This window comes from Tenrec ecaudatus, chromosome 18, assembly GCF_050624435.1.
Source record: "Tenrec ecaudatus isolate mTenEca1 chromosome 18, mTenEca1.hap1, whole genome shotgun sequence".
NCBI lineage: Eukaryota > Metazoa > Chordata > Mammalia > Afrosoricida > Tenrecidae > Tenrec > Tenrec ecaudatus.
In genome coordinates, this window is record NC_134547.1 from 19,103,838 (window position 1) to 19,173,189 (window position 69,352).

Genomic DNA, 69,352 nt, shown 5'->3' on the forward strand with positions numbered 1-69,352 from the left:
GGTGCCCCGCTGGTGTCCCACTTTACCAATGTTAAAATCTGGTCACCTTATTCCAGGGAGATGATGGACACAATAGCCACACGATAATTGTGAAGATGGTGCATTGCCTGTCAGGTTTCATTCTGCCACACAGACTGTCTCCACGAGTTATCACAACAAGCCTATAAGCAAGTCAACCAAGTTCTTACTTAGAACTAGAAGTTAGAGAGTTTGAAAAAACAAAACCCCACAAGAACATGGTAAAGGGGAACCAGTGGCCTGTACAGGCATTAAACACACTGTAAAAGACCCCCTGACCACCGCTTATCTGTCCGTTGGTTGTCCTGTGGTGCTTGTGCATTGTGTGATCTGGATGCAGTGGCTCTCGGAGCTCAAATGCCAGTAGGGTTGTCATGGAGAACAGGTGGCAGTAGACCAGGAAGAAGAAAGATTAGCCACCCCTAGCCTTAGAAATAGCAGCAGAACAGTTGCAGCAGGCGAGCGCCTCAGGTTGGCATGCTCTCAAAATACGACGGGGGAAGAGCAGCCTCTTCAACGCTAGAGATGCACTGAATGATGTCCACGGAACAAGCTACGAGGAACCTGCTTACGCTGATGGGGCATGGCAAAATGAGAAGACACAGCTGACATTAATGATCAAAACATGGACTGTACAGAGTATGAATCTAGGAAATTCATTAAAAAATCATGAAATATAGCCAGCCCCACTATGAGACACAACATCCCTCACTGACCCACAGCCCTACAGGGGACAACACTAGAGACACAGTGTGGGAATTGCACCCAATCGAATCCTGCCACACTGAGGCGAAACACTAAGGGTGTGCAACAGAACAGCAAGGGGAGCAGAGGAAGTCCTGAGGGAGTACCAAAAATAGACTTTGGGGCCAGGGCGTGGCACCCCATCAGACTCTAATGGAAAACACTCCTAAAGGCCAACAAACAGACCTTGAACTATTTAAAGGTTTTTTTGCCATTGTTTTTTGTTGTTGTCATTGTTGCTTTGTTTTCTTTGTTGCTTGGTTTTTCTCTGTCTTGTTTTTGTGCATATTCTTATCTCTGCATGTCTATCTAGATAAGACAGGCGGGATAAACAATCTGGAGGAGAAAACAAAGGACCGATGGTTCTAAGGGAACATGGGAGAGGGGGAAGTGGGGGAAAGGAAGCGGTGTTAACAAACCCAGGGACAAGGGAACAACAAGTGATCCAAAATCGGTGGCAAGGAGGGTGTAGGAGGCCTGGTAGGGCTTGATCAAGGGCAATGTAACCAGAGGAATTACTGAAACCAAATGAAGGCTTAGCATTATTGTGGGACAAGAGGAAAGTAAAAGGAAACAGAGGAAGGAACTAGGAGGCAAAGGACACTTATAGAGGTCTAAATACAGACATGTACATATGTAAATATATTTATATATGATGATGGGGAAATAGATCTATGTGCATATATTTATAGATTTAGTATTAAGGTAGAAGATGGACATTGGACCTCCACACAAGTACTCCCTCAATGCAAGAACACTTTGTTCTATTAAACTGGCATTCCATGCTGCTTACCTTTTTGACGTGATTGCTGAAGACAAAGCGGGTGCACAAGCAAATGTGGTAAGAAAGCTGATGGTGCCTGGCTAATGAAAGATATAGTGTCTGGGGTCTTAAAGGCTAGAAGATAAACAGGTGGCCATCTAGCTGAGAAGCAACAAAGCCCATGTGAAAGAAGTACACCGCACTGCGATCACGAAGTGTTGATGGGATCAGGGATCAGGCATCAAAGAACAAAAAATTATATCATTGTGAATGATAGGGAGTGCAGATTGGGGACCCAAAGCCCATTTGTAGGCAACTGGACATCCCCTTACAGAAGGGTCACGGGGAGCAGATGAGCCAGTCAGGGCGTAGTATTGCTCCGATGAAACATACAACTTTCCTCTAGTTCTTTAATGCTTCCTCCCCCCACTATCATGATGTCAATTCTACCTTACAAACCCGGCTAGACCAGAGGATGTACACTGGTACAGATAGGAACTGGAAACACAGGGAATCCAGGACAGATGAACCCCTCAGGACCAGTGGTGAGAGTGGCGATACTGGGACGGTGTAGGGAAGGTGGAGTAGAAAGGGGGAAACAATCACAAGGATCTACATATAACCCCCTCCCTGGGGGACAGATAACAGACAAGTGGGGGAAGGGAGACGTTGGACAGTGTAAGACATAACAAAATAATTTATAAATTATCAAGGATTCATGAGGGGAGAGGGTGGGGAGGAGGGGTAAAAATGAGCTGATACCAAGGGCTCAAGTAGAAGGCAAATGTTTTGAGAATGATGAGGGCAACAAATGTACAAAAGTGCTTTACACAATAGCTGTATGTATGGATTGTGATAAGAGTTGTACGGGACCCCACTAAAATGATTTAAAAAATCGATAATGGAAAAAAATTCATAAAGGACTGTAGCAAGTTTCCTGGATGCAAAGTCAACATTCAAAACTGAGTTTAACTGTGTATTTAATCAGCTAGACCAGTTAGGAAATGAAATTTTTAAAAGACGCCCATAAGACACCTGAAATATATATAGGGCGCTTAGGAATGACCCCTCCCCATGTTGCATAAGACCTCATTCTATAAAGAGAACAAAAGTAACACAACCCAAGATCCTGAAGAAGGGGGGATCATGAAAGCATGGAAGTCAAACAAATAATAAAAACACCTCACTCAGTCAGTCTGACTCAGAGCAGCCCCGTAGGACAGAGCAGAATTGCCCCTGGGGGTCCCGGGACTGTAGCTCTTTCCCCCTGCCATCGAATTGATTCTGACTCTCTGGGACTCTATAGGACAGGACAAATAGATAGAACTGCCCCTGTGGATTTCTGAGACTGGAACACTTTACAGTGTAGAGTAGAAAGCCTCCTCTTTCTACCTCGGAGCCGCTGGTGGGTTGGTTTGAACTGCTGACTCTGGGGTTAGCAGACCAACTTGCCACCCACTACACTACCCACCTCACCTACATGGAAGCCAAGGGCTTAGACCTTTTCAAGGAGGAGGAATCAGCAGTGTCAAGCGCTAGAAAACGACGGGGTGTTGGAGAGTTGGGCAAAGCCGCGTCAGTGCATATAAGGGTCACCGGCAGTGGGTGGGAGAGAGATGGGCGCAACACTGAACAGAATCAGAGGTACACCAGGACTCTTGGTTTTAGGCAGTCTGCGTCATGACCAACTGGGCCAAGGCCTTTCAGTTCAGCCAGGGAGCAGATAACGGGGCCAGGGAAAAGGGAATTTTCAGAAAGATGTGCTTTGGTTTTGGCTCTCAAGGAAGGATTCCCCCAGGAAATGAAGCCTGGCTTCCAGAAGTGTGGAGTGCGAGGGTCGAAGCGGAGGAAGGGCTGTCATCACAGAGGCTGGAGCACTGAGGGTGGAAGATGCGGAGAGGGGCGGTGTAGGGGGGGATGGGACTGCGGTCGGTTGATAGATCCTAGAAATACTCTATCAAGAGTTTGTCCTGGGGGACCAGGGAAGGTCCTCTTGCAGGCACAGGATCAGGGTTGAACCCCGGGGAGGTGAGAGGTCAGTGGAGCAGCTTGTACTAAACGGAAGCATTCCCAAAGTTGTGTAGAGACCCCTGGGAGGATGGAGAGCCTGGGAAAAATGAAGGGGGACCTTGGCAGTGAGTCTGAATGTCACCGCACAGAGTACTCCTGTGCCCCACTCTGCACAGCCCCGACTGGCCCGAGGCCCAGGCCCCAGGAAGAGGCCGAAATACTCAGATAGACAAACAGGTCTTGTTTGGGTTCAGAGCCAGGCTGTCGGTGGTGGGAGAGATACGGTTTCTCTGACCATAAGGAAGTATCCCCAGAGAGTGTTTCCAGGGTCACTGATGGTGTTTCTGAGAATCGATATGCACAGGGGTGTGGTCTACCTCCACCACATACACACACACACACACACACGCACACACACACATGCACACACACCATGAGCCTGGAAAGAGTGAGATGAAGCCCCAGGGGGCAAGGCATACCCGGAGCGCACAAGATCCGAGGGTCAATAAAATAAACAGTACCACCAAGCCACAGAAACCTTTACTCCACCAGAAGGTCGAGATGGGAAGTTAAGGTTTCTTGACATTTCCTCCACCCGGGTCCCCACACTTCTGAGGGAGCTGTGTGCCGTTCCTCCAAAGGACCCTCCCTGGGCACGGTGTTACCCAGCCACTGCCGTCCAGTCGAATCCCCTGTGGAACTGCCCCGCGGTGTCTGAGGCTGCAGATATCTCCACGAGCACACAGCCTCATCTCTGAGCGTCAGTGGGCTTGAACCGCTGGCTTCGTGGTTGGCAGCGCACCCATCACACCGTCTCAAAATAGCCATTCTCCTCCGAAAGGGGATGAGGAGTAAATGGGGAAAGTTTGTCCCAGAAGAAGCTTCCTAGGTCAGCCCTTGCTACCCTCCAAGAAAGCAGGCACGCTGTCATGGGGAGACAGGGGAGGGGCTCCTCCAGTACAATATTCCTGGCTTCTCTCTGTCTCACTGGTGAAGGGTTCCATTTCCTTAAAACTGCTTCACAGTGAACTCCTGCGATCATCTTGTGTCCCCCTGAGAAAAACCATCCAGGCGACACCCCTTTAAAAAGTAGCTAAAAGATGTAAAGCTTCCGGGAACTTCTGAGGCTCACCTCTCCGCCTTGCATGTCACCGGGCCTGCACGGTAAGCAGACCTCACCCCTGCAGGCCCCTCACCCCTGCAGGCCCCTCACCCCTGCAGGCCCCTCTCCCCTGCGGGCCCCTCACCCCTGCGGGCCCTCTCCCCTGCGGGTCCCTCCCCCCTACAAGTCCCTCCCCCCTACAAGTCCCTCACCCCTGCCGGCCCCTCTCCCCTGCGGGTCCCTCTCCCCTGCGGGTCCCTCACCCCTACGGGTCCCTCTCCCCTGTGGGCCCCTCACCCCTGCGGGCCCCTCACCCCTGGGGGCCCCTCACCCCTGCGGGTCCCTCACCCCTGGGGGCCCCTCACCCCTGCGGCCCCTCTCCCCTGAGGGCCCCTCTCTCCTGCGGGTTCCTCACCCCTGCGGGCCCCTCACCCCTGCAGGCCCGGCACGGACGGGGCACAGAGAGATCCCCACCCACCAAGATGCACAGAGGGGCCAATCCACACAGCTTGGTGGGAATGCACCCCGGGAGTGGGTGAGCAGGACCCCCAGAGAGGCTTTTTGTCTCGTTTCGTGTTCACACGTTTGAAATGACCCTGTGTCTTACTTCAGGGTTATGAGCCCTCCTCCTGTTGCAGCCACTCAGACGCACCCACGGCAGGATCTGAGGGGTCAGCTTTGCAGACCTCGAGCCTCCGCTCTCTCTTGACTTATTTATTTTGGTTTTAAAGAGAAGTACGTCGTGCGTAGCTGCCTAACCCATCTCACAAGAGTACCCCGCCAAACTCCCCATGAATGTGGTTCTTTTTGCAGGATCCGCCCCCTCCCTCCGAAATCTCACGCCCCGCCCCCGACCACGCCCCTTCCCGGGCCTCCTCCTGCACAGTCTGGGTGGTCTGGTACCTTTCGGCGTCAAAAACCCTCGATGTTTTGATTGATGTCATTAGATAAGTGCTTTTATAAGGTTGATTGTGCTAAGCAGCAGTCTCTAATCTTGCCCACGTCATGCCGGGTTTAGAAGCGTCCGTGTTGCTTTTTTATTGCTGCGTAATATTCCGCGGTGAGCCCTGGTGGCGCAGTGGCAAGGGGTCCGGCTGTGATCGGCAAGCTCAGCAGTTCGAAGCCACCAGCCCTTCCAAGAGAGAAATACGGGGCTCCCTGCGCCCATAAAGAGCTACGGTCTTGGAAACCCACGAGGTGGGTCAGGGCGCAGTTCTACCCTCTCCGTTAGGGTAACGCAGAGCTGGCACAAACTCAATGGCAGTGAGCGAGGGCTTTCCATTTTATGAATGTACCGGAGTTTGTTTATCCATTCCTCTATCATTGGGAGGTTTGATCCATTCCATCTTTTTGCTACAATGGAAACTGCTACAGTAAACATTAGCAGCAAGATTGTCTGACTTAGCATGATACCCAGGATTCACTTCTAAGATCTCCCATCTGTTTCCCCCATTGATGCGTTTCTGGGGAGCCTGGAGTGCGTTCTGCAGATGGTGAAGAGGGGGTTTTGTACCGAGCGTTGAGATGGGAGATGAGCTTTTCCCTGGGGTGAACCATACGAGACCCCAAAGCATAAGGAGCTCAGAGCCAGAATTACTCCTAGAGCTTAGCCTGGTTCTCAGTCCACCCCTCAATTCTCCGACCCAGAGGATTTGGACACCTTGGCTCTCAATCCTTCAGGAATCCCAGAATCTCCTTTCTCCAGCCCTGAGTTCCCTCAGGGACCCAGGCAGCCCTCCCCCACAAAGCTCCCACCCCTCCTTGGACCCTCACCCCCACCCCTGGCTCTTTCGTGTTATCTCTGTGTGCTCACTGCGTGTTCCTGGTTCACTGTAGGTTCTTGTCAACTTGGAGTCTTTATCTCTCCCTCTGGGAACTGCCCTGGGGTGGGGGCAAGAAGGGGGGCAACGCCAGAGTGCCAGGGGGGAACAAAGCCCCCACCCACAGAGGCCACCCAGAGACCCAGGCCTGGGTGATAAGGGAGGAGGGTGTCCAGGAACCAGCAGGGGTGTGGCCCTTCAGGATAATGTTCTAGGCCCTGCAGCTGCTGCCTCACTTGGGGCCGCCTCCCCAGCAAACAGGGAGCCCCCAACGGTGGGAGGAGGAAGCAGGTGAGGAGTCAGCCCGGGCCCCTCCCCTCAAGAGGAGCTGACTCCTGCTCCGTAGCCAGCTCCCCCTCTGTGCCGCCCTGTGTCCTGGACCTCCACCTCCCTCCCACCTCAGGAGACAAGGTCTGGTTAGTCAGTACCTCTTGAGAACAAAATAAGTAAAATTTAAAAGCCCTCTCCAGAAAGTATCCCCTGGGTCTGGGTACACCGTCCAGCCCCGCTTCTCCACTCCCCATCCAAATCCAGAGCACCCTCTGGGAGAGAGACCAGTCCAGGGAGCTACATTTGTTGTACCCATTCACCCATGGGGACCCAGGAAGCCTCCACCACCCGGCCTGGCACCGGACCTAAGATCCTTACGCCATCATCTGACACCCGTCCCCTCCTGGTGCCTGGGAACAGGACGTGGGTGGGTGGCTGGGGACCAGGGGTCGGCGGCTCCTGGGGACTGGGGAGCTGCCAGGATCCGGGAGTGGGTCCTTTCTGTTGCTCCTGCATGGAACGTCAGGAAGGAACTTGGTCAGTTAGCAAACAAGACCAGCACCACCTCCTGCTACCCGCTCCCAGAGGCTCAGGTCCTTAGCACCCTGCTCCCCAGCTGTCTCCCTCGGGTACAAGACCCTCCCAGAACAGAGGCGTCTGGTAGCTCCCGGGCATAGCCACCAGCTGTCCTAGTGCCCCTCCCAGGACCCAGCCCCCATCCACACTTGCTCCCCACCCTTCCCATGCCCCCGGGTCCCTCATTTCTTGGGGCCCCGAGAACAGTGGCCGCCTCCGGGAAGTTGGCAGTACAGCTGTCTGGCAGGTGGCCCAAGGCGTGACCTGAAGGGACCAGAAAACTGCTATAAAAGCCCAGCCCAGAGGCTGGTCCTACAGCTCCCGGGACCTGCAGGTGAGACACGGGTCTCCTCCCGAGGGGACCCCAGGCCCCGACACTTGTCTCTGGCTCCAGGCCTCCCCTCATGGCCCTCGGATGGCCTGGCAGCCAGCTCCCCAACCTTGTCCCCGTCCCACCTCAGACCCTCTGACAGCCAGCATTTCAATCTTGCCCCCATATCAATCCTGCCCGTCCAACCCTAGACTCTCTGGGCAGCCAGCTCCCCAATCTTCCCCTGTAACTAAGCCCCCTTACCCAGCCCTCAACTCCCTTGGACAGCCAGCTCCCCACCTATAGACTGGTCTTGACTCCAGCCCACATCACCCTCAGGTGGCCATTGTCATAAGGCTGGACCCTCTGTCTTCCTGAAAGCATTATGGTGACATCTCTTTTTCCTCTCTGCAGACATGGGCTCCCTGCGGAGCTGGTGGATGCTCTGGGCCGGAGTAACCCTCCTGGGCGGTAAGTGCCCCCAATCATTTTCTCTTTATGCCCCCTCTACAAGCCCATCTCCCTCCTGCCCCCTGCGGTGAGTTGAGATGGAAGCCGGTCCTGGCAGGAACAGAAAGGACCCACGTCCTTTGACACGGCAGTTGAGATGGAAGCCAGTTCTGGCAGAAACAGAAAGGACCCATGTCCTTTGACACGGCAGAGCCACGCAGTGGACTCCCATCTCCACTCTCCCTGCCGCCCCGCCCCCCCCAATGCCATAGTTTTCTTGAGTCTTAACCCACATATCATCCACTTCAATAGTTCAGTCGTGTTTAAAGAGTCATCAGTCCTAGTGCATTATTGGCTCCCCAGTTCCGCCCCCCTCCTCTTGCGAAAGAAAACCTTAGACTCCAAATTCAAGTGTACCTAAGAACTACCGTCCATCATCTTGGGTTCACTGCAAGCTACTGGAGGCTCCGCTCTGGGTCTTGATTCTGCTGGACTGGTGAGGACAAGCCATTAAAACCATTCTTTTTATTTTATCTTATCGGGGCTCTTATATAATCCATACATCCATCCGTTGTGAAAAACACATCTGTACATATCTTGTCATGGTCTTTTTCTTTCTTTTTAAAATCATTTTATTGGGGGCTCGTACAACTCTTATCACCATCCATCCATCCATTGCGTCAAGCAATTTGTACATTTGTTGTCATCATCATTCTCAAAACATTTTCTTTTTACTTGAGCCCTTGGTATCAGCTCCTCATTTTCCCTCCCCCTGCCCTCCCTCATGTCCCCTTGATAATTTATGAATTATTTTTAAATCATTTTATTAGGGTCTCATACAACTCTTATCACAATCCACACATACATCAATTGTGTAAAACACATTTGTACATACATTGCCCTCATCATTCTCAAAACGTTTGCTCTCCCCTGGCATCAGTTCCTCATTTTCCCCTCCCTCCCTTCTCCCCCTCCTTCATGAACCCTTGATAATTTATAAATTATTATATTTTTCATATCTTGCACTGTCCGATGTCTCCCTTCACCCACTTTTATGTTGACCAGAATTATTCTTTTTTTTTTTTATGTCTTACATCAATCGCTGTCTCCCTTCACCCACTTTTCTACTGTCTATCCCCCTGGGAGGGGGGGGACATACGTCAATTATTATGGTCGGTTCCTCCTTATTCTGCCCCCTTCCCTCCCCCTCCTAGTCTCGTTGCCCCCCTTATTGGTCCTGAGGGGTTTAATCTGTCCTGGAGTCTTTGTGTTGTGAGCTCTTATCTGTACCAGTGTACATGCTCTGGTTTAGCTAGATTTGTAAGATAGAATTGGGTTCATGATAAAGCATTCAAGAACTAGAGGAATATTGTGTGTTTTGTGGGTGCTATACTGCACTCTGACTGGCTCGTCTCTTCCTTGTGGCCCGTCTGACAGTGGGTGTCCAATTGTCTACCGATGGGCTTTGGGGCTCCATTCTGCCCTCTCGCTCATTCACATTGATACAATTTTTTGTTCTGGGTTTTTGATGCCTGATATCTGATCTCATCGACACCTCATGGTCACACAGGCTGGTGTGCTTCTTCCACGTGGGCTTTGTTGCTTCTGAGCTAGATGGCCACTGGTTTATCTTCAAGCTTTTAAGACCCCAGACGCTATATCTTTTGCTAGCCAGGCACCATCAGCGTCTCTGCATATCAATCTGGACAAGATAGGCGGGATGAACAATCTGGAGGAGAGAACAATGGAAACGATGGTTCTGGGGGGGGCATGAGAGAGGGGGAGGTGAGGGAAAAGAGGGAGGAGCCAACAAACCCAAGGACAAGGGAAGAAGAAGTGATCTAAAATCGATGGCGAGGAGGACATAGGATGCTTGGGGGTCTCTATCAAGGGCAATGTAGCCAAGAAGAGTTCCCCAAACCCAAATGATACTGGGACAACCGAACATGATACTGGGACAAAAGGAAAGTAAAAGGAAATAGAGGAAAGAACTGGGAGGTAAAGGAAATTTATAGGCGTCTAAATACAGGCATGTACATGGGTAGATACATTTATATACAATGACAGGGGAATAGAGCTATGTACATATATTTATTTATAAAGTTTAATACTGCTTTAATGGCAGCAGATGGGCATTAGGCCTCCACTCAAGTACTCCCACACTGCAAGAACGCTTTGTTCTACTAACCCGGCACTCTGTGATGTTCACCTTCCCTGACATGATCGCTGAAAACATAATAGGTGCATAAACAAATGAAAGCCATGCTTACAGGGCTCTGTCCTGAATTCTCTCAGGGTTGTGCCCAGGCCTGACCCAGCCACCATCTGGTCAACACCGAGTCCATTGCCCCTGTGTCGCTGTGTTCCACAGGCCTTTCCTGTCCAGAGCTGGCTTTTCAGTGGCAGATCATGAGCCTTTCTCCCAACGGGCCCCTAGATGGACTCAAGCTTCCAACTCTCCAGTTCGAACCCAAGCGCTCAACCATTTGTGCCACCAAAGTAGAGAGTCCGAGGACTCAGGGCAGGAGGGGATGCTGGGATGTGCCACACCCCATCAACACCCGCCTTGGTTCTTGGGAGTGTCTTCTTGTTCCTGATCCCCCAAATGATCTCTCAAGGTTCTCCGCGCCCCGCATCCTACCCCTCTCCACGTCTCCTTAGATCTTGGCATCTCTTCCTAACGGGGGGCGGGGGGCAGGCAGGGGAGATGTGGAAAAGAGCCCTCTCCCCTCAGTCTCTAGGAGACAAGCAGCCGGTCCACACTCCCAGAATCCTCCTCTTCGCCCCTCCTCCCAAGGCTGATGAAGACAGTCATCCCAAGCCCAGCTCCCCACCATGAGGGGAAAAAACAAAAAACCTCAATAATAGTAACAATTGTAATAATAATAGTAAAATGGCAGGTACCCAGCTTCTCTTAAACACTGGGAAGACTTGGCTTAAAGAAAAAGAAAGAAAATAAATTAGCCCGTGAGTCTTCCTAAAACAATAGGCTAGAGTTCATAGCAGGCTCCCTGGGCAGTGAAGGCACTTGGCTACTCAGTGCCATCTATATACCCGCCCCTGGAAATGAGGGTGATCTGCTTTGGAAAGATCAGCCACGGACACCCCACCTCTTGTCCCCGGGGGGCACAGGTCTACCCAGACTCGCTCATGGTGTCCCCAGGAATCCCAGGTGACTTAACTCCAAACCAAACCGAGCTCCCTGCCATCGAGTCGATGCTGACTCACCGAGACCCCCTAGGGCAGAGTAGAACTGCCCCTGTGGGTTTCTGAGACTGTCAGTCCTAATGGGACTGGCTAGCCTTGTCTTTCTCCTAAGGAGAGGTTGGTGGATTCGAACTGCTGATCTTGGTGGCTGGCAGCCCAGTCTGTCACCGCCTCGCCAGCAGGGCTGTTGCACTGACTGAACAATAGTTGGTCGGACGAGTAGCCGTGACCCTCATCACAAGGGAGCCGCCGGCACAGGTTCCACAGTCCCCACTTGGGCTGGGCCGCACGGGAAACCCACTGTCTCTGAGTCGATTACACTTGGCAACCCTACGAAACAGAGCAGGGCCGCCCCTGCGGCTTTCCAAGTCAGGGAATCTTTTCGGGAGTAGAGCGTCCCTGATAACTGAAGTCACTTGCCCCACCCAGACCCCACAAGCAGAGTTGGGGTTTGAACCTGGCCCCTTGGAGCCTGCAGTCAAAACCCCCTGCCGTGGAGTTGGCGCCGACTCACACTGACCCGTGGAACAGGGTCGGCCTGCCCTGTGCGTTTCTAAGACTGTAAACCTTCCTGGGAGCAGATGCCCTCATCAGTCTCCTCAGAGCGGCCGGGGGTGTCAACCGTGGACGCAGTTCAGCCCACGACACCGCTAGGGTTCCATGGAGAAGGGAAGAAGCGCACCCACGTGGGTGTTTTCATCCACGATCCAGGCAAGGGGGGTGACTCTCTGGTGGGGAGGACTGCTCAGCCGCCTTTTCCCACCCCAGGGTTCACCCAGGAGGCTGCGGTGGGGCCCAGGACGGCCGGAGGGGAGGAATTCCTCACCGCCTTCCTGCAGAATTACCAGCTGGGGTACAGCTCGGCCCACCTGAGCCTGCTCATCTCCAGCCTATCGGAGAGCCCCGCCTCCGTCTCCATCCTCAGCCGGGCAGACAACAGCTCACAGAAGGTCACCGTGAAGCCCGGGGAGTCGGTCATGGTCAACATCAGCTCCCGGGCTGAGATGTTCGGCAGCAAGACCTTCCAGCGGGCAGTGGTGGTCCACTCGGACCGGACCGTCTCGGTGCAGGCCATTAACAGGAAGCCCAACACGGCGGAGGTGACGGTGCTGCAGCCCACCAGCACCCTGGGCACCGAGTACTTTGTCATCACGCCGCCGGGCTCCTCGGCCAAGAACCTCAAGGAGTTTGCCGTGGTGGCCGGGCCAGCGGGGGCCGAGGTCAGCGTCCAGCTGAAGGGCTCGGTGACCTTCCAAAGCAAGGTCTACCCGGCGGGTAGTGTCCTGAGTGTGACGCTCGAGCCCTTTGCTGTGGCCCAGATCCAGAGCACAGTGGACCTCTCGGGCTCCAAGGTCACGGCCAGTCACCCCGTGGCCGTCCTCTCCGGCCACAGCTGCGCGCAGAAGCACACCAACTGCAACCATGTGGTGGAACAGCTGCTGCCCACGTCCTCCTGGGGCACCCGCTACGTGGTGCCCTCGCTGGCCTCCCAGCCTCGCTTCGATATCGTCTACGTGGTGGCCAGCCAGGCCACCAAGCTGACCTACAACCACGGGGGCTCCGCCGGCTCCCAGGGGCTCCAAGCAGGTGACGTGGCATCGTTCGAGGTGCGGCCCACCCACCCGATATACCTGACAGCAGACGTGGGCATCCAGGTCCTGCTGTTCGGCACCGGCTCCACCAAGGACGGCATGACCTATGACCCCTTCCTGGTCCTGATCCCAGACGTGGCAGCTTACTGCCCGGCCTACGTGATCAAGAGCGTGCCGGGCACAGAGAGCCTGGCCCTCGTAGTGGCACCAACCCAGGCTGCAGAGGGGGTGACTCTGGATGGACAGGCACTGGGCAAGAAGGCCACCTGGACGCCGGTGCCTGGTAGCAGTTTCTCCTATGCTGAGGTGGACCTCGGGACCACGGACAGGACCCATGTGGCGGAGGCCACCGCCGACTTTGGCCTGCTCATCTTCGGCCTGGCCGAGGCCATAGGTTTCGGGACGGCAGCTGCCTGTGGACGGAGTGAGTGAAAGGAAATGACCCCTGACCCTGGCCACCTGTTGAGCCCCCGGCAATCCCTCCCGACAATCCCTTTCCCCTCCTCTGCTCTGCTGGGAGTTCTGGCTGAGCTGCGCTGTCTGCCCTCACTGCACCCTTCCCGCCCCCCCTCCTTTAAGACTTCTCTGTCTCCCCCACCCTGTCGGTGCCCAGGACCAGGGTGGCACCCTCAGACAAGCTGCCCGACGGCATCCTGCCATGAGGTCCCAGCAGCCCCCATGGTGCCTACCCTTCACCCGCTGGTTTGTGGGGAGGCCGGGCACAGGGCTCTAGGGGTCAGCTTGGGGGTCAAGAAGGGGGATCCCTTGGGGGCTCCACTCAGCCGCTTCTTGGCAGCCAGTCTAGAAATATTTGGCAATTTCAGCACCCACAACCGTTAGAACAAGACTATTAATAGTAACAACGTATCCTGCAGGGCTGTTTCCAGCAGAGCCCGGTCCCCTGAAAGCACCTGGTCAGGGCAACTCGCATGTTGGGGCGCCTGCTTCTCCATGTCCCAGGGACCGTTCCAGTGCTCCCCGAGTTCTTCCTATTGTGACTGCAGACCCCGAGCCCAGGTCTGACCCCAGGCTCAGCACAGCGGGCACTCTGAGGGCAGGAGTGGCACCCAGTGGCGCAGTGGCTACGTGCCGGGCTGCTAACCGCAAGGTCAACCGTTCAAACCTACCAGCCGCTGCGAGCGGGAGCAGACAAGGCTTTCCACCCCGTACAGTACCGTCTCTCAGAAACCCACTGGGGCAGCTCTGCCCCGTCTCAGAGGGTCGCCGTGAGGGGGCACCGACTCCATGACATTGGGGCTTGGGGGGTTTGTTTGGTTTCCTAAGTGCAAGCATCACAGGGGCCAGGTTCAAACCCCAGCTCTTGCTTGGGAGGTCTGGGCCAGCGACATCAATTCTCTGTTTCCACACTTGCACCATGAGGATAGTAGTAAGTGCCCCGCCTCCTGTTAGCAGGGGTCAACCGGGCTTGGCACTTGTGGGGCTCTCCGGGGGTCCCCTGGCAGGGGTGAGGGAAGGGTGACCCATCGCTCTCTCTGAGAGGTGGGCAAGCACAGGCTTTGGGCACCCGAGTCACTTCCGAGGGTCTCTCTGGCCTGCTGGGGAGGGCTGGGAAAGCCCAAACCTCACACGGACACACACACACACACACAGAGTCACGTGCACACACTGACTCCCTCCCCCTTTCCCTCCCAGCCCTGGTCTCCCCCCAGGAGCCCTCCTGCAAAGATGTGACCTGTGGCCCCGGACAGCACTGCCAGGTGGTGGGCGGGAAGGCCACGTGCGTGGCGGAGCCGTCGGCCACGTGCCGCGCCCAGGGCGACCCGCACTACACCACGTTCGACGGGCGCCGCTACGACATGATGGGCACGTGCACCTACTCCATGGCCGAGCTGTGCGGCACCGACGACAGCCTGCCGGCCTTCAGCGTGGAGGCCAAGAACGAGCACCGGGGCAGCCGCCGCGTCTCCTACGTGGGCTTCGTCACCGTGCGCGCCTACAACCACGCCGTGTCGCTGGCTCGCGGGGAGGTGGGCTTCGCCCGGGTGAGTGTCCAGAGGCTGCTCCGAGAACCTGCGGTGGGAGAGCCGGAGCCCTCCGCGGAGGGACCCCCAAAGGGGGTGGGGGTGCCGCTGCTCCTCGTCTGGAAACTGTGCTCCATGCGGTTTTTCCATCAGCTTGTTCACAGGCACACACAGACCCCCACTGAGTCGATCCTGACTCACAGCGACCCTATTGGACGGGGTAGTACTGCCCCTGTGGGTTTCTGGGATTGTCAGTCTTGTCGGGGCCAGAGAGCCTCGACTTTCCCCCACAGAGCAGCTGGTGGTTCAAACCACGGACCTGGCGGTGGGTAGCCCCCGTACATAACCACGACAGATACTGACGTATCTTAAAACCTCAGCTCTGACTCAAAGTCACGGGGTTGGCTGTTTGCCATGTTATCGGCACAGCGACGGCCCAGGGGGGTCTGCAGTTCCCTGGACTCGTGGGTGGAGTTTTGCCCGCCACGTGGCCTTGCCTGTCAGCCCTCATGGCGTCTGTGGCTTAAGGAGCATCCACCGCGGCTGGGAGAACCGAACTAGTGGGCCTTGAAGGCAGGTGCTCAGGGGAAACAAAGGCTTAGTGAGATGGCAGCAGGGGCGGGGGGCGAGGGTTTGCAGACAGTGAGGGAGGGGCACGGACAGCTCAGGGTGGTGTATTTTTCAGACCAGGAGAACCATGGGGACTGAGAGGGGACAAGCTCAGACAGGGGCAGTGACAGACAGACAGCTCGTGCCAGCAGGTGACAGGGCTGAAGGCCAGACCACCTGGAGTTGGGGGGGGCTGACCACCCTGTCCTCGCCCCCTCTCTGTAGATCGACAGCCAGCGCTTCCGCCTGCCCGTGTCCCTAAGCGATGGCCGCCTGCGTGTGTACCAGAGTGGGTCGAGGGCTGTGGTGGAGCTGGACTTCGGCCTGGTGGTCAGCTACGACTGGGACTGCCAGCTGGCCCTGAGCCTGCCCGCGCGCTTCCAGGACCAGGTGTGCGGGCTGTGTGGGAACTATAACAGCAACCCCGCAGACGACTTCCTCACCCCCGACTGGGACCAGGCACCCAACGCCGAGGAGTTTGGCCAGAGCTGGAAGCTGGATGATGGGGACTACCTGTGCCAGGACGGCTGCCAGGACAACTGTCCCTCCTGCACACCCGGCCAGACCCAGCACTACCAGGGCGACCGTGTGTGCGGCATGCTGGCCCTGCCGGGCGGCCCCTTCGCCGCCTGCCACGCCAGCCTGAGCCCCAAGCCCTTCCTGGAGGAGTGCGTGTACGACCTGTGTGCGGCCAGCGGGGACCGGCTCAGCCTGTGCCGCAGCCTCAGCGCCTACGCCCAGGCCTGCCTGCAGCTCGGCATCGCCGTCGGGGACTGGAGGTCACCCGCCAATTGTCGTAAGTGATGGCCCCCGTGGGGGTGGCAGCTGGCTGGGGGAGGCCACTTCCCGTGGTCCGGCCTGGCTTGGACGATGCCCGGGGCAAGGAGGTGGAAGTCAGGGCAGGCCGATCACAGGTGTGGGCCAGCCTCGGAAGCCCACACAGGCAGCTCTACCCTGCCCTTTGGGGTCACTGTGCCTTGTTGGCATCGACGGGATGGCAGGGAGTTGGGCTTTGGGTGTAGGGTTCCTGAGCGAGACAAGGTCACCCCTGGGGGGTGGGGTCGGGGTTGGGGTCAGGGGGGTGTTGCAAAGGTAAGCCATTAAGGCAGAAAGTCAAGACCCGAGAGATGGGGTGGGGTCAGCCAAGCCAGGGCCGCCGTGAGGCTCACAGCAGCCTGCAGAGTCGGTACTGCCACCGTCTGATGTTACTGATGGGGAAACTGAGGCACAGGGGCGGGGGAGCAGGAGTCACTTGCTGAAGCTCACCCGGTTAAGAGGGGGGAGCAAGGACTGGAACCCAGGCCAGCTGAGCCTTGGGCCCTGATCTTTGCCATACACTGAGGGGCAGCCAACACGGAGGGCCTGAGGACAGGGGCAGAGGTCACCGTAGAGAGGGGATGGGGCAGAGGGGAGAGCAGACAGAAAGGGGTGGAGGCAGAGAGGGCAGGGGGCAGAAGGGGAGGGGTCAGAGAAGGGGTGGGGCAGAGAGGGGTCCTGGGCACCTCTTGGATAGCATAGGAGGATTTCGGTTTTGACCCTGAGTCAGGTGAAGCCAGGTGTCCTGGAGGCACAGTGGGTTAAGGGCTGGGCTGCTAACCACAAGGTCAGCAGTTCAAATCTACCAGTGGCTACAAGGGAGAAAGACAAGGCTTTCAACTTCCGTAAAGAGCTACTGTTTCGGCAGCTCTAGCCTGTCCTGGGGGGTCAGTGTGAGTCGGATCGACTTGATGGCAGGGAGCCAGAGAGGTGACCCCTTAGGAGGGCTTAGGCCCTGGGCCCGTGCCCCCAGGGTGCCTCTGGCTTCATGTGGGGAGAAGACTGTGGGTCGGTGGGAGCAGGGGACCCAGGTTGGGATAGTGGCGAGCGGAGAAGAGGGAAGGGTCTGCACAGATCCGGAAGCAGATTCCATTGATGGCTGGAGGTCAGGGGTGTCCAATGACCTCTAGGGGGCCTTCCTAGAATAAGAGTGGAACCAGCAGGGGGAGCTCCCCCAGGAGCGCCCCTCAAGGCTGGCCTCTCTCTCCCTCCGCCCCTCCCCAGCCCTGTCCTGCCCTGCCAACAGCCGCTATGAGCTCTGTGGCCCCGCCTGCCCAGCCACCTGCAACCCTGCGGCCGCGCCAGCCAACTGCACAGGCCGCCCGTGCGTGGAGGGCTGCGTGTGCCTGCCGGGCTTCGTGGCCAGCGGCGACGCCTGCGTGCCCTCCTCGTCCTGCGGCTGCATCTTCCAGGGCCGCCCGCTGGCGCCCGGCCAGGAGGTGTGGGGCGATGACCAGTGCCAGCAGCGCTGCACCTGCGACGGCACCACCCAGCAGGTGCGCTGCCACAACACGCAGGGCTGCCCCGCGGGCGAGCTCTGCAGCGTCCAGGGCGGCCTGCTGGGCTGCTACCCCAACAGCTTCGGGACCTGCCAGGCGACTGGGGACCCGCACTACGTGAGCTTCGACGGCCGGCGCTTCGACTTCATGGGCACCTGCACCTACCTGCTGGTCGGCTCCTGCGGCCAGAATGCCCTGCTGCCCGCCTTCCGCGTGCTGGTGGAGAATGAGCACCGGGGCAGCCAGACGGTCAGCTACACGCGCGCCATGATCCTCGAGGCACGCGGCGTGGTGGTGGCCCTGCGGCGGGAGCACCCCGGAAAAGTGCTGGTGAGCCCAGGGGACGCCTAGGGGACCTCCATTCCGAGGGCAGAGGCTTTGGACCCCACGTGGAGCCGGGGGGTGGGGGGCGCTGTGGAGAAACTGTGACCACACACACACGAAACCGTGACCACTGGTTAAGTCCAGGGTCCCCAAGACAGGCGTCAGTGTCTCCCCACCCCTCTGTGTGACTGTGATTCTCTGAGTCTCAGGATCTAAAGGAGCCCTGGTGGCATAATGGTTACTATTGGGATGCTAACCACAAGGTCGGCAGTTTGAACCCACCAGCCGCTCTGCGGAAGAGAGATGGGGTTTTCTGCTCCCATAAGTACTTACAGTCTCCGAAACCCACCGGACAACTTCTGTCTACCCTCTAGGGTGGCCGTGAGTCAGAATTGCCTCAATGACCGCGAGTTTGGGTTTGGTGGTAAGGTTCTGCTGTGTGCAGAATGCTTGGCCTCTCTGAACTCATGGGAGCTAATCACCCTGTTGAATGAGGAGGCTGCTACACCAGAGAGGTTACGTAACCTCACAAGGACACACAGCCCCTGAGTGGCAGAGCCGGGATTTGAACGCAGGCAGCCCGGGTCCAGAGCCCATGCTCTTAGCCAGTCCACTCCACGGCTGGATCAGGACCGGGAGGGCACCTTCCCTGTCCAAGGGGACAGCAGAGAAGCCAGGGTGACTGGACCTGAGTGAGCGATGTGGTGGGCGGCCGGGAGGACACAAAGAGCGCCAGGGGTGAGGTCAGATGGGACCTTCTGTTCCAGATAAGGGACTGGAGATTCAGCCAAGTCCCTTATCTTGGGGTGGGGGTGAGGGGGTAACAGCAGCAAGACAGACGTGTGAGCTAATGACCTCGGCACGGTGGGAGGTCCCAGGGACACCCCCAGTTAGTGAGTTCTAGGAAAACCCACAATCGGCATGGCTGGAGCGCACATAGGGAGAGGGGAGGCCCCACTCTAAGGCATGACACCCCAGGGCCACTCTTGAGGACAGAGCGGAACAGGTAGGGAAGCCTGAGGAGATGAGGGCAGGGGGGAGACAGGCCAAACAGTACAGGCTCAGAAGGTCACAAGAGGGGGCTTTGGAGCTGAGTCGTTAGAGGGTGAAGAGTGAGGGACGGTGTGCCAGCCGAGGGCACAACAGGTGCAGAAGCCCTGGGGTGAGACAGACCACGAGGTGCTCAGGAGAAGAGCTGGCCAGCCAGGCTGGCTGGAGCCGGGACAGAGTGGGGTGGGCCACAGAGCATCCAAGACCCTGACCCACTCGCCTCCCATCTCTACCCAAGGTGGACGGTGTCCTTCAGCACCTGCCCTTCCAGGCGGCAGACGGGCAAATCCAGATATTCCGGCAAGGCCAAGATGGTGTTGTGCGCACGGACTTCGGCCTGACGGTCACCTACGACTGGAAGGCCCGCGTGACCGCCCAGGTGCCCGGCAGCTATGCCGGGGCCCTGTGCGGGCTCTGTGGCAACTTTGATGGGAACCCAAGCAATGACCTGGCTCTGAAGGGCGGGGGCCAGGCGGCCACCGCACTGGACTTCGGGAATAGCTGGCAGGAGGAGACGAGGCCAGGCTGTGGGGCGACCGAGCCGGGTGACTGTCCCAAGCTGGACTCCATGGTGGCCGAGCAGCTGCAGAGCAAGAAGGAGTGCGGCATCCTCGCCGACCCCGAGGGGCCCTTCCGCGAGTGCCACAGCCTGCTGGACCCGCAGGGCGCCGTGCGGGACTGTGTCTACGACCAGTGTCTGATGCCCGGGCAGCAGGAGGTACTGTGTGACGCTTTGGCTGCCTACGCGGCCGCGTGCCAGGCTGCCGGGGGCACCGTGCACCCCTGGAGGAGCGAGAAACTCTGCCGTGAGTACTGGCAGGGCTTGGCGTGGGGCGTGTTCATCCATGCAAGGTGGGGGCTGTGGCTGTGAGCACTGACATGCAGAGGTGGAGTTGCGCACCCGGGATGGCAGGCAGACCCGCAGGAAAGATTTGTGGGAGCAGTGACCCGCTCTGGTCGCCTCAGGTCGGGCGGAGAGTTGTCCGTACAAGGAGCTCAATCCCATTCTTCCCGGCCCCACGTGACATCTGCGAGGCCCCGTGGGCGGCCGCATAGTGGTGCTGCACGGGGCTGTTAAACGCAAGGTCAGCCGTTCAAACTCACCAGCCGCTCGGCAAGAGAAAGAGGAGGCTTTCTGCTCCCCGTGCAGAGCTCCGGTCTCAGAACCCCCCAGGGCGGTTCTACCCTGCCCTCGGGGCGGCTGGTGTGCCGTGGGGCCGACGGGCAGGCAGTGAGCTAAGTCTGGGCGCCTCTTGCCGGTTGCCGTGGGCCCCACCTTGCACTGGTGTGGCCTCCTCGAGGTGGTGTCTCATGTCCTGTCACGGCATCGTGGTATGTCCCGTGCTGTCAGGCCACCTTCTGGAAGGCCACCTTCTCTACCCACGGCCACTGGCCCTCTCGCCAAACACCCCCGTGAGGACGCCACGGCAGCCACTAAACTGGCGTGTGGGCCACGACTTCGCCCGGTGGGCATGGGCAGCCTCCAATCACAGCGGGCAGCTAGCGAGCCCCTGAACCACTGGTGGCTCCCATCGCCGAGGGACTGAATCTCACTCACATTGCGTTCAAATGCGTTGCCATCGATCGCCGTGCGTGGAGGACAGGAGCCCTGGCTGGTGTGTCGTGCCAGGCTGGTGTGTCGAATCCACCAGCCGTTCCCAGGGAGGAAGACGGGCTTTCTGCTAACGTAGTCGGTTACGGTCTCGGGAACTCACTGGGCAGTTCGACCCGGTCCCATGGGCTATGCTAGGCGCAGTTGGCAGGGAGTGTGGTGTAGGTTTGGGGGTCTAGTGGCTACCCTCTGGGGCGGCACAGATGCCTGACCCTGTTTGGGTTCTACTCTCTTGTGCTCTTTGGGGAGACTGCCCAGATGGAGGGGAGACTGGAGCTGGGGTTTGGGGAGCAGGGACTCTGGGTCTGATGACTCCTCTCCCCACAGCACTCACCTGTCCGGCAAACAGTCACTATGAGGCCTGTTCCTACGGCTGCCCGCTGTCCTGCGGAGACCTCCCCGTGCCTGGGGGCTGTGGCTCCCACTGCCAGGAGGGCTGTGTGTGCGACGAGGGCTTCGCGCTCAATGGCGAGATCTGCGTGCCCCTGGCCGCCTGCGGCTGCGTGCACCAAGGCGCCTACCACCCACCCGGAGAGACCTTCTACCCCGGCCCGGGCTGCGAGTCCCTCTGCCACTGCCAGGAGGGCGGCCTGGTGTCCTGCGAGCCCGCTGGCTGCGGCCCGCATGAGGCCTGCCAGCCGTCCGCCGGCTCCCTGGGCTGCGTGGCTGTGGGCTCGGCCACCTGCCAAGCGTCAGGAGACCCCCACTACACCACCTTCGACGGCCGCCGCTACGACTTCATGGGCACCTGCGTGTACGCGCTGGCCCGGACCTGCGGGACCCGGCCCGGCCTGCACTCCTTCGCCGTCCTGCAGGAGAACGTGGCCTGGGGCAACGGGCGAGTCAGTGTGACCAGAGTGATCACCGTCCAGGTGGCCAACTTCACCCTGCGGCTGGAGCAGAACAAGTGGCAGGTCACGGTGAGAACTGGGGGCCGGGGGGGTCCAGAGCTCAGAGTGGGAGGGGCCTGGGGGTGGCTGGCAGAGCCCAGAGTCAGGGTCCAAGGAATGAAGCCCCTTAGGACCTGGGCCTGCACATGATGCAGTCCGAGGTTTGGAACGTTCCGGGCCAGGAAGGCCCAAGAGCAGAGCACGCTGGGTGGGTGGGTGCTGGGTGGGTGGGTGCTGCCCTTTCCCAGCTGGCCCCGTCACCCCTCGGCCACAGAGGAGAGCAGGACACCAGTGGCAGCAGCTCCCGTGTCCGGCTGACCCCAGGCCTGCTGGGCCTTTCCTAACCAGGTGGCTTGTGAGGAACCGCGAAGACTGTGAGGAGTGAGGTTCCCGTTCGTGCTCCGAACGGGAGGTCCCACCACTGGCCCCAAGTCCCCTGCGGAGCAGGCCTGGACCCCAGGGCAGCCCGCCAGGGGGCAGCATGCACGCTCCACCCAGCGGGGTCCTGCTCTGCAGTTGGGCATCATCCTTACACTAGAGCAGAGGCGTGAGCACAGGGGCACTGAGTCAGAGTGAGACCCCCTGGGGGACCCATAGCCCTGTCCTAGGACCGAAAGGCCAGCCTCACTGCCATCGAGCCCATGCCGACTCATAGCGAACCCCCCATGGGTGTCCCGGACTACAACCACTGATGGGAGCAGAAAGCCCAGTCTCACTCCTGGTGGTTTCGAACTGCCAACCATGCGGATCACAGTCCGACGAGTCACCACTGCGAGTCACCACCAGGGCCCCTGTCCTCGGTGCAAGGCCTGCAAACCGCAGCTCTCGGCCCGTCTGTACACGTGGCTTTGATGTGAAATTGACAGTGAAACAGAAACGGGCATAGTCCCATTGACAATATCATTTTAAATTTCCCTTGTTTGTAAAAATCTGCTTTTTTAAAAAATCATTTTATTCTGGCTCCTACCCAAAAAATCTACTTTTTAAGTTTCTTATTCGTGGGGAGTCAGTCACGTCTGTCATATCGTCCCATAGTCCGGTCACGTCAGGCAGACTTGTACCATTGCGACCACAGCCCGTTTCCAACCATCCCTTTTCTTCCTGGACTCCAGGACAGTCGTGCCCCTTGTGCCCCACCACCCCACCACAGGACCCCCCTCCCCCACGGTAAAATATAGGTATGGCTCTCACATCATTGCTAAATGCTCGTGAGGGGCAGGATTGGCTCTTCCGTCTCAAAGTGCGCCGACCCCTGTCCTAGCAGCAGTATTGCCCACGCGAGCACGGGCACACTGCTGACCGAATCAGGGGCTTGCTGTGCACCAGACCGGCTACAAATGACTCACTCTGTGCCCGGGTCTGTCCCACGTCTTGAGGGCTGCAGTTCGAATCCACCAGGCTCTCTCTGGGAGAAAGAGGAGGCTTTCGACTCCCTTCAAGAGTGACAGGCTCAGAAACCCACAGGGGCAGCTGGGCCCTGGCCTCCCCAGTGGTTTGAAGACAGCACTGACTCCGCTGGCCGTGAGTTTGGGGCTTCCGTTTGGTGAAGTCGCTAGCCCCTTGGGACTCTGCCGTCAGACCCGTGTTACACCTAGGGAAACTGAGGCTCAGAGAGACGAGGCTACACAGATCCTGGATGTCAGGCGGGGGCTTGGCCGAGGCCCTGTCCCCATCACGTGCCCCCTCTGAGGCGTGGCCTCTGCACCCCCAGGTGAACGGCGTGGACATGAAGCTGCCCGTGGTGCTGGCCGACGGCCGGATCCGGGCCTCCCAGCACGGCTCGGACGTGGTGGTGGAGACGGACTTCGGCCTGCGCGTGGCCTACGACCTCGTGTACTACGTGCGGGTCACCATCCCCGGCAACTACTACCGGCAGCTGTGTGGCCTGTGCGGGAACTACAACGGAGACCCCCAGGACGACTTCCAGAAGCCGGACGGCTCCCAGGCCAGTGGCCCCAATGAGTTCGGCAACGCCTGGGAGGAGGCGGTGCCCGGCTCGCCCTGCCTGCCGCCGCCCACCTGTGCGCCTGGCGAGGAGGGCTGTCCCCCTGACACCCAGTGCCCGCCCGACCTGGAGCAGAAGTACCAGCAGGAGCAGTTCTGCGGATTCCTCACCAACCCCACGGGGCCGCTGGCCGCCTGCCACAAGCTGCTGGCCCCTCAGGGCCCCCTGCAGGAGTGTGTCTTCGACCTCTGCCTGGGCGGCGGCAACCTCAGCATCCTCTGCAGCAGCGTCCACGCCTACGTCAGCGCCTGCCAGGCCGCCGGCGGCCACGTGGAGCCTTGGAGAAGCGAGACTTTCTGCCGTGAGTGGGAGGGCGGGGGAGTAGACTGAGGACAAAGAGGGGACACTGCGGGCAGGAGCACACTGAAGGTAGAGGGGGTCTCGAGGGGCAGAGGGGAGACTGAGGGTTGGGAGGGGAGAGGACAGGGTGGAGAGGACTCTGGCTAAGGCACAGGAGCAGCCCCTGGGCCCTTGGGGGCTCTGACCAGCACCCTCTCTTTGCAGCAATGCCGTGCCCCCCCAACAGCCACTATGAACTGTGTGCGGACACCTGCTCGCTGGGCTGCTCGGCCCTCAGCGCCCCCCCGCAGTGCCCCGACGGCTGCGCTGAGGGCTGCCAGTGCAACCCCGGCTTCCTCTGGGACAGCCAAGGCTGCGTGCCCATGGAGAAGTGCGGCTGCTACCACGAGGGCGTCTACTACGATGTAGGCACCCGCCCTCCCCTCCCCGCCCCAGGCCCCGCACCTCCCACCCCACTCTCCCCAGGGCCTCAGCCCCGCCCCCCTCGGGCATGTCCTCTCCCACCTGGGTCTTCCTCAGCCCCTCGTTCTGCTCCTCGCTCAACCGCCGCATACTGGGCCCACGCGTGTCACTTCCTCGGGCCCCACCTGCCCCACCGCTCCTGCTCTCAGGCCTTCCCATCCGCTGTCCCTGCAGCCCGAGCAGACCGTCCTCATTGACCACTGCCGGCAGAAGTGCGTGTGCCACGCGGGGCGGGGCATGGTGTGCGAGGCCCACAGCTGCAAGCCCGGGCAGGTGTGCCAGCCCGTGGACGGGGTCCTGAGCTGCATCACCAAAGGTGCCGGGCTGGGGCTGTGGGCATGGGGGCTCGGGCTGGGGGCTGGTGTGATCCTCATGGGGGCTCCTGGGGACCTTCCCCCCCGGCAGGGTTTCAGAGAAGCCCTTGTCCCAGGGACGCTTGGGATGAGGCAGGATAGGAGCTGTGGTAGTAAGTAGGGCGGACGAGCAAGGCCAAGGATTTCTAAGGAAATCTGCTTGGCAAAGACAGGCTGTCACCCAAAGACAGAGGGACCAGGCACGGGAAGCAGAGCTTTGAGGTCTCCCGCAAAGATGCCACCCAGGCTGGGGCCTTAGGGGGTGCCCCTCGGCCCCAAAACAAGGACCAGCTATTTCCAGGGGCAGTCTCTCAGGCCTGGGACTCCTCCCAGACTAAGTTGGGACAAAGAGTCACCCCCACCTGCCCCGCCACAGGCAGAAGACTCCTAAAGGAATATGGGCTCTGGGCTAGGGGTTAGGGGTGGGGCTCCCCTCAAGAGACGGGGACCACACAGAGAATGTGGTCATCATTGAGTGGACTCCACTGGCCATGTCGCATTCTCTCTGAGTAAACTGTGCCCCGTGGCACGCCCAGGGGGTCCTGTGTAGCCTTGAACCTCTGACCTCTCTGTCAGCACCTCTCTGTCAGCATCATACAGACCTCGCTGTTGTTGCCGTCAGGTCCCCCGGGGACAGCCCTGCCCTGCCCTGTGGGTTTCCAGCACCCTGTTACGAGAGCAGAGAGCCCTGGCTGTCTCCCTTGGAGGAGGAGGAGGAGGAGGAGGAGGAGGAGGAGGAGGAGGAGGAGGAGGAGGAGGAGGAGGAGGAGGAGGAGGAGGAGCTGGTGGCTTTGAACTGCTGACCTTGTGGTCGCAGCCTGTCACATAGCCACTCCGTCACATAGCCACCCCCCCCCCACCAGCAGTCCTCCCTCCCCATCAAGGTTAGAGCCAAGAAAACCCTACGGAGCAATTCTACTCCGCAGAGCGTGGGGTCGCTGTGAGAATGGACTCCACCTCAAGGGCTTCAGTTTGGGGGTTGAGGCTTGCACCCACAGAGGTGCTGCCAAAACCCATTGGGAAGCATCCTGCTGAGGCCCCTGCTGGCCCATTAGGTCAGCGAGTCCGAGAGAACCGTTCTCACAACGGACACGGGAAGTGTCCCTTCAACACCCTCTAGTGGCCAAGCCTAGCACTGCGCCAAAGAAACCTATCCCTGGCGTTCTGGGAAAGGGAAGGGCATTTTTAAGGTTAGGGTCTTAGATACAGGGATTCCAGAGAAAGGGTCTTGGACACAGAGACCCTCAGGGTACGAGTCTCATAAATGAGACCCCAAGGTCCAGGGGTCTCAGATCCAGCCACCCAGGGACGGAGCCTGGCCTGGAGGGACCATCAGGTCATGAGACTTGGATACTTTGGCTTTGAAGTCAGGTCTCAGACGTGGTCAAACTTAGTCCCCTGAAAATCTAAGGGATCACCAACAAGAACACTCGGGGGCTGGGCCTCAGACACAGTCCTGGATCTCAGATATGGGGGCCTTCTGGGGCCACACCGTCCACTCAGGCCTGGTGTCAGATACAGGGAAACTCGGGGGGCGGGGGGCAGGGCTGGGTCTCGGCCACATCAAAATGTGGATCCAGTAAGGAGCCCTGGTGGCCCAGGTAAGACTGCTGACTTCAAGGTGGGCAGTTCAAATCCAGCAGCCACTCTAGTAGAAAAAGATGAGACCGTATGTGTCCGTAAAGACCCCACACAGGGTCACACTGAGTCGGAATCAACCCGATGGCAGTGGGTTGGTGGGTTGGTTGATGTGTGAGGACCCTGGAGCGTGGGGTTGGTCTAGGGCAGCCCTCGGAGCCTGTTCCCAAAGCAGACTTGGCAGTGCTGGGGATCAGCTGGCTTCCTGCTGAGCAGCCCCCTGAGACCGTCTCTCCTCTGCCCCCAGACCCATGCCACGGCGTGACGTGTCGGCCACAGGAGACATGCAAGGATGAGGGTGGCCAGGGCGTGTGCGTGCCCAACTACCAGGCCACGTGCTGGCTGTGGGGTGACCCACACTACCACTCCTTCGACGGCCGGGACTTCGACTTCCAGGGCACCTGCAGCTACGTGCTGGCAGCAGCTGGCTGCCCCGGGGTCAGCGCCCAGGGCCTGACACCCTTCACCGTCACCACCAAGAATGAGAACCGGGGCAACCCCGCCGTGTCCTACGTGAGGCTGGTCACTGTGTCTGCCCTGGGCACCAACATCTCCATCCACAAGGGAGAGATCGGCCAAGTCCGGGTACGGCCAGCAGGAGGAGCCCCTGAGCACCGGGCAGGGTTGGGGGCTCCTGCCAGGTCTTGCTCCTCCACTTTCTGTGGGGCCAGAACAAAAAGGGCCGTCCATCTTCCTTCTCTCGGGCATGAAACTGAGCCTGGTCCTAATAGGACCCCTGGTGGCATAGTGGTTAAGAGTTGGATTGCTAACCTCAAGGTCAGCAGTTCAAAACTACCAGCTACTCTGTAGGAGAAAGATGAGGCTTTCTCCTTCCATAAAGATTTACAGCCTTGGAAACCCACAGGGGCAGTTCTACCCTGCTCCAGGGCCTTGAGTGAATCCTCCCTCCCCCAGCCCGCCTCCCACCCCGCCACCCCCTGGCTCCTCCACCCCCGCTAAGGGCTTTCCTGTGGAGCTTCAAAACCTTGCTTCTTTCACAAAAGCTCCTGGATTAGACTCTAGATTCTCTATCCTATGAGTCGAGTGGTCTTAGAGACTTGCCTTGATGGGACTCAATTTCCCCACCTGTCAAGTGGGGATTGGAGTATCCCTGTACTCCCCGCCCCCAACGCCCAGGTGGCACCTACAAAGTGTTCAGCTCCAGGTCAGGCCCAGGTAGGCACCTGGTGAATCAAGGCGCCAATGAGAAGCGTTAGAGACATGGGCACAGCGAGGCCAGAGGGGGAGAGGAAACGGAGGCGCAGGTGGATAGCACTCTGAGCAAGAGAGTAAGGGATGGAACCGGGTGGCTCCTGCCCCCTCCCACTCCCCCCTATGGTGCTGGGTGAGTGGGAGGGCGGGCAGGGCCTGGAGATGCTCAGAGGAAGCAGTGAGGACAGATGCAGAAACAGTGGGGTCAGAGGGGAGAGAGGAGAGCCAGGGAGAGACCAGGAGAGCTGGACTAAGAGAGAGAGAGAGAACACCCAAAAAGTGAGGACTTAGAAGTGTGTGTGTGGGGGGGGTGCATGGGGTGTGGGGGGGGATGTAAGAGCTCTGCAGAAAGGCCCGAAAAGAAAGCTGGACTCAGAAAGAGGGAACGTAGAGAGAGCAAAGACGGAGAGACAAGAGAGCGGGTCAACGGTGTAAAGAGGAAAAGGCCCAGACACGGAGGGCTCTGGGGTCAGCGTCCTGACACCCTTCACCGCCACCACCCTGAAGAAAGACGGAGAAAGAGAATTCAGAGACAGATAGGGAGGCAGACAGGTGGGGAGGAGGGAGGGGTAGAAAGGGAGCCGGACCCAGGCGGATACAAACTTAGAAAGAGAAGTGATGTGAGGCTCCGTTCTGGGTCAGAGCAGAGGCCCACGTGTGTGAGACACCTCCAGAGTCATGAGCAAGAAGCCACGACGGGGCCTCTGCCCTGGACTGACAGCCCTTCCTCCCCAGGTGAACGGGGTGCTGACGGCACTGCCTGCCTCCGCGGCTGGTGGACGCCTGGTAGTGACCCACGGCGCGTCGAAGGCGGTGCTGGTGGCAGACTTCGGGCTGCAGGTCACCTACGACTGGGACTGGCGGGTGGAGGTGACGCTGCCCAGCAGTTACCACGGCGCGGTGTGCGGGCTCTGCGGAAACATGGATGGCAACCCAGGCAACGACCAGGCCTTCCCCAACGGCACGCTGGCACCCTCCATCCCTGTCTGGGGCGGCAGCTGGCGGGTCCCTGGCTGGGACCCGCTGTGCTGGGACGTGTGTCAGGGCAACTGCCCAACGTGTCCCGCGGACCGGCAGGAGGAATATGAGGGCCCTGGCTTCTGCGGGCCCCTGGCCCCTGGAGCGGGAGGCCCCTTTGACAAGTGCCATGCCCACGTGCCGCCCGAGAGCTTCTTCAAGGGCTGCGTGCTGGACGTCTGCCTGGGCGGCGGGGCCCTGGACATCCTCTGCCAGTCGCTGGCCGCCTACGCCGCCGCCTGCCAGGCTGCAGGGGTCACCATCGAGGACTGGCGGGAGCAGGCAGGCTGCAGTGAGTGCTGGGGAGCTGGGCAGGCCGGGCTGGGGACCCTGGTTTCCCTCCTGAACCCCGACATCAGCTGGTCTCTTGGCTTCTACCTCCCTGCGTCTCTCTGTCTCGCCATCTCCCTCCCGACTCTTTGAGCTTCTCCTGGGCTCTCTGTCTCGTCTCTCCTGCCCCTGCCGGAGCCTCTACCTACCTCATCCCGTCTGGCTCTGTCGTGCTCAGTCTGGGCCCCCCTGGCTTCTCTCTCTTTCTCTGACTCTCCATCCATCTCTCCCTCTTGGTCCCTTCTGGGCCCTGGTGCGGGAGGGAAGCCTCGCTGTAACTCCTCCAACTCTCTCACTGTTATCTCTTTGTCTCTGTCTTCTCGGCCATCAGTCAGTCTTGGTGCTCAGACCCCGCTCGTTGACCCCAATCTCTCCCTCTCCCTCCTTCCACCTACAGGCATCACCTGCCCGGACAACAGCCACTATGAGCTCTGTGGTCCACCCTGCCCGGCCAGCTGCCCATCCCCTGCGCCCCCCGCGGAACCCAGCCTCTGCGAGGGCCCCTGTGCAGAAGGTTGCCAGTGTGACCCAGGCTTCGTGTTGAGTGTTGACCACTGCGTGCCCCTGGACGGGGGCTGCGGCTGCTGGGCCAACGGCACCTACCATGAGGCCGGCAGCGAGTTCTGGGCCGACAGCACCTGCTCCCAGCACTGCCGCTGCGGGCCCGGGGGCGGCTCCCTGGTCTGCAGACCCGCCAGCTGCGGGCAGGGTGAGGAGTGTGCCCTCCTGCCCTCGGGCCAGCACGGCTGCCACCCCATCAGCACAGCTGAGTGCCAGGCTTGGGGCGACCCCCACTACATCACCCTGGATGGGAAGCGCTTTGACTTCCAAGGCGCCTGCGAGTACCTGCTGAGCGCGCCCTGCAAGACGCCGCCCGCGGGCACCGAGAACTTCACGGTCACGGTGGCCAATGAGCACCGGGGCAGCCAGGCCGTCAGCTACACCCGCAGCGTCACCCTCCACATGTACAAGCACAGCCTGACCCTCAGTGCCCAGTGGCCCCGGCAGCTGCAGGTGAGCAGGGCTGGGGACCAGCCCTAGGGCCGCAGGACAGGCCCACGATAGCGTGGTGAAATGGGGTAGTGTCAGAGAAAAGGTTTGGGGGGCCCTGTAGCTTGGAGCAGAGGGCTCCTCCTCTCTAAGCCTCAGTTTACTCCTCTGTAAAATGGGTTCAGAGAGCCCCGGGTGGCACTGTGGATTAGGCATTGAGCCACTAACTGCAAGGTCAGTGGTTCAAATCTTCCAGCTGCTCTGCAGGAGAAAGATGAGGCTGTCTGCTTCTATAACGACAACCCCATAGAGCAGAAGCCTCCAAACTGATTCGACCTACTGCCCCTTTTCCAGAAAACTAAGCACCCCCTGGCTATTAAAGACTTTTGTACTATACTCATAGGTCAAAAGGGAAACAAAACCACACCTCACTGCCATCACTGACTCAGAAACCCGGCAGAACAGAACTCCTGTGGGTTCTGAGGTTGTAACTCTTCATGGGAGTCGAAAGCCTCGTCCTTCTCCTGCTATGGGCCCTAATCTAGGATCAGGATCAGGATCAGGATCAGGTGTAGGCTTCAGTTTTCGCAGCCCCGCTGGATTGCTCCAGGGAGCCCCGGTGGTGCGGTGGTGATACGTTGCCCTGCAACCCACAAGGTCAGCAGTTCAAAACCACCAGCCGCTCCGTGGGAGAAAGACAGGGCTTTCTCCTTCTGTAAACAGTTACCGTCTCAGGGACTCAGGGCAGCTGGGCCCTGCCCTGTAGACTCACTATGAGTCGGCGCACACTCAGTGGCAGGGGGTTTGGTTGGGGAGTTGGCTTGTGCATCACTTCCCTGAGGAGTCTGTACTATTCTCAAGTGCACGGCGGTGGGGGGGGGGGGCAGGTGCTATCCTTGTGTTCATAGTGAGGAGCCCGGGAGCACAGACGTGAAGCGTCCAGCCTCGAATGGACAGATGGGCAGTTAGAGCCCAGCAGGAAAGGCAGTCCCCATTGAGGGTGTTGTTGTGTTGTGAGGGGGCGTCGAGTCGGCACACTGCGTGGGCCTGCGCCATCCTCCCGGTCAGTGTTCTGTCCCGGCCCAGTGTGACAGCCACTGTGTGCATCCATCGGGTGGAAGGTCTTCCTCTTTCTCACGGCCCCTCTATTTCCCCAAGCATGATGTGCTCTTCTCGACCTAAGGAACCCCAAGAACCCCGACAGGGCAGCTCTGTTCTGACCTCTAAGATCATGGGGACCGGCACATGGCAGACAGGATGTTCTGTTAGTGTTAGTGTTTTTACTGGCTGGGCCAAACCCAGAACACTAACCTCACTGCCATCGACTCGATTCTAACTTCTAACGCATTGTGACCCTGTAGGACAGGGACAGCTGCCCTCATGAGTTTCTGAGGCTTTAACTCATCATGGGAGTAGAAAGCCCTGTCTTTCTCCCAAGAAGCGGCTGGTGGTTTTGAACTGCTGACCTTGCAGTTAGCAGCCCAAAATGTAACCAGTTCCCACTGCCAGGACTCATGAGCTAGGCAGAAGCCACAAAAGGAATCAGAAGCAGTCGAGTGGTTGGTTCTGTACGTGGGGTCTGGGGGCGAGGCAGTCCTGGTTGAAGGCCTGTAGTGCCTCTTACCTTGTGACCTCTCTGTGCCTTAGTTTCCTTACCGGTTAAGTGAGGGTCTATCTAGGGTCCTGGGAAGAGTAAACGAGACAGTGCTTGTTACCCCCAAACAAATGAAACACTGCCGACAAATTGATTCCGACTCATGGCCACCTTGCAGAGGGTTTCCAAGCCTCTGAATTTTTACCGGAACACGTAGCCTCATCTTTTTGCTGTGTAGTGCCTGGTGGGTTTGAACCGAGAACCTTTCAGTTAGCAGGGAAATGTCCAACATCCCCCCCCCACACACACACACCAGGGTTCCATTGCTTAGAAAATGCGTTTTCTTCAAGTGGCTGGCGCACACGTTATGTTTTTGTGTTTGCTATTATTGGATTTTCCCTGCCCCTTGGATAGGCATTTAACCTCTGGGTGCCTTGTCTGTCCAAGGAGGGTGTCTCATAAAGGGAGGTGCAGTCGTAAGGACGCTAAATGGCGGTGTCTGTTTCGTTTATGAAAACCATAATTGGTATGGTCGTTATTAAGGAACAGGGCAGACGTTGTAAGTGACTGCGGACTGGAGGGTCGGCTGGGGATTTGAAAGCAGTTACTGTAGCTAGTTATTTTGTGCAGGTCATTACTGTAGCTAGAATGCTTAATTGGAGCAGTTGTTATGGCTGTACATCTTACCAAGATCAGCAGTTCAGACCCTCCGCAGTGGAAAAGGAAGTTTACAGCTTCCATAAAGAGTTACAGTATCAGGGGGCGTAGTTCTACCTGGTCCTATGGGGCCCGCTAAGAATCGGAAATCAACTGGACCGATGGCAATGGGTTGGGTTGGGGTGGGGTGGGGTGGGGTGGGGAGGGGTGGGGTGGGGGCTACAATTTCTATTCTAAACGGGTGGGGCGGTAACTCTGCTAGCAGGTAGGCGTTGGGCCCGGGGCTCGACCCGGGAGGCCCGCCACTGACCGCGCTGCGCCCGCAGGTGAACGGCAAGCTCTCGTCGCTGCCCTTCCACCTGGACACGCGCCTGCACGCCTACCTGAGCGGCGCCGACGTGGTGGTGAAGGCCGCCAACGGGCTCACGCTGGCTTTCGACGGAAACAGCTTCGTGCGGCTGCACGTGCCGGCGGCGTACGCGGGCGCCCTCTGCGGCCTGTGCGGGAACTACAACAAGAACCCGGAGGACGATCTGGACAAGAACCCGGGGAGCTGGCAAGTGGGCGGCGCCCAGGGCTGCGGGGAGTGCGTGCCCGGGCCGTGCCCGCCACCGTGCACCCCAGAGCAGCAGGGTGCCTTCGCCGGCCCTGACGCCTGCGGGGTGATCTCGGCCCCGGACGGCCCCCTGGCACCCTGCCACGGCCTCGTGCCCCCCACACAGTACTTCCAGGCCTGCCTGCTGGACACCTGCCAGGCCGAGGGCCATCCCGGAGCCCTTTGCCCTGCCGTGGCCGCCTACGTAGCAGCCTGCCAGGCCGCTGGAGCCCAGCTGGGCGAGTGGAGGCGGCCCGACTTCTGCCGTGAGTACTGAATGCATGGTCAGACACATGGTTGGGGGGGCTCCCCATTCCCCTCACAGGCCTCTAAGACAGAATTCAGGGTCCATCCTGCCTCACCGGAACCAGTCATCTCTGTCAGAGAGGTGCCTTTGTAACTGGGCCCGGAAAGGCACCGGATCTGGCTCGCAGTGGAGGTGGGGGAGGCGGACCCACCCAATTAGAGCTCTTGGCCCAGTGCACTCTCAGCGATGGGTAGGCCAGAGAGACTGGACCGATGAGCCTGCTAGTGTCACACAGCGAGATACGCCTGATGGACCAGCCGCATGGTCATCCTAGTGACTTACATGTGGTCAGATGTCTCTAGGGTGCTCCACAACTCCAAATGCACAGGGTTGGGGTCATCTCTGCTTAGGGACACTTGGTCAGATTGATACCAGGACAACACTCTGCCCAGATGCCTCCAGGCTAGCCTACACCTCGAATGCCAACTGGTCAGATTGAGTTGGTCTGATGCGTTCAGCGGCATCTGGTTCTAGCAATACGCTGAGACATATCTGGTCACAGGTAGCAGCTAGAATCTGACCTTGTACCAGCCAGATTCATAGCCAGTTAAAACCAAAGCCTCACAAATAAATGAATAAATAAAAACCAAAAAACACACTTCAAGTGGATTCTGACTCATAGCAACCCCACAAAGAACTATTCATTCCTATGGGTGTTGAGGCTCTAAGTCTTTACAAGAGCCCCTGTATTTCTCTCCCGGAATGGGAGGGTTTGAACTGCCCACCTTGTGGTGAGCAGGCCAACACTTAATCTTTCCACAATCAGCTAGCCCTGGGAAGTACACACACACACACACACACACACACACAGAGTCAGTTGTCCTTGGTCTCCTGTGTCCTGTCAGCTTCACTTTGCCAGAGAGATGTGTGCATGGTCACGTATCTCTCCATCTATGTCAGAGAGGCCCTGATTGATGTGGACCCGGCACCCTTGGACATATTCCTCCCCTAGGACACATCTAGGAGCCCTGGTGGTATAGTAGTTACTCCTTGGGCCACTAAACTTCAAGGTTGGCAGTTCGAAACCACTTTCTCTCCTCGAGAGAAAGACGGGGCTTTCTACTCCCATAAAGAGTGCAGCCCCGGTGCATGGGTTTGGATTGATGGCAGGCCCGACCCCATGAGCCTCTCATAATGTCCCGTGCCAGAGTGAACTGTAACCCGAGTCATTGCCTGGCTCTATCCCATGGACGCCGGACACTGAAGTAGGTTGCACAGTGAAGAAAAAAAAAAAAGTACAGCCCCAGAAACCCACAGGGGCAGTTCCACCCTGTTCTATGGGGTGCCTGTGAGTCGCATCGACTTGATGGCAACGAGGAGACACATCTGGTCAGATGCCCGGTCAGGGCTTGGGATGCCTGATGTGGATCAGTATCCCATCAGATGTACGTGGTCAAGTCCCAACAGTCAGATTGGCTGGAGTCTCAGAAATGTGCATGGGTCACGTGAACACACAGCCTGGTCAGAGAAACCTGGCTGTAACCCTGCCCCTCAGTTAAGTTTCCCTACTTGAAGCCCTGGAGTCAGAAATATTTGGTTGCCCCCCACTCCACTCCCCAGCCAGTCAGATGGCTGGATGCATCTGTTCCTGACATCCACCTGGACAGACTGTAGGTGGGAGTGGCTATGGAGTAGTTCCTTATGCCTGGTGCCCCCTTGCGTGCCCAGTAGAATCACTCCACAAAGCTATCAAGGCTGTGACTTCTCCAGGCAAGAACCTCCCAGCCGGAAGTCCAGCCTTCTTGTGTTATTGTTGTTTGAGCTGCACTTGTTGGTCACTAAGTCCAGTTCAGGTTGACTTTCCTCCCTTTTTTTAGCCGCTCAGACCACTAGCTAGGCTTGAGGAATAGGAGCTAATGTTTTAAATGAGCATACTGCATATCCCACAGGCCGACTCAGGAAACGAAATCAACAATAGCCGGGATACCCTCCATAAATGGGGTTCTCTTTCTTCCCCCACACCCCCACCCTGTGGGAGTCCAGCTCTTCCTTATGAAGGCTGCACAGGTAGCTGGGGAGGACCAGAGCCGCACAGGTTCTTGAAGCCTCACCCACACCCCTCATGCTGCCTGACTCATCCCTCTCTGCCCCCACAGCCCTCCAGTGCCCGGCCCACAGCCACTACGAGCTCTGTGGTAACTCCTGCCCGCTGAGCTGCCCCAGCCTCTCAGTGCCCGAGGGCTGCGAGCCGGCCTGCCGCGAGGGGTGCGTCTGCGATGCTGGCTTCGTGCTCAGCGGCGACACCTGTGTACCCGTGGGCCAGTGCGGCTGCCTCCACGAAGGCCACTACTACCCGCTGGGCCACACCTTCTATCCGGGCCCCGAATGTGAGCGGCGCTGTGAGTGCGGCCCGGGAGGCCAGGTCCACTGCCAGGAGGGCGCCGCCTGCGGGCCCCACGAGGAGTGCCAGCTGGAGAACGGCGTCCAGGCCTGTCACCCCAAGGGCTGTGGCCGCTGCCTGGCCAGCGGGGGCATCCATTACGTCACCCTCGATGGGCGTGTCTACGACCTGCACGGCTCTTGCTCCTATGTCCTGGCCCAAGTCTGCCACCCGCAGCCTGGGGATGAGGACTTTGCCATCGTGCTGGAGAAGGATGCGGCTGGAGACCCCCAGCGCCTGGTGGTCATGGTGGATAGCCATGTTGTGAGCTTGGCGCGGGGGATGCAGGTGAGTGGGCATGCCCCTGTTCTGGGGACCTGGGGCCACACAGGTGGGAATCAGCCCTGCCATGGCAGATCTGAGTAGGCATAATCTAACTTCGGGGAGACTTAGAGATATGGCGCCCACCCTGAGGTGTCCTGAGGGGAATCCTGAGGTCCTGACCAGGACACAGCCCTCAGCGGTGGGTGGGGAGTTGGTTAGCCTGGGTGGTCTAGAGAAACAAATCTAGGGAGACTCGTGTAGAATAGAGAGTTTTATATACAAGAACAATTGAATATTGAGAAAACGTCCCAGCCCAGTCCAGAAGCCTGATATTAGCCCAGATGTCCGATACCAATCTATAAAGTCCTCTTCAGACTCACGAAACACACGCAATGATGCCGAATGCAGGAAGCTCACAGGCCAGTGGGTAGGAAGTCTTGTGGATCCAGTGGTGGTGGAAGCATCTCAGTGCTGGCAGGGGTCTCCATATGGCTTCTCCAGCTCAGGGCACTAGCTTAGCTCCATGGGTCTTATCAACTGCTATGTCTCGCAGGGCGTCTGCCTGCATCCTGCCTGCAGTGATATGTTTATCTCCTTAGCACCTCCAAATGAGGTCTCATGCTGCAATCTGATGGACAGGCTGGACTCCACCCCTTCACTCTGAATCCTCAAATTGACACCAGATTAGGGAGCTACCACAGGGAGGGGTGTCAGAGGGTGAAATCACCTGCTTTGCTATCCCTGGAACGCTGGTGGCCCAGTGGGTTACATATCGGGCTGCTAGCTACAAAGTCAGCAGTTTGAAACCACCAGCAGCTCCGTGGGAGGAAGATGAGGCTCTCTGCTCCCATAAGGGGTTGCGGTCTTGCAAACCCACGGGGACAGTGCTGCCCTGTCCTTTAGGGTCGCCATGGGTCGGAATTGTCTGCATGGCAGTGAGTTTCTCCACCCTCCCTGTCCGTCTGGGGCATAAGTCCATCCCGGGAGGCATGGCCTCCCTGTGGGGCATCTGAGAGGACACAGCGCCGCCCTGGGAGCATGAAGGGACCGCCCCACCTGTGGCGGGCCCCTGACCCACCTGGCCTCTCCCACCAGGTCTCCGTGGACGACGAGGCTGTGACTGTGCCTGTGGCCGTGGGCCCCGTGCGGGTGACCGCCGAGGGCCGCAACTTGATTCTGCAGTCCGCCAAGGGGCTCCGGCTGCTGTTTGACGGCGACGCCCACATCCTCATCTCCATCCCCAGCCCCTTCCGCAGCCGCCTCTGCGGCCTCTGCGGGAACTTCAACGGCAACTGGAGCGACGACTTCGTGCTGCCCAACGGCCACGCGGCCCCCAGCGTGGAGGCCTTCGGCGCCGCGTGGCGCGCGCCCAGCTCCTCCCCGGGCTGCAGCGAGGGCTGCGGGCCGCACGGCTGCCCCGTGTGCTCCGCGGAGGAGACGGCGCCCTACGAGAGCAGCCAGGCCTGCGGGCGGCTGCTGGACGCCCAGGGCCCCTTCGCAGCCTGCCACAAAGTCCTGAACCCCTCGGAGTACTTCCGCCAGTGCGTGTACGACATGTGCGCCCAGAAGGGTGACATCGCTTTCCTGTGCCGCAGCCTGGCCGCTTACACCGCCGCCTGCCAGGCCGCTGGCGTGGCCCTGAAGCCCTGGAGGACAGACAGCTTCTGTCGTGAGTGCCCGCAGCCCCCCTCCCTCCCGGGGATGCCAGGCCTGGCCCTAGGGGTCTCCCCGCTTGCTCCTGCTCGGGACTCATCTCTGAGAGTACCTCTCCCGGCTGGTGCATGCTCCTCCTCTGCAGCTGCCTTCTCACACTCCTCTCATGGGGACCCTTCTCCCCAAACTCTGCAACTGTCCTTCCAGAGAGCTCTGTCCTAGACTTTGTGGTGACATGGAGGGAGGGTAGGCAGGCCAGGAGCTCACCCAGGAGAGCCTGAGCCTGTGACTCACTCAGCCTGCTGGGCAGAGCGAGCCATGTCCCCACAGATGGTCAGCGCAAGCCCCATGCCCGATGTTCGCCCACCCCATGGCGTCAGGTCTCACTACAGTGCTGGCAAGGGCCACCACCTGCCTCCAGTTCTAACCTGTGGTCCTGACTGCCAGCCCCAGGGCTCCAGCCGCCTGCCGGACACCCTTCCCAGAGGGTCCTCAAGGGTCCCTTGTGCCCGCAGTGTTCCCAACGGGCGTCCCCATTCTGCTCCAGAGCTCTCCTGCCCTGCACAGCCACGCCATCTCCTGGTTTAACTAGTTGGAGCTCGGAGTCTGACCCTGGGGGGAATCCTCCGGCCTCCGTTACATCCTTGACCCATCTGGCTGCACCACCCACATCCCTCTGGGCCCTGCTGCACTCTCATTCCAGATAGGAACTTCCCGAAACCAGGGCTTGGGGCTGACTGCATCTCACTTGTCCCCAGCAGGGCATCACCCAAGACTGAGCATTCAGTCAACCACACACCAAGCTCACTACGGTGTCAATCCTGACTCCTACAGCCCAGTGGGTTAAGTATTGGGCTGCTAGCTATAGAGTCAGTGGTTCAAATCCACCAGCCACTCCTCGGGAGAAAGACGAGGCTGTCTGCTTCCAGCAGGAGTGGCAGGTTCAGAAACCCACAGAGGTGGCTCTGCTCAGTTCTCTGGGGTCCCTGTGAGGATGAGTCAATCCCAGGCCCTCCAGTCAGTCAGGGCAGAGCCTGGGTTTGGGAGACTGCAGCCCCTTGAATTAGGTAGCGTCCCACGGAGCCATGACCTCCCCTGCCTCTTCCCTCGCAGCTCTGCAGTGCCCAGCCCACAGCCACTACTCTATCTGCACACGCTCCTGCCAGGGCTCCTGCGCCGCCCTCTCCGGCCCCACGGGCTGCACCACCCGCTGCTTTGAGGGCTGTGAGTGTGACGACCGCTTCCTCCTGTCCAACGGAGTCTGCGTCCCCGTCGGCCACTGTGGCTGCGTCCACGATGGCCGGTACCTGCCGGTGAGCAAGGGCTTGGGGTGGGCCGGGAGGGCCCGGGGGCTGCAGGGGAGACTCAGCAGTTCTGTCCCCATCTGCTCGCGGACAGATGTGTGTGAGGACTCTCAGGTGGGGATTGCCTGGGTCCTTGGCTTCGCACGAGAAGCATTCACGCCGAAGCCGGTTTTGTCATCCAAGGGAGTTTTGGTGAAGGACGGGAGAGGTTTCAGGTTTTACCGTCTCAGAAGAGTACCGCGGTTTCAGGGAGGGGAGCCGTGCAGAAGTTCACAACTGGACCAGAGCAACTTCGTAGGACAGCGCACCCACATGCGCAGCGCTGAGGCCAGAGAGAGCATGTGGGGGGTGGGGGTGGCGGGAGACGGGCTGGAGCAAGGTCAAAAGAGGCCAGCCTTCCCACAGCCAGGGTAGTTCAAGCCTCGGGCTGGGGAGGCATGGTTGAAGGTATTGGTTGACCCCATTGGCTGAATTAAGCTCACCTGGACCTAGTTTGGGCTGCCCAGGTGTACCACCCACCTGGCTGGGGTCTTGAATTGGAGGATGCCCAGTTCAGGGGAGGGGGGGATCTTCATGCATGGCTAATACTCGCCTGAGTCCCTTCCAACCTCCTCTAGGGGGCCTGTACAGGCATGGCAGGGACAGCCCCCTGTCTCTAGCCAACTCACCTGTGTGTGGGTTTCCTGTGGCCGTTATAACACAAGAGCACAAACATGGTGGCTTCAAACAAGAAAAGACTATTCTCTTGTGGTTCTGGAAACCACAAGGCCGAAATCCGCATCAGTGGGCCAAAGTTGAGATGTCAGCCGACCTTCAGAGACCTCTTCCACTGTCCATAGTTGAGGCAATTCTACTCTGTTCTCTGGGGATGCTGTGAGATAGAATCGAGTCCACAGGAAGAGAGATTTGTCCAGGCGTTTGGAGGGTCTTGTGGGCAGAAGGAAGGTCAAGTCCAAGAATACATGCTGCTTTTTTATTTTCTTGATAGTGAGCGAGATTACATATCTGTGTAGTGGACCTAGACACAGGTGAAGGGCGGTCTAGAGCAGTGGTTCTCAACCTTCCTCATGCTGTGACCCTTGAATACAATTCCTCATGTGGTGGTGACCCCAAACATAAAATTAGTTTCATTGCTACTTCATAACTGTCATTTTGCTACTGTTATGAATCGTCCTGTAAATATCTGACATGGAGGATGTATTTTCATTGTAACAAGTTGAACATAAAGCATTGTGATGAATCACAAAAACAATATGTAATTCTATACTGTGAAAGATTTATTTCTAATGACAGATAAATGCAATTTTGTCTTGAAGCATGGTGTAGCATGGGTAACAGTCTTAATGTACCAACAGTAAACTACATTGCTACATTTTGCAACAGTATGCATAAAAAGCCAACGTCAGTGAGAATGTTGAGATAGAGGAGCTGTGTCTCAGTTCCTAAGACCATCGGAAACAGGTGTTTTCCAATGGTCTTAGGTGACCCCTATGAAAGTGTCGTTCGACCCCCGGATTGAGAACCACTGGTCTAAAGGCTGAGCCTTGGGCCAGATCGTGATAAGGAACTGAGAGAGGAAAGAACTTAAAAATAAGATAAAGAATGAGTAGCCAGTCAGGTAGAAGAAAAACAGAGAAAGTAGTGTACTAGGAGTGGGCCTGGTACAAGGCTCTGGGGGATGAGTCTCTAGTACTCACTTCTACCTGTATAAGTTAGCTTTTTTCTGGGTTAAAACTATTCATAAAACGTAGTGGTTTAAACCCACAACCACTTACGTAGTTCACAGTTCTGAGATTCTGCCATCTGGGCTGGCTGGGCTCAGCTGGTGGGTTATTCTGGGCTCACTCGTGTACCTGTAATCAGAAACGAGTTAACTAGGGGCTGGCTAATCTAGAGTGATTTTAGCTAGCCTCTCATCCTCCGAGAGTTATTCTCACAGTGGCTGGGCAGAGTTCTGAGAGAGAGAGAGACCGCTGTCGATATTGACTAGACTTAAAACTGTCACTAAGTCACTCCTCTGTATTGTACAAGGGGACTTGAAAAGATTTGTGGGAACATGGAATTAAATGAGAATATAACTTTTCTGTAAACTTTTTTTAAAATCTCTCATTCATCTTATATTCCGATACCCCAATACAGCTAACAAAATAACTTTGCCACTCTGGAAACAATTTAGCTGTTTCTCACATTTAGATTTGAGCCATAAATTATTACCATATTTACAGAATCATCTAGGATGAGACTGTGACTTTGTGGTTGTTGTTGGTTTTGTTTTGTGACCGCATTTTTTTAAATTTTTTTAATTTTAACAATTTATTGGGGCTGATACAATTCTTTTCACAGTTCATACATATACATACATCAATTGTATAAAGCACATCTGTACAGTCTTTGCCCTAATCATTTTTTTCTCTTTTCTTCTTTTACATTTTATTAGGGATTCAAACAACTCTTACCACAATCCATACATATACATACATCAATTGTATAAAGCACATCCATACATTCCCTGCCCCAATCATTCTCAAGGCATTTGCTCTCCACTTAAGCCCCTTGCATCAGGTCCTCTTTTCCCCCCCCCTCCCTCCCCATTCCCCCCTCTCTCATATGCCCGTGGTAATTTATACCTCGTTATTTTGTCATATCTTGCCCTATTCGGAGTCTCCCTTCCCCCCTTCTCTGCTGTCCCTCTCCCAGGGAAGAGGTCACATGTGGATCCTTGTAATCAGTTCCCCCTTTCCAACCCACTCACCCTCCACTCTCCCAGCATCGTCCCTCACACCCTTGGTCCTGAAGGTATCATCAGTGACCGCATTTTTTTATGAGAGTTTTTTTTTGTGTTTTTTTTTTACATTTTATTAGGGGCTCATACAACTCTTATCACAATCCATACATATACATACATCAATTGTATAAAGCACATCCGTGCATTCTTTGCCCTAATCATTTTCAAAGCATTTGCTCTCCACTTAAGCCCTTTGCATCAGGTCCTCTTTTTTTCCCCTCCCTCCCCGCTCCCCCCTCCCTCATTAGCCCTTGATAATTTATAGATTGTTATTTTGTGTGACCGCACTTTTGATGGTTGTGCCATTTCGTTTTATAAGATAGACTGCCTTCATTTCTTTTGACTTTGTTTTTATAAATCATTTGATTGGGGCTCTGACAGCTCTTGTAACAATCCACACATCAGTTATCTCAAGCACATGTGTACCTACGTTGCTATCGTCATTTTCAAAACATTTTTTTTCTATTTGAGCCCTTGGCATCAGCTCCTCTCCCCCCCATAAACTTTTTTGAAGACCTCTCCTATTGGCCAAGCCACAGTCAGGAGGGCAGCCCAGATTCAGTCAGAGGGGACATAGATACCACTTCTCTGGATGGGAGTGGCCACAAACCCATTCGGCATGGATCCTGGTATTTCGTGAAGCACTCTAAGTTGCTTCTGGATACCACAGCAAGATTTAGGGTGGGTCGAGAGATCTGTCAGCACGGGGTCCACTGAGGGTCCCCAGCTGATTGGCCATCAGAACTGGAGTAGACTGTATACAATGGCATGCTTGGTGGTGCCACAGACCCGTCGCCAGGCGATCCGATGTTGTTGTGTGGCGGGCACTGGAAGGGAAAACGGAACTGTGCCCCGCCTTGCCATCATGACCTTCCTGTCCTGTTCCTTCCTCTCCCAGGTGAACTCCTCCCTGCTGACCTCCGACTGTGGGGAACGCTGCTTCTGCTCCCCAAGCACTGGCCTCACATGCCAGGCGGCCGGCTGCCCCACAGACCGAGTGTGTGAGGTTCAGGCCGGAGTCCGGGACTGCTGGCGCCCCCGTAGCCTCTGTTCTCTCTCCGCCAACACCACCCTCACCACCTTCGATGGCGCCCGCAGTGCCATCAGCTCTCCTGGCGTCTACGAGCTCTCTTCCCTCTGCCCAGGACTGCGGGAGATCAGTCCCTGGTTCCGAGTGGTCGCTGACGTCCAGTTCTGCCACGACAAGGCCGAAGTCGTGAACCAGGCTCACGTCTTCTTCCAGGATGGGGTGGTCACTGTCACCCGGAACCACGGTGTGTGGGTGAGTCTGGGCTTTCTCTCTCCCTGTTGCGGCCACCACCTCCCTTCCAGGCTGGCTGGCTCTCCCCCTCTACATTGTCCTCACCTCGGTCTCTGCAGTTGGGTCTCCTGCTTGGTAACCGTCTCAGTAGTTCAGATTTAAGTCTCTCTGTGCCAACCGAGTTCTTAACAAACTCCCCGAGAGAACAACCTCCGGGCACTTAATAATTTTGACATGTGAACTAAGGAAGACGCCATTGGTGGCAAGTGAGAGAAATCAAGAATCGGCTGGAAACCCACATTCAAACGCACCCCTCCTCACCCCGCTCATGCCCGCTGAGTCAATAGCACCCCGGAAGGAGAGGGGAGAACAGACCATGTGGGGTTTCCGAGACTGCAGCGCTTCACGGGAGTAGAACTTCACTCGTAAGTAGGGTCTCCCCTCACAGGGACAGAAGGGACCTTCCAGCCATGCAAGGCCCACCTCATGCCCACTTAGCCACTTCAGCAGAAAGAGATACAGCGAAAAACCCCGATTTTTGTCTCACGGGCCCAGTATGAGCTGCAGGCGCCTCCGTGGGGCCTTCAGGAGGGAATGCTATGTTTTTGTCTGGTCAGGCTAGGGTTCACCTATGTGTCGGGGGTGCCCCAAGTCCATTCATTCTCAGGTTCACAGATTTGCCAGACGGATTCACAGAACTCGGTGTACAGTCAAACCCACAGTTAGGGGTTATGACAGGACAAAGGTGACAAGACAAGATCAGCAAGGGACAAGGCTCATGGAGTAGAAGGCGGGAAGAAAGCAAGAGGGAGCTTTCCATAGCCCTCTCCCCGGGGGGTTACACCCCACACCCAGCCCCCTGCCAGTGAGTCCATTCCAACTCACAGCGACCCCCTGCAGGGAGTTCGAGCCTGTTTTACCTTTATGGGAGTGGATAACCTCATCCCTGGGGTGAGTTTGAACCGCCTGCCCCATGGTTAGCAGCTCAGTGCCTAAGCCACTGCACCATCAGGCCTCGCTCTGCCTGCGACTACGAGTGGGGACAACCAGAGAGGGTCATCAGATGTGCAGTGCCCGGGGTGGGTCCTTGTGCAAGCCCGGGCTTGTCCCGGGCTTGTGCAAGCCCCACCCCCAATGCCTAGAGGCAGGTTTGCTGGGGGCTGTCTGGGAAACCATCTACAACTATTCCCCCTTCCCCTTCCCTTTCAATAACTGTTGTCTTTTTTTTTTCTGTTGTCTTTTTTTAAAATCTTTTTTAACTGTTGTCTGTTTTTGAATGGCCGAGTTCATTCCCCTAAAGTTAGTCTTTCAGATGGATTTCTTTGTTTCCTTTGAATGCTTTTGTTTCTGACAGATGATTGGGAAGGTGGGCAGGTGGCTAGGAAGAGAGTGAAAGCTGGATGGATGGGTGGATGGGTGCCTTCAACACGGCCCCCTTTCCCGGAAGCTCACTGAGCCCTGGCTACATCGATGGTCCTTCCTGCAACATCGTCTATCACAGGGGACCCTTCCTCTCCTCATCTGACCCAGAGGGGGGAACGGGCCCCACGGAGGGATATCATCACTGAACTCACACTCACAGGGTGCACGGGAGACTCGGGCTCTGCACCCGGGACTCACACCCACTAGGATTCCATTTCCAGCCTCCCAGTCGTGCAGACCCGACCCTCCTCCCTCCAGTGGTGTGCCTCATCATCACATAAGGCACGACTTTCTGTGGGGCTTGACAGCCCTTTCCTCCCTTGCCAGCTGTGCCCCAGCCTTGCTGCCCATCTCCCTCTTTGTACACAAGACCAAACACTGTCCTACCCCAGGGCCTTTGCACCTGCTGCGCCAGCTGCTTCTGTGCTCTTCTCCCAGATTCCCCAAACATCAGTTCCTCTCCTCCTTCCCCATGCTGGCATCGCTTGTACAAGGATCAGAGCTTCCCAACCGCTCTACCCCTGGGAGCGGAGAGCTCCTTCTCCGGCCAAGGCTCCGTCCTTTGTCACTCGCCGCTTTGCGTTCTTTCAAAGTGCTTCTCGGTATCTGAAGTTTCCGATGGTTTCTTGGTGTGTTTGCTGCCCTTCTACATCACCAGGACAGAAATGTCAAGAGGGCAGGGGGCCTGTTTATCCTGGTCACTAATTTGTCCCTCGAACTCAGAGCATGGTCTAGTACCGTGGACCCTGAGGGTGCTCAGGAAACACTTGGTTTCCTCCACAATTCAACCCTGGTCCCTTGGTATCAACAGACAACTCAGACGCAGTCTGACCCCAGAGGAGCTTGCAGCCTGGTGGAATTTGTCATTCATTTCTCTGCCTATCCATCCATCCTTCCTCCCTCTTTTCTCTCTTCCTTCTCTCTGCCATCTTTCACGCTCTTTCTAGCCATCTGCTCACCTTCCCAATAAGTCGGAAACAAAAGCATTCAAAAGTAAGCCAAAAAAGACAGGAATATTCTTAGAAAGACAATTTGCTGCCGAGTCTAGCTTTAAGGGAATGAACTCGTCCACTGAAAAAGACAACAGCTATTGAAAGGGACGGGAAAATAACCACAGGGTAATGAAGGTTTCTGAGTCCACGGGGCCACGGTACAGAAACACTCATTTAATCTTAGCGTTTTAATATCTGCTAAGCTCGTCACTTGTCCTTATCATTCAGCATTACAAAAATAAAGCATAAAATTTTAAATAAATAAGGCCAAAAGTTCACTTGCTTAGGGAACCAGGAACTTACAGGGCAAGGCCAAGAGGGCTTTCACTTGGCAAATTAAGCTCAGACAGCGTGGCCTTGAGATTTTGTTTGCTTGCTCCACTGGCTGGTGCAAAATTCTCTCTTTTTTGTTCCCCACCAAAACGTTGAGAGCTGTTCAGGTCCATCTAACCCTCCGTCCATCTGTCCATACATATATACATACATACATGCATGTATATCTCCAACCATTGCCTCATGGATCCACCTCTCCGTGCCATGTTACCATCTACACCAGAGGTCCTCAAACTACGGCCCGTGGGCCACATGCGGCCCGCTGAGGACATTTATCCGGCCTGCCGGGTGTTTTTCCACCTTTTGTTTTTTTACTTAAAAATAAGATATGTGCAGTGTGCATAGGAGTTTGTTCATAGTTTTTTTAAAAACTATAAACCAGCCCTCCAATAGGTCTGAGGGACAGTGAATTGTCCCCTGTTTAAAAAGTTTGAGGACCCCTGGACTAGACTTTCGTCTCTTTCAGCACCTACTTCTCCATGTTGGCTCCTTGAACTTACTACCTTTCTCGGAAGCTCTCCAGCTCTTTGGTGGGTCTTGCCTCACTTCTCTGTTTGCCCCTTTACTGCCACCAGGTGAACGGCCGCCGAGTAGGTCTCCCAGCTGACGTGTTAACATCTGTGTCCGTGAGTCAGACACTTGATGGCTCTGTGGTACTCAAGCAGAAGGCAGGAGTCCAGGTGACTCTTGGGACCAATGGGCAGCTGCTTGTAATGGTCATCGATGAGCGCCAGGAAATGCTGTGTGGCGCCTGTGGGAACTTTGACGGGGACCAGACCAATGATGGGCATGACTCCCAGAAGCCGGCGATGGAGAAATGGAGAGCAAAGGACTTCTCCGCATGGTGAGGGATGCAGCGTGGGAGTCCTGGGGCAGGGACAACTGGGTCCTCATGGGATGGGGTGGGTCAGTCAGGGTAGCTTCTCAGTCTGCAGATGGAGGTGCTTAGTGTCTGTCTTTTGCAGCCACAACTGATCGGTCACCTGGGAGGAATGCAGACCTCAGGACCTGATCCCTTGGCGGTTTCAATGATTGAAAGATCCATTGGGTGCCTCTACCCTGTTCTGCCCCTTCACTGGGCCAGTGAGGGTGAGTGCAAGAACTCTGAATAAATACTGAACACCAAGCTCCACCCAGATGTGTTTGCCTCATGCCTTCTCAGGTGGCTTCCTGCCTTTTCTCCCAGCAGGCATCAGGGGGCTGGGGGACCTGGCACACAAGGAAGATTGGTGGGGGTGGATGTAGGAAAGTAGATAGATAGATAGATAGATAGATAGATAGATAGATAAAAAGGTGGGTGAGTAGATTGGCAGAAGGGTGGGTAGAGAAATACGAAGATGGGGAATAACATGATTGGATGGATGGATGGATGGATGGATGGATGAAAGATGGGTAAATAACATGATTGGATGGATGGATGATGGATGGGAAAATAACATGATTTGATGGATGATGGATGGATGAAAGATGGAAATATAACATGATTGGATGGATGGATGGATGAAAGATGGGAAAATTAAAAAAAGAAAGATGGGAAAATAACATGATTGGATGAATGATGGATGGATGGATGAAATATGGGGAAATAACATGATTGGATGGATGGATGGATGAAAGATGGGGAATTAACATGATTGGATGGATGGATGATGAAAAATGGGGAATTAACATGATTGGATGGTTGAACAGATGGATGGGAAGATGATGAATGATCAGATGGAGGGAAGGAGCAACAGATGGAAAGTTCCATCAGTAGATTCTGGCTCTGTCATTTATAGCCCTAGCAAGTTACTCCATTTCTGTGTGCTGTCTCCTTCTCTTTAGAGTTACGATAACACTGACCTCAGACAGGAGAAGTGAGGGCTAATTCATTTCATGTTTTTCCAACAGTGCTAGGCCTTTCTTTGGAGGCCCATCTGCATAAACTAGAGCCTCCAACTTTTCAGCAATGGTCAAAGGGGCTTGGGGGGCAGCATCTGATCTCCACTCATGTCACCAGGAGGGGAGGAGAACCAGACTCCACATCAGCCCAGGACTGGTTCCTATGAGGCGGTGGTCAAACATGCTTTCACGGTCCAGCCCTCTTGACCCGTTGTGACATCAGGCCTCCTTCCCACAGCATTCTCTGCTCCTCTACTGAGATCAAAGATTCTGCACAGTAGCCACACGCAGCTCACAGACCACACACACCATTATGGGGGGTTGTTAGGGAGCTAACAGACTACAATTCAGGACCAGACATGCTTAAGACACAGATCTGCAGTCAAGACAGTCTCGCTTGAGCCCGCGGGCACTTCTCTCTGATTGTGGGCCTCTCAGCCAAGTAGCCCCTTGGCCTCTGCCCACCTTAGGACAGTGTTACAGTGTTCCCTTAGCACACTGTACACAGCTTAGCACTTCATTACACAATACGCTTCAGTTTGAAGGTGCTCTGCCCTTGCTCTGTGGGACAGCAAGCCTAGCACCCCCAATGAGTGCCCAGAGGCACCCCATTTTGAAAGCGAGCCTCCTGACCCCCAACCACTCCACATTATAGGCTTGTCGGCCAAGAAATCCACCCTTCTGGTCATGTTCTTGGTGTTACTCTACTGCTGCCACTTCCCCAGTGTCCCACGCAGCTCAGTCTCCTGGGATGACGCAGTTCAGCACACAGGGATCTCAAGAACTCGCCAAAGGACTCGCTCCACTCCTGGCCGGCCTTCCTTCCTTCCTTCCTTCCTTCCTTCCTTCCTTCCTTCCTTCCTTCCTTCCTTCCTTCCTTCCTTCCTTTTTAATACCTAACTGTGGTAGTTCCTTCCTTCCTTTTTAATACCTAACTGTGGTAGTTACATAACCTGTTGTCAATTCGAGAGGATTAAGAGTGAAGGCATGGCATCTAGCCTGTCAATCAGGTCATAGCCAATGAGGCCTCTGTGTGGGCATGGCCTTCTCCTGAGGATTCTGGGAACTCCGGTATTTCCTCCTTGGAAGTGGGAGACACTATCCCTCTGCTCTCTCCCTTGGAGACTCTCTACTTACAAGGTTCACTTCCCTCGAGACGATTCTGAGGAAAAGCCACATGAAGCTACCCCAAGGCAGTCAGAGTTTAGGAGCTAAAGGAACCATATGGAGACCCCTGCCAGTGTTAAGATGCTTCCAATGCCACTAGATCCGCAAGACTTTGCATCCACTGGCCTGTGATTTTCCTGCATTCGGCACCATTGCATGTGTTTCATGAGTCTGAAGAGGAGATTATAGACTGGTATCGAACATATGGGCTAATATCGGACTTATGGACTTGATCTGGACTGGCTGGGATGTTTTCTCAAAATTCAATTGCTTTTGTATATAAAGCTCTTTTCTATACACACATGTGTGTTTATGAATTTGTTTCTCTGGTGTACCTAGACTAACACACTGTTTATTGACGAATGAGTAAACAAATCATGGTACATACATACAGTGGAATACTGTACAGCCATAAAGAATAATAAATCTGTGAAGTATCTTACAACAAAATGAATCTGGCAGACATTGTGCATAGTTAATCACAAAAGGACAAATACTGTATGAGGCCACTATTAGTAAAAAATAGGCTTATTTATAGAAACACGTTTAGATGATTACAAGGGATGGGAGCATGAATGTAACTGGCTGTTCATCAGCACAAGTACTAAGTTTCAATAATTAATTCAACAAATAATATGGGGCAAGTCTTGGGGTAGGGACATACATGTGCACAAACGTCAAAGATGTACAGCGATAATGCTTACATCCCAGTCTGATGAGTAGTGTCTGAGGTCTTAGTTGGTTGACCCCCCTTTGCTCTGAATGGAGAGAGACTGGTGGTCATTTCTCATGTGGGCTTTCTTTCTTGGTGGTAATGAAACCCCACCCCACCCCTTCCTGGTTTTATAACGGCTCTTTTTTAAAAATCCAAAATGGGTTTATTAGAATGGCTTCCCACTCTCATCTTGATTCTGGATCTTTTAGTGCTGCTTCCGTCTGAAGGAGCATCCTTCTGTAAGCCTGGCTTTTCCTCCTGTGGGCTGACAGAGGACAGTAGAGCAGCCAACACATTTGACACCCATGAAGTAGGAATTGGGGCTCTGTACCAGGCGTTTCTTCTTGTGTTTTCTCTACTCCGGAAAGGCAATAATGGCTCATTTTTATACCCAGCAAAAAACACCCAGAAACTCCAAACTCATAGCTATGAAGTCGAAGCGAACTCACTGAGACCCTAGAACAGCGGTTCTCAACCTGCCTACTGCTGCAACCCTTTAATACAGTTTCTCATCTTGTGGTGACCCTCAACCATCAAATTCTTTTCTTTTCTTTTTCTTTTTTTTTTTTTGGCGGACGACGCCCGAGCGAGCGAGCGAGAAGTTTCCCGTCCCGTCCCGGCAACACCACCCCCACGCACCCCGGAGCCCAGAACGCCATCAAATTATTTTCGTTTTTTATTTTAAATGTTTTATTAGGGGCTCATACAACTCTTATCACATTCCATACATATACATACATCAATTGTATAAAGCACATCCATACATTCCCTGCCCCAATCATTCTCAGAGCATTTGCTCTCCACTTAAGCCCTTTGCATCAGGTCCTTTTTTTTTTCCTCTCCCTCCCCGCTCCCCCCTCCCTCATGTGCCCTTGGTAATTTATACATTGTTATTTTGTCATATCTTGCCCTATCTGGAGTCTCCCTTCCCCCCCTTCTCTGCTGTCCCTCTCCCAGGGAGGAGGTCACATGTGGATCCTTGTAATCAGTTCCCCCTTTCCAACCCACTCACCCTCCACTCTCCCAGCATCGCCCCTCACACCCTTGGTCCTGAAGGTATCGTCCACCCTGGATTCCCTGTGCCTCTAGCCCTCATATGTACCAGTGTACAACCTCTGCCCTATCCAGCCCTGCAAGGTAGAATTCGGATCATGGTAGTTGGGGGGAGGAAGTATCCAGGATCTGGGGGAAAGCTGTGTTCTTCATTGGTTCTACCTCGCACCCTAATTAACCCATCTCCTCTCCTAAACCCCTCTATGAGGGGATCTCCATTGGCCGACACTTGGGCCTTGGGTCTCCACTCTGCACTTCCCCCTTCATTTAATATGGTATATATATATATATATATATATATATATACATACACACACATATATATATACATATACACACATATATTTTTTTTTGCATGATTCCTTATACCTGGTCCCTTTGGCACCTCGTGATCGCACTGGCCGGTGTGCTTCTTCCATGTGGGCTTTTTTGCTTCTGAGCTAGATGGCTGCTTGTTCACCTTCAAGCCTTTAAGACCCCAGACACTATCTCTTTTGATAGCCGGGCACCATCAGCTTTCTTCACCACATTTGCTTATGCACCCATTTGTCTTCAGCGATCCTATCATGGAGGTGTGCAGTCAATGATATGATTTTTTGTTCTTTGATGCCTGGTAACTGATCCCTTCGGGACCACTCGATCACACACATCAAATTCTTTTCTTTTTTTTTTAATGGGGGAGGGGTGGGGAAGGTGTGGGGGATGGAGGGCGACCCTGCTAGGGGGGAGGAATCCCTGGAAGGCTAAGGGGCGGGGCTCCACATCAAATTATTTTCATTGCTACTTCATAACTGTAATTTTGCTACTGTTATGAATCATCATGTAAATATCTGATATGCAGGATGTATTTTCATTGTTACAAATTGAACATCATTAATGATTATGTCATTCTATATTGTGAAATATTTATTTCTAGTGACAAATCAATGAAATTTTGTCTTGAAGCATGGTGTGGCATGGTAACAGTCTTCACGGCGGGTACTTGTAGGTGGGTGTATCTACATGTGGGCAGACCCGCCTAGAGACGGATAGAGGAGTTGTATCTCAGTTCCTAACACCACTGGAAATATGGATTTTCTGATAGTCTTAGGCGAGCTCTGTGAATGGGTCATGCGACCCCCAAAGGGGCCATGACCCCCAGGTTGAGAACTGCTGCCCTAAAGGATAGAGTAGAACTGCTCTCGTGGTTTTCCCGAGGTCGCTGCAAATCTTTATGGGAACAGAAAGCCTCATCTTTATCCCTTAGAGCAGTTGGTGGATTCACACTGCTGACCCTGGGATAGCAGCTCAACATGTAACCCACTATGCCACTAGAGTAGCAGGATGGCAAACTATTCACGTTCCAATGTTTTACAGTCACAATCCTGGTGTGTTTACACAGGAGCCCCGGTGGCATCGTGGGTTACACATTGGGCTGCAGTCCGCAAGGTTCACAGTTCGAAACCACCAGCTTCTCCTTGGGAAAAAATTGAGGCTTTCTACATCAGTAAAGAGTTCGTCTCAGAAACCCACAGGAGCAGTTCTAGTCTGTCCCACGGGGTGGCTGTGACTTGGAATCGACTAGGCCAGTGGGTTGGTGTTTGTTGAGTTGTAACCCCAGTCATCTACCCCCACCTTCTCCTCCCCAGACCCGTCAAGAAAACACACACCCCACCTGCATGGTCCCACCCAGTTGTTTGGTGGGCGTTACAAAGGCATCGCTAGACAGCCATCTCATGCAAATCACTACACAGCGGCAGCGGGGTGCTGTAAACTGCACCACCCAGGGCCAAGAAGGCTGAGGGTCAGTGAGATCAAATAGCTGCCCGAAGATACACTGTTTGTAAGTGACAGAGCCAAGATGTTAAATTAGTTACATACCTCTCTAACGAGAACCACACTCTCCCTGCCATGGAGTCCACTCCATCTCAGGTGAACCCTGCACAAAGTCTCCGAGGCTGGAAATCTTGGCAGGAGCAGACAGCCTCCCCAACTTTTTCTCCCAGAGTGGTTGCTGGGTTTCAACTGCCAAACTTGGAGTTAGCGGTACGATGCTTATGCAGCCGCGCTGCCAAGGCTGTCTATAGACCGTGCGTGCATACGCTCGCAGAGAGATGGATCGATGGGCTCAAACACTTAGGGGACTGGCAAATCTAACGCCAGGCAACAGGCTGGAGACTCCTGCGGGTACCAGGGATTGCTGGGGACGGGCAAATCCACAATGTGTGCATCAGGCAGCAGGTCTGTGTCCCCAAATCCACAGGTCAGGTGAAAGGAAAGGTGCAGAGTTGAGAGAGAAAGAGCTGTCAAACTATAGCCTGAAGGCAACCCGCACCCTGATGAACTCCCCTTTCAGCTGATTGATTAATTGCATTACATTATGGAAGACCATTACATCACATCAGATCAGCTACTATTGTTTGGCAAAACCACGGGGAACTATAATGTAGCCACGTGGGTACATAAAAGTAACCATCGCACTAAGTCATGCGGAGTAGAGGGGCCAAGTGATGAAAACATCTTCAATACAACCAAGCACCTGAGGGACCGAGTCACTCACTGGGCCTAGCGGATCAAGACCACAGTTTCGGGGACAGCAAAATCTGTTGGCATTACTTAATCCTCCAAACAATGTTCTGCATCGGGTCGGTAAACTACAGCTACTAAGCCACATGTGACGGGGCTCTGAAGTCGAACTGAAACGTTTTAAAGGACATTATTTAGATAGTGGTAATTTTATTTGTTTGTAAAAATATACTTATGGCTCTTGAAAAACTTTTTAAGACTGAGTCTTGTTTGATATATATATATATATTATAAATCATTTTATTGGGGTCTCTCTCTTTTTTTTTTGTTCTTCCAAATATTTTATTGTTTTTCAAAATCTTACAGTCATTCCAGTTTTTTCACCTTTCTCTGTAGCATTTAAAATCATCTGCAAAGATTTTCTCCAGGATTTGGGTAAAATCTGTGTGACACTTGTACAACAATGTATGAAGAACTGACATCTTCGCATGTCTCTCCGTTTATTAAATTTTATTTAAATATTCTTTGATTTCTTCCATCAGTGTCTTACAGCTCTAATAACAATCCATACATCGATTGTGTCAAGCACATTTGGACATATATTGCCATCAACATTTCCAAAACAGTTTCTTTCTGCTTGAGCCCTTGGTATCAGCTCCACTTTTTCCCCCTCCCAGCCCCGCCCTCCCACCCTCATAACCCTTGATAAATTATAAATAATTGTTATTTTAATATCTTACACTATCCCCTGTCTCCCTTCACCCATGTTTCTATTGTTCATACCACCCTGGGGGGAGGGGGATGTATTAAGATGTCAATCATTATGATTGGTTTCCCCCTTGTCCCTCTCCTTCCCCCAACCTTCCCCCTACCCTTCTTGAATAAGTGTTAAATTGTTGTGAGGGGAAAAAAAATTTTTTTTAATAAAACTAAAATATAAATAAATAAATTGCTGTGAGGGACAAGATTGCCTCTTTTGTCTCCATTGTTTGCCGACCCCGTTCTATGTCCTCCTTTGCTCAGAACTGCCTGGAATCCCCCAGGTACCTCCCAGGGGCAGCTCTGGGCCTCTCCCTGTCTGGAGAAAAGGTAGAATGATGAGTGGCAAAGGCGTCTGGGAACTGTGAGTCCTGTGGACCCCTGGACTTCTGGAAGATCAGTCTCCACAATCCTGGCGCCCAAAGCACTAGATCCGGGTTTCCCAAAGTGGGCAGCACCGCCGCCGGGGGAGTGCTGGGAAGATCCAGGGGGATGCAAACACAGTTACCTGTACTTTATCCTGTATTACAGGCTATCGTGAGGAGGTTTTTCATTGCTAGAGGGGCTCAGAAACACACAGGGGCAGTCCCAGCTGTCCTATAGGGGCACCATGACTCAGAACTGACGCGATGGCAGGGAGCTGCGTTGAGGGACGTGCCAAGAATTTTTTGGGGGGTGGTGGTGGTAATTTTTTTCTTTTTGAAAAGGAGGGTGGTAAAAAAATATTTTTTTAAAATAAAAAAGAAAGGGTGGGTGGTAGGCCAAGTAGGTCCGGAAACCTATGGAGCAGAGAGCTGCTTGTCTGCCACTTTTCTGTAAAGAAGCTCATTAAAAAGCCCTGGACAGAGGAGTACAAAAATGTGGAACAAAATTCAAAAATCATAAAAGAGACCAGGCTTACTGGTTGCATAGAGAGGGATCGAACCCCCAAGACTGCGCCCCTCAGTCACCCTTCAGGCCTGGAACTGAACTCAATCCTTTATGATGGAGAAGGCGGGATGTGCCCACGGACAAAGCACCGGGGGCTGAGGAACGTGCAGGAGACCTCGGGAGGACCCCAGCAAAGACACGTGGAGGCAATGAAAGAGTTGAAACAAAATGGGTACAAATTGTTGAATGGAAAATGGATGATCCACTCTGTATACCTCCACCTAAGTCATAATTATTTTTAAAAGGTTTCTTAAATATCAAGTAATGCTCAAACCCGCCCATATAAAGCGAAATGGAAACTATTGTGAGACCCTACTTCTCACCGGTAAGTTGGCCAAACCTTGACACGGTGTGTCGTCATTGGCTGACAGAGGAACACGATTGGAGATTGGTGGAAAGGCAGAACGCGTCCATCTGATGACTGACAGCACTCCGGCTGCCTTTCCCTTTGGACCCAGCAGTCTCAGCAGTAGGGATCAAATCCAAAGACACCCTGGCATTTAAAGGATGCGTGTGCCAGGCTGGCCATGGCCGCCATCTTTGTAAGAGGAGAGGACCGGAAGCAGGCTTCAAATCCATCATCAGAAGGCGAGTGGACCGAAGAGGGCTCATCTACATGATGCACAGCGATGCAGCTGAATGGAAACTAAGCATGATTGCCATTCATTGTTCTGAGGTGATCTCCAGGATCCAGTGTGAGCTGAAGACAGCCTGGTTCAGAAGAGTGTGTATGATGTCGGGGGAACCAGCCAAAGGAGCAAATGCACGGCGATGATATCTAAAGATGACAGTAAAGCCATAGAGGATAAGCTAGGAGAGAGAATAAAGAAGACAGACACATTGTATGACAGCGTGTTCACCTCCGCCCCTCTTGATGGACCATGCGGAACAGAGCGTGTTGGAGACCTGGGAGGAGTGAGAGATGCCTTTATTATCTTGGGATCTTTATAAGTAAGCTTAAGACATGCATATTCGGTAGTTTCATACATCACAAAGTGGGCAGTATCTACAGTAAGGCTCCCTGAGCTCACAGGTGAGGAAACCTAATACCTGCCTTGGGGGAAGGTATGAGGAGGGGGCTGGGTGTCGCAGTGGGAAGAGAGAAGTTATGTCTACTTCTATATAATCAACCAGGTGCTCACTTTAAGGCAGCATGGCTGTTAGGGGAGAATCTGTGGGAATGATCTTTAAAGCAGGATCATGTGCTTGGACTTTAACTTACCATAGTGGAGGCTTTCCTACCGTGGAAGACCAGCTTTCCACATTCCCTCTGTGATAAGTTAGGGATTCGAGTCCTCGGCATATTTCGTCATTGTTACTTTCCCACATATGTAATACGTAGGCTTTTTACATATAAGAAAGGGGCATTATAAATGTGTAAGGAGCCCTGGTGGTTACCCATTGGGCTACGATCCGCAAGATCAGCAGTTCGAAGCCACCAGAGGCTCCTCAGGAGAAGCACTGGGCTTTCTACTCCCGTGAAGAGTTACAGGCTTAGAAACCCATAGGGGCAGTTCTACCCTGTCTTATAGGGTCACGATGAGTCCACATCGACTCAATGGCAGTGAGATGAATGGATATTTATATTTACTTACACATTAAAAAAGAAAGTTGTGTTAAAAAAATTGTTAGAAGCAGTCACCAGAAGCAAAAGTCCCTGGGTGGTGGGAATGGTCAGTACTTGGCTGCTCAACAGCAGGGTGGCAGCTGAATTCATCCAATAGCTGCTTGCAGGAAATCCTGGATCTCCTTGGAAGACCCTGTGGAGTAGTTCCTGACGATATTCCAGAGTGTGTGGCTTCTCCCTCTGTAGAGAAAGCCCAATAGCAACGAGGTTTCTTTGTAGTTTTCCAAAAGGAGGATGGAAGGCAGAGCTAGAAATAGCAGGGAACAAAAGGCCCAATATTTATATCGCAGAAGTCCCACGAGGAACGAGAAGGAGAAGGGATCCCAAGGGCATTTGAGAACTGACAAGGAGGACCAGAAGGAAGATGTTCTAGAACTGACTGTCGTGGTGACGATACAACTGCTCGATGTGATGCAACCGTGGGCATGTACCATATGAGAACCAGATGTCAATAAAACTAGTTCTGAAAAAGAATGTTTGAAGACCTGAGGCCTAGAAGCTTCCCATGTATTCCCCCGACTGGACTGCTAGACTGGTTCAGAGGGTCAATGTGCTCTGCAGCTAATCAAAAGGTTCTAGTCTACCTTGAGGCATCTCTGGAGAAAAAGATGTACTCCCAGAAAATAAAATCGGCCATCGAAAATCTGGTGGAGCCCAGTTCTATCCTGGCACTGACACCGTGACCACTGGTTATTATTCTGATTAAGAAAGTACGCAAACCAGAAAACGGCAGGGTGTCCGCCATGCCATTAACTCCAATGTGAAACTCCTCAAGAAAAGATTAGTGCCCCAAACCAACAGCACCCAAAAAGGGACTGCACCCCATCACCAAGTAGGGTGTGTTCCAGATAGGAAAGGCTGGTTTGATTTTTTTCAAAATGAATCTATGTAATTCACCACATCAGCAAGCTACCGTATATATCGTATGTAAGCGGAGCCAAATATCAGCCAAGGTGCTTAATTTTACCACACAATCTGCATTTAAAAAATGTGCTGAAATACTCCGCTTCTGCACGAGTATATGAGGTAAGTAAGAAAAATCATATGACCATCTTAACGGATGCAGAGAAACATTCGACAAAATCTAACACCATTGATGTTTGGGCCTGTGGCAGTTACATAATCTCCTGTCAACTTGCAAAGGGGTGGAGTCTAGCCTGTCAATCAGGCCATACCCAATGAGGCCTCCGTGTGGGCATGGCCTACTCCTGAAGATTCTGGGAACTCCAGTATTTATGCCTCCTTGGAGGCAGGAGAATCTCTGCTTGTCTCCCTGCGAGACATTCTTGTTGACAGGCCACACGGAGCCATGTTGATGGCAGCCAGAGCCCTGGAGCTAGGAGCCACTGTAAGGTTTATTTTGGCTTCCAGAGTTAAACCTTACAGCCACGTAGAGACCCACACCAGTACTAAGATGCTTCCACCGCCACTGGATCCACAAGACTTTCCACCCACTGGCCTCTGATCTTCCTGCACTTGGTGTCATGGCATGTGTTGCGTGAGTCTAGAAAGGAATTTACAGACCGGTATTGGACATATGGGCTAATATCATGGTCTTTACTCTTTGACATAAATTTGTCTATGAATTTGTTTCTCTAGTCAACCCAGACTGACACAGGGCCCACTGTCGCAGTGTCAAACCATCTTGCCGAGGGCCTTCCACTCCTTCCATGGCCCTCTACTTTACCATGTGTGACATTGACATCGTTTCCAGAGACTGCTCGCTCTCTCTCAGGCGGTCTGGTGGCACAATGGTCATATGCTGCATTGCAGTTTGAAACCACAGCCCACTCTGCAGGCGAACGGCCAGGCTCAGAAACCCACAAGGGCATTTCCACCCTGTCCAGGACTGACCTGTTCTTTTTGCGATCCCACAGAGAAGTCAGGACTTGCAGTGCACACAACAGAAGATGGTTCCATCAGATCGCAAGATGGTCAAGCACCCAACACTGGGCATCGTGGCCTACCCAAACTGAAAGGTACCAGCAACCATCGCGGACTCCATGGGCTTTAATTACACGGTCCTTACCCAATCATGGTGTCTATTCAAGACTTAAACTCAAGGAAGGTGTGGGTCACGAAGAGATCCCCAGAGAGATGGGTGCATAGCAGAAAAGGCTATCAGAAAGGGTAGTGTCTGGGGGTCTTGAAGGCCTGTCTTGAAATGAGCAGCCATCTAAGCAATGTGTCAGTGAGTTCACATGGAAGATGCGCAGCAGCCTGTGGGATCAAGTAAGATTATTCATGAAAATAACTTATGACCCGAGGGAGAGATTGTACCGGAAATTAAATTCTGATCACTCCGGTTTGCAAAAGGCTATGAACGGCAGTGGCAGCCCAAATCCATTTGCAGAATTTTTGAGAATGATGATGGCAACAAATGGGCTTGACACCATGGATTGTGATAAGAGTTGTACCCAACCCCAATCAAAGGATTTAAAAATAAATAAATAAAAGGAAGAGACAAAAAAAATAAAAACCCATTTTCAGAGCCCCCACCGAACGGAAAACTTCACTGAATGCTTTCTGATCTGCCAACCCAGGGTGTAGATCATCTGACCTTCAGGCAGAATACCTTGGAGAGTGGATTGCCTCCACCCCTCTCCTGCCTGCCCAGGGAGGGGCAGTCCCTAGGGGCTTGCCTGGGTGGGTCCTTAATGAAGGTCCCCACACTGATAACAGTAGAGAGACTACTGTAGTCCTGAATCATGCCCTATCAGTCTCGCGCTGACAGCCTTGGTCAGAAGGGCCCTGGACCAATCTTGGAAGCCCTTCTACCCAACTACGTACATGTGCCAATCGTAGTCCTGGCCCTGCTCCTGCGGGTCCCAGCTCTCATTGTGATGTCTTGACCTGCCTCCAGTCATGCTTTTGTGAGTGTCCTCTGCCCTCCCACGCCGGGTTTAAAGCTTGTTATCTTCTGGAACCCTTGGGCGCTGTCTTAACCTCCGACTAATGGCCTTCCTCATCCATGACCTGATGTTGTCTTTGCCTCTGTAAGACTTAACATGTTCTCCTTAAACTAAAATTGAGATTGGGGTCTCTTTTGTACCCTAAATGCACTCTATAATTGGGTCTCCCTATGATCCATTTAAATTTGTTCTGCTTTTTAGAATTTTCTGCCCTTTTCAGTTGAGGTGTTAGTCTTGTAAGAGTTTTTGTTGTTGTTTGTTGTTCTTTTTACTATTTTTCTGTATATGAAATCCAGGGTAGGTAAATCTATTGACAGTAACTGGATTAATGGTTCCTTGGGGGTATGACAGGGGAGGTTGGGGGAAATGGGGAGCTAATCACAATGAGTCCAAATTGAAGAAAATGTTCTAAAACTGATTGTGGTCATGATTGTACAACTCTTCTTGGTGTGACTGTATGATACATAAATTATATGCCAATAAACGGGTGGAAAAAAAAACACAATAAGCTTGACTCCTTACCCCTCAGATCTAAACATCAGTCTGAGAGGCTGTAAAAGGAGGAAAAGTAAAACTGAAATATACCTGAATTCTTTTATGATATACAAGTTGGTTTCTAAGAATAATAACAACAAAAACCACTGGTGGGTGTTTACAAAGCTTTAGCTAGTATCTCAGGGGTGTGTGAAGACTTACCTGCCAGGTCTCCTTTCACTGAAATCAGCTTGTTAATCAAAACCTCCTAAGCAGCCAGGAAACGTTCAGACAAGGCCATATCCAAGACTCTTTCCAATCATTCTTTTACTACGCCTTTAATATGAGGCAATATTCATATCCCTTTGGCCCACTTTACACTAATAAAAAAATCTGTGTCAAGATGCCTTCCCTTAATAAATAGAATAATGTAGATGTAGTTCTGGTTTTTATTATCTTCTGTTGTCTTTTCAAGTTTTTCTGTTTCATTTTGCTATTGTTAGTGGGTTGGTTTTGTTATTGTTTCATGTTTTTCTCCCTATGGAATCCAAGATGGGTCAATCTACAGAGACAATCTATATGGATTGTTTCTTGGGGTGATGGGAGGGGATACGGGAAGCTAATAATGAGTACAAGAAACTGTTCTAAAACTGACTGTAGTGGTGAAGCACAACTCCGTTGCTCAGCGCGGGGGTGGCCGATGGCCTTGAGGTTTGTGTGGATTTCCAAGCGCCGTCTCGGGTACTGACCAGGGCTTTCGAACACGAGTGGGCGTCCAGCGTGGGCCCCCGTTCCTGCGGGTGGAAGCTGGTCAGGAAAGGTTTCTGGGGGTGTCGAGGGGGACCGAGGGACGTTAGCTAGGAAGGAAGACGAGCCGGGGCGGGATCTCAGCGGGAACCCAGATTCTGAAGAACTCGCCGAGCTGCTGAGGGACACTGCGCGTGGGGAGGTGATGAGCTCGGGCGCAGCCGGGGAGCGCGGAGGGGGCGTGGTCGCGGGAGGCCCGGCCAATCTCCGCCTACTGCGCACGCGCGCTCAGGACTCCCGACGCGGCAGCGACTCTGAGGGGGCGTGGTCGCGGGAGGCCCGGCGAATCTCCGCCCACAGCGCACGCGCGCTCAGGACTCCCGACGCTGCGGACTCCGAGGGGGCGTGGTCGCGAGAAGCCCGGAGAATCTCCGCCCACAGCGCGCGCGCGCGCCGGGCTCCCGACGCGGCAGAGACTCCGAGGGGCGGGGCGGCGTCTTTGCGTCACTCATCGGACGTCGCCGCGCAACTGCGCTCCTTTCCACGTGCGAAAGCCAGAGTAGCGTGGAGTCCGGGTGGCCGCCGACTTGAGAGGCGCGTCTTTCAGCGTTCATCATGAGGCCAGGTGCGCGCTGGGGTTGAGGTTGTGTTCCGGGACTGGGGCTGAGGTGGAGCCGGCGTGCCGGGCCCGGGGGGAGGGGAGGGGGGCAGGGGGCGGGGCCTTGGCCTGGGGGTCGAGGGTCTGAGCCCGGGATCTGGTCTTCCTCCGGTGGGGCTGCGGTGCTGGGTCACATGGGGCGGGGGTGCTGGTTCGGCCCTGAGGTGGACCCATGCCGGGGCTCGGTTTCCTGGTGTAGGGTTTGGGATTTGAGGCGAGGGTACTTGACCTGGGCCCTGGCGGTGGGAGGGGTGGCGCACCTGGACGGATTTGCTTCATTCCGCCGCCTTGGGCCGGAGGCGCCAGTGGACTCCGGCCTGGATCTGACACTCAGGTCTTGGATCTCTCTGGGCGGGCTTGTGGGAATATGCCTCGCGTCGAGGATGGAGAGTCTTGGTTTGGGGGTACAGGCCCTCCGTTTGCCTTCCCTGTCACCGCTGCCGCCATCCCCTTGTGCCCTAACCTAGGGTCCAAGGGCAGGCCGGCAGTGCGGACGTCTCGCCATTCGTGCCAATCGTGCGGCCGGGCCTGACTCCCTTTCCCGCCCTCGTCATGCCGGGAGCAGGGGACCAGGGGATGGAGTGGGGAGAGCGCTGCTTCCCAGCCCCGCGCTGCGCTGCGATTCCACATGCCTGCTGGGGAGGGCGGGAGGGGCGGGAATGGATGGCTTGCTTCAGTCGTTTCATCCCCCGATTCTTAAGCCCACCCCCGACTTCTCGTGACCGCTTGCTGGGAGTCCAGGCTTTGACAACAGATGGGAATCTGCTTCCTCATCTGCTTCGCGACTCTCCCGGTGTGACCTTGGGCAAGTGGCTTTAAACCTCGCCAAGTCTCAGTTTCCCCATCAATAAAATGGCGCCTAGGCAGGATTGAGACAGACAGCCTTCGAGTAGATGCCAGACGCCTAGCGACCCTCTCTTCTGCCATAAAGACTTAGGGCCTTGGAAACGCACAGGGGGCGGTTCTACCCTATCGCATCTTTGAGCCCGAGGTGAGTTTTGCTTGTTTATTTTAGCCACCCTTTCTACAGGACTGAGTAGAAAGTGGCCGCATCTTTCTGTCTGCACCTCGGTTATTCGAACTGCAGACCTAAACGTTGGCTGCCCAACGCTTAACCTCCTGGGGGCTCCTTGATCACCTGAGAGCTTCTGAGATGAAAATAATGCTTGATGTGAAAATAGTCACTTAATGTTGCTTAGTGACACATAGTCGCTTTAGTTGGTCTCAAGGGCAATAGGTATCTCGGGCCTCCCCGTTGCAAACACACACACACCCTGTCCCCTCCAAAAAAGCAACTTGCTGCTTCCGGTTTGGGAGATCTCCAGCCATGAACAAATGGGCTGTTTTAAGCTTACGTTTTGTTTTTATTCTGTGGAAGGAGTGGTGCCTTCTGGAAAGGGGGCATTTTGAGAGTTTCCAAAGCTCCTTTTGTCAGTATTTGGGGATCTCCTGGTGGATGGGGGTGAATTCAAATATTCTAGCTTGGCTGCCTGGATCCTGTCATCTGTCTGTGGTGGATACGCTGCCTTCCCCACTCCAACTCTTGTACCAGGAACCAGCTCTTTAGTAAGGATTTTAGTTTGGGGAATTTGGGGCAGGGACAGGACACAGCCCAACGGATGCATGAAGCATGTATGGGTTTGAGTATATGTACCTTTACAGAAAAGGTGCATTAAAGAGATCCTTGCTTCAGTGTAGAAAGGAGACTTGGAGCAGGGTAAGCCACAGGTACATGGCTGGAGAGGTCGCTGCGGTAAACTTCCATTAAGAGTCCCAGGACCCCAAATGAGAGGTGTTTATATAGTCTCTGGGTTGGAGTATACACCACACTCTACTGTACTTTCAGGAGCAAGTCCATGCCACCTGGGTTTCAGGTCTCTCAGACCTGGTTGAAGGTCTCAAGCGCCCAGTGGCTTCTCCTCAGAGTAAGAGGGGTGGGGAAATAAAGGACTCATCACAAATGTGGAAAAATGATATTCAGATTGTGGGCCGGGCAGTCTATTAAGGCACACCTCTTGTGTGGTGAGCATTGTGTCTCATCACATCTCCAATGTACAGGCAGGCCTTTCTAAAGAGTCTCTCAGACCCTCCCTGCTGCCTGGGTAGCATGACCCTGGTCTCCCTTCCTGGGACACATGAGCTGCTTGGGTGACAGGACAAGAGCTGTCCTGGTCACCATCCAATCCCCTGCTTTCTGAGTGAGCGGGTGGGATGCTCTCCATGAGGGGTCATCAGCAGATGACTCAGGGCCTGTCTGGGGCGCGGGCCCAATGTGGGATGCCAGAGGCATGCTGGGAACCTCAGCAGGTGAAGACACTGGGAACCGCAATCACCCAAACTCCAGGAACTTTGCCATCTGCTAGGCCAGCGGTTCTCAACCTGTGGGTCGCGACCCCTTTGGGGATAAAAGGACCCTTTCACAGGGGTTGCCCGATTCATAACAGTAGCAAAATGACAGTTCTGAAGGAGCAACGAAAATAATGTTATGGTTGGGGTCCACCACCACATGAGGAACTGTATTAAAGGGGCAAGGCATTAGGAAGGTTGAGCTCTAGGTTGTTGGGTGGTTTCCCAGATTGGCCCACAGTGCGGACGACCTCTTTGGGCTTTGTAACTAAGGAAAAGGAATCGGGGTGTCCGTTCTGGGTGGGCAAGCTTTGGGCTGCCGAGCCGGGAGATATAGATGGCACTGGTCGTCCACTGAGTTGCCGTGTAGCAGAGGTGGCTGTAGAGGGAGTCAAGGATGTGCAGTGAATCCTTTCAGGTTCCTGTTGAGGCATTTTGAAAAGGAAACTGCAGCTGCTTTTTCCAAGATGAGATTAGGAAGAGCCCTTGTATATTTTTACATTTCCCTCTTGAGCTGCATTGGGTGCGTGCAGCATGTGTAGGGTGTGAATATGATGCAGAAAGCGGAGCAGGCTGGTCAGTGAGCGGCCTGGCCCAGGGAGGAGCAGGTGGAGACCACGCTGGTGGGCTCAGGTGGCGTGTATGCTGGTGGCATCGCTGCAGAGCTTTGGGAAACCAAGAGAATGGCGTTTCTTTGAGGAAAACCCTTCCTTCGACCTCAGCTGCCTGGCTGTCTCCCTCCTGCCCACACTTATGCGTGGCCTTTGGTCTTGGATTAAAGTCACAGAAAGATCAAGCACAGAATCTCTTAGCCCCAGAACCGCTCCCCGCTGGATGTTCAATGCTGGTTTGTAGCCAGTGGGCCCTATCCTGAAGTGTGGGGAAAAAAGAGAAAGTTTTGTTGAAGCCTGTGTTTGTTTTTAACTTTATAAAACGAAAATATTTTTTTTACCGGCATATGGTTCACATATGATTCATTAGTTCAATTTAATTTTTCTTTCCCGAGGGCAAGTCTTACAGAGCCTCTAAGCTGCTGGGGCCCCTGCAAGGACAGTTCCTTATTTTATCTTGCTTGTCTCTCTCCCACTTGAGCCAAGATGGACTTCTGCAAGTCCGGGACAGAGACATCCTGCCAGACACCCCCTCTGTTTGGGGTTGGGCTTTTCTTCAGCCCCAAGATCAGGAGTGGGAGGGTAAGCTATTTCCAGGGCCCAGGACCTCACTGCCACCTCGTGTGCACTCATTGCCTTCTCAGGCAACCCCCATGTTGACAGTAACCTACTGTATGTAGCATTAGCCTGCTAACCACAAGGTCAGTTGTTCAAACCCACCCGCTACTCTGAAGGAGAAAGATGAGGCTGTGTGCTCCTGTAAAAGTCGACAGCCTAAGAATAATTCTGTATAGGGTTGCCGTGAATCTGAATCTTGATGGCCTGGAATTACTTTTAATAAATGGACTCAACGGGAGCCCTTTGGTGGTACACGCGGTTAACATACTGGGCTGCTTACTTAAAGGTTCAGAGTTCGAGTCCACCCAGAAGTGCCTTGGAAGAAAGGTCTAGTTGACTGCCTTCCAAAATACCAGTCATTGAAAACCCTATAACATTCTCAAGGTTGTCTTGAGACAGAATTGGTGGCAGTTGGTTGGTGCCAATTCCCCTGTTCTCATGCCCACTCCTAGCCCCATAAATACCTCCTTCTCAAATCGCCACTATGGGGAATTGTGTATTAATCACGCCCTGCCATTTAGAAAAAGTTATGTTTACCACGTTCCTATGTAAGCCAACAAAGCATAGCATTGCTTCAGGTTAGTTGCCGGTGAATTTAGTTTTGGGGTGCACTAGGTTCATCTTAGGGGGCGCGGGGGAAAGTTGAGGCTGTGAAGAGATCACAGCTTTGGAAACGGCATCCGTGGCCCAGTGCTTCCACAAAGTTTCCCAGCTGTGCAGGTCCTGTGGGACCATTCAATGTGCTCTTTCAGGCAGCCGAGGGCCAGGGTGAGGCAGCTGTGAGTTCTTAGTGGTACTGTGTCGGGTGGGGCTTTTCTGCTACTTGGTTTTTTTGTTTCTTTTCACCTGACATGATTTTAAGATGCTGCTGCAGTGTAGGTTGTGGCCACTGTCAATCATGTTTTGTTCTCTTTTGTTTTTAGAAATCTTTGTTTCACCACCCAAACAGTGGGGCTGATCTTTTGCCCTCGAGTGGCTCTGGCCCTTACGAGGGGCACCCGGAATGGAGAGGCTCTCAGATCATTCCTGTGCTCCCGGGCATCCCATGCACCCACGACCGACCCGCAGGGAGCTCCTAGGTGTGGGAGTCATAACCTGGGGCTTCCCTGCCTCTGTCTCTGCCCACCACAGGTTTCAGCCCCCGAGGGGGCGGCTTCAGAGGCCGAGGAGGGGGCTTCGGTGACCGAGGTGGCTTTGGTGGTGACCGAGGGGGCAGAGGAGGCTTCGGCGGGGGCCGAGGAGGCTTCGGCGGGGGCCGAGGGCGAGGTGGCGGCGGCGGCTTCCGAGGCCGTGGGAGAGGCGGAGGCCGAGGAGGTGAGTACTAGGGGGTGGGGATGTTCTCCTCAGGCAGGAGGTGGGAGGGAAGAGATTGGGGTCTCTGACTGGGTGTCTCCCCCATAGGAGGGTTCCAGCCCGGTGGCAACCGGGGCCGTGGGCGGGGGGGAAGAAGAGGAGGAGGGAACCAGTCTGGGAAGAATGTGCTGGTGGAGCCACACCGGCATGAGGGTAAGTGAGGAAAGGAGGGGCCCGACCAGGGGTGGGCTGGGGTGAGGGGGAACATCCCATCCTCATGCTTCCCCGCTGGTCCCCACACCCAGGTGTCTTCATTTGCCGGGGCAAGGAGGATGCGCTTGTGACCAAGAATCTGGTCCCCGGAGAGTCCGTGTACGGAGAGAAGAGAGTCTCAATCTCGGTGAGCCCCGGCAGCCCGGCGTCGTGCTTCTGTAGCTGAGAGCCGCTCACCACTTCCTGCTTCCCGAGCCTTCTGCTTGGCTCCTGGTGACTCCGGTTAAGTCCCGAGCTCTCGCTGCAGCCTTGTGTGCCCTCTGCCCAAGATGCTTCCAGTCCTGTGGCACCTCTTCACCATTCACCACTCTGGCCTTGCTCCTAGTGCCCCCCAATCCCATGCCATTCCTCTATGACCAGGCACTCTTTAGGGCTAGGACTTCCTGCCCACTGCCCTGTTTATTTTCTGGAAGGTTTTTCCTGGTGTGTCCTCTGCCACCCTTTCCTGCTCCAAGTCCTCTTGGGTCATACCCATGTGGATATTTTGCTAATTCCAAGAGCCCCGGATTCACTGGTTTCTGGAGGAGGTGGGGGGGGGGTGTGGGCAGCTCTGTGTCGTGTCCACAGTTTGGTCCTTGGAGCCCAGTCCAGGCACACAGCACACTAGCCGTTTGTGCCCTAAACCGTCACCCGATTCGGCCTTGTATGCCTAAGTGATGGTGGTCCACCACCACCTATCCTACCTGAGTCATTCATGTGTGTCATAGGCGCTGCCAGGTACCCATACCCATCCTTTGGACAGTGATTGAATGAATGCCTGTCCCTTTTCAAGGCCCTGGGGCGAGGGGAGCACGGCCTTGGAGGAGAGGCCAGCATTGATGCCCCTGCCTGTCTCTATCCCGGTCCAGGAGGGTGAAGACAAAATTGAGTACCGTGCCTGGAACCCCTTCCGCTCGAAACTGGCAGCGGCGATCCTGGGTGGCGTGGACCAGATCCACATCAAGCCAGGGGCCAAGGTGCTCTACCTGGGAGCGGCCTCAGGCACCACCGTCTCCCACGTCTCTGACATCGTAGGCCAGGTAAGTATGGGGGTGTGGGGTGTAGGAGGCGGGAGAGGGAAACCCGAGCAGCTGCTACTGTTCACTGAGGCCTGGAGCCTGGTTCAGCCCTGAGAGAGGGGACTGCTGGAATTGGGTGGGCACTCTGACCTTGTTCTGCCACATTGCTGGGTTCGTGGGCCTAGAAGGAAGGGGCATGGTGTGGCAGGGCCCAGAGCGTCAGATGCTGGGCTGAATGGTGTCTTAAAAAGCTGTGCCACCCAAGTCAGACACCCAAGTGTCTTTTTTTTTTTTTTTTAATTGTTTGGAGCAGGGGTTCTGGTGCCTCCACCACCACTGTGCTGGGCAGGTGTGCCCAGACCCCTGTCTCCATGGCAACTGTGTCCCCCACTCATCTGGTTACATGCTGTGTCATGGGCTTACTCCCATCCTGGCTGCATAGTTTTGGCCATTGGCCTCTGGACCTCAGCATGCCCATAATACAACGGGCAGGACAGCCAGGGCCGGCGAACGGGAGGTCTTCCTTTGGGGTTGGGAGCAATGCTGCATGCAGCAGGTGGGTCCCAGGTAGGAGTGAGTGTGCCCGTTGCCATGGGCCGGTCTGTTCTAGGATGGCCTGGTCTATGCCGTCGAGTTCTCCCACCGCTCTGGCCGGGACCTCATCAACCTGGCAAAGAAGAGGACCAACATCATCCCGGTCATCGAGGACGCTCGGCACCCGCACAAATACCGCATGCTCATCGGTGAGGCTCGGCGGAGCAGCCAAACTCTTCCCTCGAGAGCGTATGAAAGCCCCCTGGCCGGGGAGCCTCATCATAATCCATAATACACCAACTGAGGGTCGTTTCCTCACCCCATGCGGGGCTGTGGAGAATATTGACTTTGTTTACAATGTCAGTCATCCACTGATAAGAACAGTTAGGTGTCTGCTTAGCTTGCTTTTTCTTTTTTTTTTCCTACCTTTTCTTTTAAAGTCCGTTTTTCAACACACCAGTTTTTGAGAGAGAGTGAATTGTGTGTGTGTGTGTTTGTGTTTTTGAAGTCACATGGGTTCCAGTACAGTGCTTTTTCTTTGCACCGGTTCTCTGTGTGAATGCACTCATCCCTTCCCGGTCCTGCAGCTTGTTCTCCTGGACCAGGTGACAGGCACTCTGCCTGGCGGCTCTCACCCACACTTGCCTCTCTGGTGAGGTCTTATCAGCCCCCCGACCAATCCCATTAGTTTCCCAAAGGGCAGGACCTGGTCTGGGTTAGCAGGGCTGGCCACAGAGTAGGCGGCAACTCTGATTGCCAGTAGTAGTGAATGAGATGTGGCTATGTTTGGGACCCGCCTTGGGGACACTGTGGAGGCAGTGTGTGAGTGGAGGGCCTGCCGAAAGCATGGAGACCACCAGGGCGTTCTGGTGATGAGAGAAAGCAGGCCCTGGGACAGCTAGGCTTATCCACCTGCGAGCCAGTTACTAATGGCCATTCCCCTCTTTCCAGCCATGGTGGACGTCATCTTCGCAGACGTGGCCCAGCCTGACCAGACCCGGATCGTGGCCCTGAATGCCCACACCTTCCTGCGGAATGGAGGTCACTTTGTGATTTCGATTAAGGTGAGAGTCCTCTGGGAATCCGAGGTGTGGGTGAGGGGCCAGGTATCTTGTCTGTGTCTGACAATGGCCACTCAAAAGGGGGGCCCTTAAGTCTCCCCCTCTCCCAATGCAGACCTCAGTTCCCAGCCTCTATTCCTACCCCAGCCCTCCACCTATAAAGTATGCAATACTAAAAATAATCTGTAAAGCTAAAAGCTTAGTATTTTAAGAGATAACATGAGGGGGCGCTTCAACAATTGTATGTGAAACGGAATAAAAAGACACTGGATCTTTTTCACTGCCTTTTTGAAGACCTTTCGTAAGGTCCAGGTGGTCAGCTCTTCATCTGGGCATGAGCTTGAACCCCAGCATGCTGTGTAAGCCTGGCCAGATTGCTTAACCTCCCTGTGCTTCAGGGATTTTTTTTGCAGATAAAACATTAGTCAAGCTCCTTGGTGTAGAAGAAAGGATTCCACATGTGTTGTGTATGTGGTGTTTAGTTAGATCTGAGCCTGGCGTTGGATAAGCGCTTGATGTATCTATATGCTGTTTTTTTGAAATACAGAGAGCTGCCCTAGCTAGCTTCCACCCTTTCGCAGAGGTGAGGTCAGACGGCTTTTAGCAAGGCAAGGTTTTACCCACAGCCTCCAGACCCACCTTCCAGCAAAGGAAACTCATTCTTCCAACGAGATTGCCCCACTTCCCACTAT

The 69,352-nt window shown here is 54.8% G+C and overlaps 2 protein-coding genes and 1 non-coding gene across 3 annotated transcripts in view; all 3 read left to right on the forward strand.

Moving 5' to 3' along the window:
• Positions 1 to 8,029: 8,029 nt before the first annotated feature.
• On the forward strand, positions 8,030 to 46,346 carry FCGBP (Fc gamma binding protein). The gene is made up of 19 exons (XM_075536646.1): positions 8,030 to 8,084; positions 12,039 to 13,286; positions 14,516 to 14,865; positions 15,679 to 16,249; positions 17,494 to 18,098; positions 19,381 to 19,948; positions 21,082 to 21,674; positions 23,356 to 23,950; positions 24,154 to 24,353; positions 24,586 to 24,727; positions 26,650 to 26,987; positions 28,350 to 28,923; positions 29,359 to 29,975; positions 32,529 to 33,063; positions 35,201 to 35,772; positions 36,844 to 37,417; positions 38,515 to 38,714; positions 42,389 to 42,772; positions 46,074 to 46,346. The coding sequence occupies exons 1-19, from the start codon at positions 8,030 to 8,032 to the stop codon at positions 46,344 to 46,346; spliced, it is 8,994 nt and encodes a 2,997-aa protein (XP_075392761.1).
• LOC142432930 (small nucleolar RNA SNORA42/SNORA80 family) lies at positions 34,192 to 34,324 on the forward strand. The gene has a single exon (XR_012781013.1). It is a non-coding gene; the product is annotated as a small nucleolar RNA SNORA42/SNORA80 family (small nucleolar RNA).
• Positions 46,347 to 60,764: 14,418 nt separating the features above from the next.
• The window catches only part of FBL (fibrillarin), a 9,270-nt gene continuing 682 nt past the window's right edge, over positions 60,765 to 69,352 (forward strand). The window contains exons 1-7 of the mRNA XM_075537120.1: positions 60,765 to 60,893; positions 65,633 to 65,815; positions 65,903 to 66,007; positions 66,100 to 66,194; positions 66,916 to 67,086; positions 67,676 to 67,808; positions 68,551 to 68,663. Of these exons, the coding sequence (XP_075393235.1) occupies positions 60,884 to 60,893; positions 65,633 to 65,815; positions 65,903 to 66,007; positions 66,100 to 66,194; positions 66,916 to 67,086; positions 67,676 to 67,808; positions 68,551 to 68,663 (810 nt within the window). The 5' untranslated portion in view covers positions 60,765 to 60,883. The remainder of the gene's footprint in view (positions 60,894 to 65,632; positions 65,816 to 65,902; positions 66,008 to 66,099; positions 66,195 to 66,915; positions 67,087 to 67,675; positions 67,809 to 68,550; positions 68,664 to 69,352) is intronic.

What these genes read in the sequence shown, in the direction of transcription:
- FCGBP (XM_075536646.1), top strand. Translation starts at nt 8,030, where the DNA reads ATGGGCTCCCTGCGGAGCTGGTGGATGCTCTGGGCCGGAGTAACCCTC. An exon ending in CGGAGTAACCCTCCTGGGCG is followed by an intron (nt 8,085 to 12,038) that starts GTAAGTGCCCCC and finishes TTCCCACCCCAG; the next exon opens with GGTTCACCCAGGAGGCTGCG. An exon ending in GGCAGCTGCCTGTGGACGGA is followed by an intron (nt 13,287 to 14,515) that starts GTGAGTGAAAGG and finishes TTTCCCTCCCAG; the next exon opens with CCCTGGTCTCCCCCCAGGAG.